Consider the following 72,089-nt stretch of genomic DNA (forward strand, 5'->3'; position numbering starts at 1 on the left):
ATTAGCATTACCTGTCTTGGTGACATCCCATAATACAGCTCTGATGACCTGATCACATATAAAACACTTCCCACGCAGCACATTATGCTTTATTATCTATTTATTATTCAAACATCAAACTTTGATGAAGTCAATGTATATCCCTGACATAAATCACTGACGTGAAGCTATGGACATCATACTGAACTAGCTGACGTTTTAGTATTTTATATAGCATGATGGGTGCAGATCTAACTTAGTGTATAACTTAGTTTCGGCAGTGGTTTTGCTATATAGAGTCCATGGTCATGATCCCATAGTTAGCGGAAGCGAAAATGGTGTAATTAGTACAAGTACTAAAGAAATGTAATGTAATGTAATACCGAACAGCTTTCAAAAATGCGGTACCGCAATACCTTTTTGGCACCGGTATCCCGCGCAGCATCAGTCTGCCTGAGATATTTGATAAAGTGTAGATCTTCCTATACGTGCAGCAGGAATAAATAAAAACCTCTGCTTTGTATACTTGACAAATCTGTGTGTGTCATCATACTCAAAACCGCCCCAAATAAGCCACGAAATTAACCATGAATTCTACCCTACTGTGGTACACAGCTTTGCTTCTTATGTTTCTTTCACACAAAAAGTTGCAGGTTGATGACAAAACGTGCTCGCGTCCGGACCAGTAAGTGCAACAGGGGGGCAGAACTGCGGAGGGGGGCAGGATGCGATCGTGCTCGGTTGCGGTATAAGGCAGCCGGGCCCAGTGTGGTACGCGCTTAGTCTAATTACAGGTTCTTGTGGGAAGCTTGTGTGATGTATAACCTTGTTCATGTCAGGTTTTGGGCTGGTTGCGAGCGCGAGCGCGATCGCGATCGCATGGGCAGGAAACAGGCAGGCAGAACACGGGGAAACTGGGATTTATTAGCACTAAAACGGGACGAAGCACGAACATCGACTAACTAACATTAATGACGGACCAGGAACGAAAGCAAGACATGGACTGAAATAGACAGGACTGGGCGAAAATAATCGGACACAGCTGGGTATAATGGGGAAGCACACGTGGATAATCAGGGGGGCGTGGCACACATGAGGATCGTACGAGCTGGGCGTGACAGTTCGACATACTGATCGCTATGTATCGCGATACAACAGTTTGAAATGTTACCAAAGCGTCATTTTATAATTCCCATATTAAACAAGTCACCGTGCATAGTGCTTTGGGGAGAGACAGACTCAAAGAGTGCAGTTCATTTCACGTGTCTTTAAGTCATTGTCTGATATTATCCAGAGCTGAATGTGTGATTCATGCTTACTACTATATTATTGCTTTGCAGTTCTTACACAATTTTTTTTCTTATTTACTTCTATTAGTAAATAAAAAACTTATAAAACTGTCATTATTATATAACAACTATACGTATTATGATGTTATTATTTAGTTATGTTGTTGCTTGGTTACATTTGATGCCTCCGCACGTGGGAAGCTACCGGTTTGAAAGACGCGGCTTCACTTGCTTTTCTGCACCAAGATGGCAAGGTACGTTGCATTTCTGCTCCCATTTTATCGTATAACTTATCTTATTATTTAGTATCTGTCTTTGTATGTACAGTGGTACCTCGACCCACGAACAGTCCTGATCACGAATAAATCGGGTTACGAACCAGATGTTCCAAAATGTTTTGTACTGGTTGTCCAACCGTGTTTCGGGCCGCGAACCCACAAACGTCCCGAAAAGGGTCCAATGAAAGCTCCCCAAAGAACCACCCGAAACGCGAAGAAATGTCCAGTATAATAATAATAATAAAAAAATCATATTTTCGAAATTACTGCATTTGACTGTTACTCAGTCTTTTAATGTTGATTGTTTAGTTTTTTGGGGGGATGTTTTGTGGTTCTTTTCCGTGTTTTGGCGTCTTTCGAGTGACCAGCGTATGCTCAGTTTTAATGTTTTATTTAATTTAGCATTTGTTAGCATGTAAATGTAAATGTATGCTCTCAGTTATATGTGCACAGTCTGTCATAATTTGATTGTACGGTAGGGGGTGTTGAGTTGTACTGCGCGTGCTCGAAGTGTATATATGTATGTATAGAGTGACCTAAAGAGAAAGACGGCGATATGTCCTAGTTCATGGTGAATAACGTGTTGTGTGAACTTATTTTTCCATGTATAAATCCTCTATTATTGTTAGTCTTCTCCCGATTTTCTTACCGCTGCACCGACAGTTTGACGTGCCAACAGCATTATTTGTTACAAGTAAGGTTATTTTAATTTAAGTCTATATTCTTGGTCGCGTTCTCCCCATGTCGTCGTGGGGTTTCCTCCGGGTACTTGCTAAATTGCCCGTAGGAGTGCATGTGTGAGTGAATGGTGTGTGAGTGCCCTGCAATGGGCTGCCCTCCCATCCTCGATTTTTTCCCTGCCTCGTGCCCATTGCTTACGGGATAGGCAACCCAGTAGGATAAGCGGTTTGGAAAATGGATGGATGGATTCTTGGTCACAGAAAAATATAAAAAATTGAAGAAAATGCAGTGTTTCTGAAGTTTAAACATATTGAACATAATACATATTTACATTATTTGAAATGGGAGAAATTGATTGAGGTCAGGTCAGGAACTAAGTTCGTGAGCCGAGGTATGACTGTATATTGAAATATGTTTGTGTAAAATTCAGTATATTGTTTGGATTATATTTAAATTTTATGTGCAGGTTAGTTAGTGTCATATGCAGGGTTGCCAACCCTCACTCAAGATGTCTTGTAGTCAGTCTGTTTTATTCCATTATAAACCTAAAATTAGCTCCGTCAAAAGTGTTGGGGTAGTTTGCAAACCCTTCAGACTATTTATTTACAAGGTAGTAAGACTGTTACACATATGGAGATGAATGTGCAGACTTGTCTGGAATTGAGAATCTCACGCCAGCCAGCTGACCAAAGATAGCAGCTCTGCCTGTGCAGTAATGCGGTTGTTGATTGGGAAGGTGTGGGTCAGTGCAGAAGTGTAGTCCACATGTCAGGAGTGACTGACAGCTCCATTGCATTGCCTGTATGTTGTTTTTCCTCATTCAGAATCAGACGAATGGAGAAAGCTGTTTGCTGGAGCGACGACAGATACTGGGCAACTTGGGACAAGTGGGGAGAGGTGATTGACTGGGGAGATGAGAAAGAGCTGTGCTCCCCAGCAGAATCACCTTCTGACCAGGCTGACAGTTCCACTGAGTCACATTCCCGAAGGCGAATTGCCAAGGCAGTTAGCTGGACGGATGATGCTTATTGGGCAGCCTGGGACAAGTGGGAAGAGATCATCTGCTGGGGTGATGAAGAGGAGTGCTCCCAAGTAACTCCACCCACTAGCCAGCTTGGGAGGGATAAGGGGATAGATGTACATGGGTTGGAGGCTTTTGTGATAAATAACAGGACAATCTCCATAAAGCCTGTAGACAACCATCAAGACAGTCTGAAGATAGGAGCTGTGCTGGTAGACCTCTGCCAGTTTGATCTCGAATATTTAGATCAAAGTAAATTTAATTGTGAAATTGTGCAAGTACAAATTGGAGAAGTTGAAGTGGAGGAGACTAGAGAAAAGTCTTTTGAAAAAGCATTTGAACTGGAAATTGTGGATGTGGCAGTAGAAGTTGTAAACAGTGAATTCCAGCTGAATGCTATAAATTTGGATATTGTTGAAACTAAGGTGGACAAATTATTATTGGAAGAACTGATCATTGGCGATTTAGAAGCAGGCAATGTGAAGGTGTCAGTGTCAAATGGCAATGTGGTGAAGGTACCCTTAAGGTACCCTTCACCACAGAGGAACAGAAGGACCAGGCAACCTTAGACCATACTCTCTGGTGGTTGACTCGTGGCAACTGGACTTGTCTCTGAAAGTTAGAAACGTTTCGGTGCTCATCCAAGCAGCTTCTTCAGACTGAGGGAGGTAGTAAGTGTCCACATATTTATCCTCCTGGGTAAGTAGTCTAAGGGGGCTCGTTGAGTGAAACAAAGTGGGGGGGGGGGGGAGTTGCGGGTAGATGTAACCAGTCCCTCCTACTCCAATAGAGTGGGTCGTTAAGGGTGGTCCACCTGGTGGAGGTGTGAATTGGGTCTGTTTTTTTCCTGGGAATTATTTTTGTTTTGGCAAATGATGAGAGGGCCGCAGGTTAAATTGGAGACAGGTTGTGCTTAATGCCTCTACCTCTGTTGAGTGAGGGGTTGTGCATTTGCACATGCAAAGCTGCTTGGACGAGCGGTGAAACGTTTCTACCTTTCAGAGAGGTACAATGTCTTTGGATGTCTTTTGTCTTGTGCAGTCTGGGAGTTGACTGAATGCTGGGGCGGGGGTAGCTTTTCCTTTGTAGTGGGGTCCGGTGGGGCGCCTTGGGCTCTGTGGGGCCCGGTGGTGCTGCTGCCTTGGGCCCCGGTCTGGATGGGCCTGGGCCCCCCTCCCTGGATGGATTTCGGGGAACGGGGAGTGCCTATGGGGGTCAGCGGGGGGAGCTGGCTCCGGGGGGGGAGGTATTTTGCCCCCCCCCCATTCCTTTCCTCCCCATCCCTAAATGCTTCCCTCCTCCCGCTCCATCACACCACCACACATGTAGGGCTTTGAGGTGTAGGTGCGTTGCTGGGATGCAGGGTAGGTATTCCTCCTCTGTCCCTTCGCGACCACCTGTACCTCATTCATACACTACAACGTAGACACTCTCATTACTTACTCTCTCATGACACATACATTTAGGGCGTTGGGGATGGGCACACAGAATGGCATCCAGAGGGCGGTCTGTTCATTCAGCCTTACCTCTGGTGCCAGGGCCCACATCTCAATTTTAATCACACATAGACATTGAGGGCTCTGGGGAGAGGCCGAGCTAACACCAGCTGTTGGTCGGCAGGGGGTGGTTAGTGCCATGCCCTTCACCTGTTTTAAAAGCACTTTAGAACAACACACACCAACACCACATCTGAGCGGGCGAAGGGGGGCATGGGGTCTTTTCACACCCCCGTTCCCTGTTCGCCATTTGGGGCTGGGGGCTGAGAGGAAGAGCTGGCCGTTTGGTCGGGGTCTGGGCTGGTGGGCTTCTCGGCTACTGCGGGTCCGGGGTGATTTTCTGGTCTCCTCGCCAGAGGAAAAATAGTGGTCCACATAGAGTATATATGGGGAGTGAGAGTATGTGTACAGCGTTCATTTCTGTGTGTCTAAATGTTGGGTGAATGTGTAAATATTTGTTTGTCTGCATGAGGGTGGGAACGTATGCTTGTATATGTGTGTGCCTGTTTGTCTATACACACGTGTCAGGTTGGGTCCTAGACTCCACCTGAAATAACATCTCGGGCACAATAAAGTGGTCCTCCGCAGAGGGGGGGTGGTGGAGGGAAAAAAAAAAAAAAAAGCTTGTGACCCACCGACCGATTTCTTATTTGATTACTGTTGTTCCTTGTCTTGTTTTTGACCCCTCGTGGTCTGCTTTTGTTTTTATTAGTGTCTCAGGTGTTTTTCCCCTTTCCTCCTTTGAATCCCTGAGTGAGTCGTCCACTCTCTGTTTCTGCTTGCTCCATGACACGCTGTCGCTCTCAATCCGCCCTGGACCTGTGACAGTATTTCTGTTTTTGCTTTTGTTTGGACGTACTGAGTTTAGGATACCTAGCTTAGAAGGAATAGTTTAGCCTGTCATGTGTAACGTTGTTAAATGCGCTGATATCAGTGTTATGTCACAGTACCAGAAACTGAAAATGGTACATTTTGTTTTCTTTTTGTTTTCTTGCAATTACTACATACAAATGTTTAATGTTTTGCTGACATCTAATTAGAAAATAAATGCATTTATGCTTTAAATGATCTTTTTGTTGTCTTCAATCATTTCAACAGGTGTAAATGACCTGAAATCAATGAGTTTGAACACTGGACACTACATTCCGTGTTTGTGTATAAAGTCATGTTTAGCGTACATGCGAGTTCATTCATATCCTTTTCCCCAGAGACAAAAAGTAGGCTAGGCTAATGGGAAAAAAACACACAAATATATAGACCTAATGTCAGTGTATTATTCATGAGGTTTTGTAATATCTGAGACCAAATTAAACTTAATCTGTGTATTTAATGGATTTATGTGCTATTGCTACTGGTTTAATTGGTAAATAGGCCTTTTTCCAAGCAATTGAATATTTAAATGGGAATGTTTTACGTTATTGATTTAGCTTTAATCATGAAGTACCAAGCCTGATATCAATCCATGTCTAATGTGACATATTCAGGACATGCAAAGTCTATACACATAGGCACAGACTATGGCTGGGATTCGTGTGGCCTACCCTGCAGATGGGAGGCCAGCACTGCATGGTATATATTCTTTAAATTTATTTAATATTAGTTACATAATTACTCATATAGACCATGTTAATACTTAATAGTGCATGTAAAGAAAATTATACTCTCATATACTATACTGTGTGAAGTGTATGTAAGTATGGAATATCCTTCCATTGGCTGTAGCACTTATCCTATTCAAGGTCAAAGCCAGAAGCTATGGATGCAAGACTGGGACAACAGGAGCTGACCCTGACAGGAAGCTCATCTCATAATGATATTCCCCACACCGTGCTACTTCTTGCAGAGCTTTGCTGGGGTAGGTGGTGTGGCTATCATACCAGCCGGCGACGCATCCAGTTAGGATGCTCTTGATGACACAGTTATAAAGTGTCCTGAGGATAAGGGGACTTGTGCCACACCTTTTAGCTCGTCGGAGGTAGAAGGGCCGCTGCTATGCATTTAAATTTTTCCCAATATGATAAATGTAGCGTGGAAAAAGTAACCATATCAGTTTACATGGGCTTCTACAGGGGGTTAAGTATCCATCCATCCATTTTCTGAAGCCACTTAATTCCAACTGGGGTTGCCTGGGGACTGGAATCTATCCCAAGAACACTGGGCACAAGTGGGAACCAACCCTGGGGAATCACCAACACACCACAGGGTGCACACACAACTACAGGACCAATTTAGACTCACCATTCAACCCCTCTTGAATGCTTTTGGACCGTGGGAGGAAACTACAGCGCCTGGTGAAAACTCAGACAAACAGAGGGAGAGCGTGCAAACTCCACGCAGAAAGGACTTGGGATTGAACACAGGACCTTCTTGCTGTAAGGCAGCAGGGCAAACCACTGCGCCACCATGCTGCCCCCGTGTTAAGTATGATAAGTAATATGACAAATGTCATAGCTTAGCGATAGATATGCATAAAATGTACGGAAAGACGATATAAACATCTTGTTACTGGTTCATAATCATAGTGAGAATATCTTATTGTTATGCAAACGTTAGTGCTTCCTTTGTTTCTGATTTGTGTCTTCAGGATCTCCAGGGCAGCTTGTGGACAAACAGGAGGTGACGCCTATGAAAGGAGACACTGTCAGTATTCAGTGTCACTATACTGACATTTACATTGACATGATGTGGTGTAGGATGGGCAGGGGCTCCTGTGTAGAGAATTCTGGGAGTTTGGATGGGAGGCCTGTGGAGCTCAGTGATGAAAGAGTTAATAAAGTGCTCAGTGTCACAATGAGGCGACTGGAGAGGAAGGACACGGGCTGGTACCTGTGTGTGGCAGAAAACCTGCAGACACTCCTTCCTATTAAAGTCAATGCACAACCACACACAGCACTGAATGTAAGTAATTAATTAAAATATGTGAGTCGTTTATACTCTATTAGAAATAAATAAAGGCTAAATGGATCCCAAATCTTTCCCTCGTGAAGGAAGTTGGCGCATTTTTGTGGAAAGAATCCATTTGGGCGAGGGGGGGTGCACTGTACTCACTGGGTTATTACCAACAAGCACCAGGGTGAACAAAATACTCAGCTAAAGTCAGAGCAAAGCTAAAAAGAATGAAATTAAGCAGTTTTAGCTGACTTTAGCGGACATTCTTATAATAAACTCATTTCTTACGAGTATTATGCTTGATATATGAAGTATGTTAACACCCCTTGGCCTAGATTTGTGATCTTTCATTCCTCTGAATCCTCTGGTCATCCCGATTCAAATTCATCCATTGCCGTTAATTTCCTTATTGGATTTTCTGTCATTCTGAATTTTTCAGTCAACCTACTTTTGTGAACTTGTCCTAGGCAGTTGATCCAATCACCACCAAACTTGGTGTGCATGATCTACAATATAGGGGACCGAAAGGTATTCAAAGAATCATGCTATATCAAATGCTATGGCCACTGTCGTCTAAAGAATTTCATGACAAAGCCACTAAATAGGATGTGAGGCAATAACTCAGCAATGATTTGTTATTGGATTTTAGTGAACATTTTGCACAGGCCAAAAATTTGGTACAATCTTCAATTTTTTAATTTGGCACCCTGACAGAGGCCCATCCAAAATACTGGCTCACCAAATCTTTGGTGTGTTTAAAGCCATGGCTTGTCTAACTTCGATTGCACTCATTAATTAAGTCTGTCATATTGTCATTTTGAATTTTTCTGAAAAAAAAGTTTTTTGGAAACCTAGGCTGTTGATCAAATTATCATCAAATTTGGGGTGCATCATCTAGAAGGGATTGTGACCAAAAATTACTAAAAGTCAGATGCTATGGCCACTATCATCCAATGAATTTGATGACAAAGCCACTGAACAGGATGTGTGACCATATCTCAACAAAACTTTGATTGGATAAAATTGATTTGGTGACTGGACTTGGGGCCCAATTCTGAGGAATAAGAACAAAAATAGTGTCATTCCACCACTAGGTGGTGTTGCAATAAGTAAACATGCCTTGTGGCTAATAACTGTTGAATGGATTGACCTAAGGGGGCGGCATGGTGGTGCAGTGGTCAGTACTGTTGCCTCACACCTCTGGGACCCGGGTTCGAGTCTCCACCTGGGTTACGTGTGTGTGGAGTTTGCATGTTCTCCCCATATCGTCGTGGGGTTTCCTCCAGGTACTCCGGTTTCCTCCCACAGTCCAAATACATGCTGAGCCTAATTGGACTTGCTAAATTGCCCGTAGGTGTGCGTGTGAGCGTGAATGGTGTGTGAGTGTGCCCTGCTATGGGCTGGCCCCCCATCCTGGGTTGTTCCCTGCCTCGTGCCCATTGCTTCCAGGATAGGCCCCGGACACCCCGCGACCCAGTGGGATAAGCGGTATAGAAAATGAATGGATGGATAGTCTTAGTACCCAGCCTCATAAGTGAAACCTGAGGGACTTTTGACTTGCAAAGCGATTTGTCCATCACATTCAAATGATTTTGATGGTGATGCCGCCAATCACTGTGTGTTAACATATCTCAGCAATTCTTTGGTCGTTTGACGCCAAACTTGGTATTTTTACTTGGGGCCACACCTTTGGGGAGTGCATCAAATTCTGTGTCATTTAACCACTGGGGTGGGACACGTTTCACTGACCTACAATATTTTTTCTAATACATTTTGATGTATTGGCCTTTCAAAAGTGGTTGTTATGACTGGGGATTGTCAGGATTTGTCAATGTTTTTTGTAGCCTTTTGATCACCTTCATATCTATTCATAGACATCGTTTTTAAATGTGCAACAACATGGATTATTTGTGACTGTGAAAGTCATGACAGCCAGCTGATCGGCAGATTTATTTGCGAAGCCTTCACTACATAATGTTCATACCTCAATTCTTTTCATCTTTCCCAGCTAATGGCCTCCAGATTCTACCAGTAGTACAGAAGTACAGAGCAGCACTTTGTCACACTTTAAAGTACAGTTCAGTCTTTAAAAAATCAACTATCTAAAGTGTGATTTTGATGATGTTACCACATGTTATATAGTAGTTAAGAAATTGAAGTCATTTTGGATAAAAGCGTCTGTTAAATGCTGCACATGTAAACCGAATGAATGTGAACCTAAATTAAATAATAAGACAGTGCCCTAAATTAAAAACTAACAGATGGAGGAGTGTAACTGCTGTTAGGATCAGTTATGCTGCTTTACATTTATTTAATTAATTTAAATATAAGAATGATTTAAACATAACTGAATCCGCAGCATTATTTGATTTAAATGAAGAATTTAGTAATTAACATAATTATAATTAAAGGCATACGTTTGTAAGGAGCTTTCTAGTATTTCTATAGAGGAACTAATCTGGCGTTTGAGTTGCGGTCTGGTCAGTGTTGCTGGTGACATTTTCGTTCCGATCAGGTAAGCGCGGGACTTGTTATGAGGCTGAGAAAGTGTTTTAATTTAAAAGTGTCAATATTCATGGGGATTGGAGTTATTGTATAAGCTGCAGTCATAAGTTTTATTTCTTTAACTCCTCTTGAATTATCACGGCCAATGAGGTATGAGATTTTATGTCCAATTTGCAAGTTAATGGCGTGAGCGAGCTGTATTCTTGTTTGTCTTTGGTTATTTTTAGGAGAATGCCTGTGTTTTTGCTGATTAATTTTATGATTTATGTGCTTTTTTATCTAGTTCTCACGGCATGCCTGACCGGATGGATATGTGAATAAATGCCCGTGATCAGAGATCAACTTGTGTTCGTTATTGAGGGGAGTTACAAGTGGAGGGGGCGCCGCGGTGGCCTCATAGGAAAGTTACGTATCATCATCGTCATCATCATCGTCATCATCATCATCCATCCATCCATCCATTTTCCAAACCGCTTATCCTACTGGGTCACGGGCGTCTGGAGCCTATCCCAGAAGCAATGGGCACGAGGCAGGGAACAACCCAGGATGGGGGGCCAGCCCATCGCAGGGCACACTCACACACCATTCACACACACATGCATTCCTCCGGGCAATTTAGCAAGTCCAATTAGCCTCAGCATGTTTTTGGACTGTGGGGGGGAAAACCGGAGTACCCGGAGGAAACCCCACGATGACATGGGGAGAACATGCAAACTCCACACACATGTGACCCAGGCGGAGACTCGAACCCGGGTCCCAGAGGTGTGAGGCAACAGTGCTGACCACTGCACCACCATGCCACCCACCAGAAAACCATACATGTTCTTAATCTCAAAATCAGTTCATCGTTTTCCCAGAAGGTGGCAGCACATCAACACTGCAACCTTCGACAAGGATCGCCGCACCTTTTCCTGCATTTGGAGCTGTTTCATTCCCTAATTTTGCGACTTAACAGACTTTAGGCCGCCCTTTCTTTCTGTATGGGACTGCTGCAGAGTGACAGCCTGTATTCTGTTACTCATTGTTTGAACTCTTCATAGATTTCAACACTCAGATTCTTGGTTAGATTGGGGTATTTTCTTTTTGTTTTCCGTTTATTTGTATACCAGTGGCTGCCTCTATTGATCTGGCTGACTAAGATTTGATTGGTCTGGGGTGGTGGTGTTCACACTTTCACCGTGTGCAGTATAGTTGTGTGGGGATCAGTGTGGTGGAGCACAGGTGTGTGTGTGTGTGTGTGTTTAGGGGACTCCATTCCCCTTTTTGATCAACTTCACCGGACACCTGTTTCTTGCTTGGGTTTTGTCAGCCAGTGGCCAAAGGCTGATTGCTGGTTAATTTTTTAAGGTCGTTGATGCTAAAGCGCTTGTCTTGTTTCTTGGTTTTATATTTTCAACAAACTGTCAATAGTACAAACACGTCCAGCTCCATTCGGTAAATGAAGTTGTGTGCTCTTAATTTAGAGTAATTTTTCCTGTGGTGAAATTCCCCAGGTGGCATAGTCGTGTCCTTGTACTACTGACCGCTCTCTGCCACAAACACTTTACTCTAAACCTAAGCCTAATCCTAACCCTAACCATAGCCCCAAACGTCATGTCCTGCCACCTCCCTGACGTGGCTCTAATAAGCCATGCCTGCTGCTCGTTGGTCTCGCGTCTCGTTCCATCCCTCATGTTAAACACTCCCAGCTACCTCCAGTCTGTTCCCTTGTTATTCCTGTATAAGTGCTTCCTGGCCCTGTGTTCCCCATTGATGTGGTGCCCTCCGTGTTGCTCGTTCCCTAGCCTCCCATCTTCATCCCAGTAAATCCCAGTTTATTGTCTGACAACACCTGCTCCCAGAGTCGTTCATCCTGGCACCCAACAGACTGACGGAACTCGACAAGCCCCAGTAGGTTCCCCAGGTCCCTACAGCCGATCACTGCTGCTTGTGTCAAGCATACCTAATGTCGCTGGTTCAGGCCGCAGTACATCTTTCCCCAGAGAGAATGGCCCATCTCTGACGGATGGCATAGCCGCCCTCTCCCCGGACCCCCAAGTGGAGGGTGTGACAGCTATAGCGGAGATCCTCAGGGCCCTCTGGAATGGAGTGAGTGTGCTGAACCCCGCAGAGGTGGGGTGCTCTGGAGAAAAGGAGCCCGCCGTCTCCATGTCGTTTGCCGTAGGGCGACCTGCGTCCTCATTGTCACTTGAAGTCTGACAACATGATGCTTCTCTGGGATTTACTGTGGTCCTCCTGTTCGCCAAAACATGATCCCCAAAGCTCTCCAGCACAGAAGAACAGGCTTTACTCCTAGTTGTATAGTTGACAGAGTGCTGGACCACAGTAGAGGTCGGACTTTGCTTCAACGTGGTTTTATTGGAAGTCTGCACACAATACAGATGTTTCCTACTGTCCTTCGTTCCAATTAAATGTGGAAACGTTTTGTCAGCTGGCTGGACAAGACCCTACTGCCTCTTTTAATAGTACACATAGTAGTGAGCAGTGGTGACGTAATGGTTAGGGAAGCGCACTCGTGATTGAAAGACACTGCATCTACAGCATCTGGCCCAGGAGAGCCAGCCGTTGCAGTCGTTACATCCGCACTTAAGGCTCCCGGCCCAGAGGGCCGCTCAGGCCGCACCCACAGTGTCCAACACAGGTGAGGCCTTGGTTGCCTCTAGGCTTCTCATAGAATCTGACACGGTTCCCTGTTCCCGGTACCAGCCGACACCTGCCACACTGCTCCATAATGTCAGGCCAGCGTCCACCTCTCTGTCCCCTGATGCCTGGCCAGCACCCACCTCAATGTCCCCAGACGTCCAGCCGGCGCCCACCTCATCTCCTGACGGCCTGCTGGTGCCCACTTTCTATCCTGACGTCCCACCGGCACATGCCTGCAGGCTGCCACCAGCCCAGAGAAGATGGATCCAGAGGATGTCCTGCTGGAGTGCCCTGGGTCCTGCTACGTGGGTCCCTCCTTCATCCCAGACTCCGGTTACTCTGGTCCCAGTTTCTGGTCACCAGAATCAACAGGAGCCCAAGAAAGCGGCAGGCAGAATGTCTGTCTCCCAGAGAGGGTTTGCCAGTCTCTGCTCTTGCCCTGTATGTCCCTTGTCATCTTCCTGTTCCTCTCCTGTTGTCTCCTTGCTGCTCTACTGCTCTGCGGTTCTCTCATCACCTCCCAACCCCTCACATCCTCCGGCCCTGCTGGCCCTCCCAGACCCTCTGGTCCTGTGATTCGGCGGAGTTCAGCCTCACCTGGAAAGGACCCTAGGAGGGTCCCCAGCCCCGAATCTTCACCTGGCTTCCCTGGATGCCCCATGTTATTCCATTTTGTGCCTCAGTGTTTGTCTTGTTGCTCTGTCCCGCCTGTATCTCTCCTTGTCTTCTGCATCCTGTGCCCCTGTTCTTGTTGACCCTCCACCTGTCCGTCCTGTTTTGGGGTCTGACAGGACTGCTGTACCTGTGGTTCCTAGCTTTTCCTTTATCCGCTCCATGTCCTTAGTGATGTCCTGCAACTGCTCTTATGTCTGGTGTTGCTGTCTGTCTAGTGTTCTGTCTAGTCTTGTCTGGTCTTGTCCTGTCTACCATCTGTTCTGTCGTCCCCTGTCTAGTCCAGAGTCCAGTCTGGTTCCATCCCTGTTGTCTAACCCCTTTGGACTTCATGGCCGGAGCGCATGCTTTTGGTGGGGTGGGGGGGTACTGTCACATTAAGCAATGCCATTTTTATCCACTATGCTTGTCCATTTATGTGTCAACGCATGTTCTGACCATCCATGCTCTCTGCCTCCCCACATTTCCAGGTGCTGCCCGGGGGGGGGCACCATCTCAGCTGGAGTCCTGGTTCTGTCCCATGGAGGGGTGACACTGCGAATTGGACCTGCTAACTGTGTCATCCTGGGTGCAGCCTTGAGTGTCACCCTACACAGGCCAGCGTGGAGAACAGGCTTATTGACAGACTTTAATCACACCTCACACCTGGCCTTTAGCAAGCAGCTCCACTCTTTTCTGTTCTCAGTAATATTAGTCTGCCGGGGGGGTTGGGCAGCCAGTTGTCCATGGACCTCGAGAGGTCCTTTTTTCTCCTTACTTGGGGTTTTTTGGTTCCTCTCCTCCGTTGTCATCTGGCTTTCTTTATTTAATATCTTTCTTTCCTTTTTCCCGTTGTGTATTACTGTCTTTAATGATGTTGTAATGTATGACTACACATCTATGTAAAGTGCCTTGGGACGACTCTGTGAGGCACTATATAAAAATGAAATTAAATGTCCCGCCTCCTCCCTGACGTGGCTCTAACAGGCCATGTTTGCTGCTTGTTGGTCTCACGTCTCGTTCCAGCCCTCGTGTTAAACACTCCCAGCTGTCTCCAGTCTCTTCCATCATTAGTCCTCCATTTAAGTGCTTCCTGGTCCTGTGTTCCCCAGTTCGATCACTGATGTTGTGCCTTACGTGTTGCCGGTTCCATAGCCTCCCATCCTGATCCCAGTAAGTCCCTGTTTGTTGTCTGAGAAACACCTGCTGCACGAGTCTTTCATCCCGGTGACCACGACACCAACCACCAGTGATGTCTGTGGAGCCCAGAAATACCAGCCTAGCTGCACTAGTGCCCAGGCAGCACCTTGACAGCGGCATGTTTGCATTGTTACATTTGTTGCCTCACTTGTTCACCACTTTCAGCAACAGTATCTGCTATGTACTAGAACTGTAATCATATGTGAGTGAGTCTGTCTGCTTTGAAGGAGCAGAGATCCCAGCTCCTTATTGTAGGTACAGGGCACAGAAACGGGTAAATCCTGTAAGGTAACATTATTAAAGTCAGCATAGATTCCAACATGGATCCAGAGGATGTCCTGCTAGACTGCCCTGGGTCCTGCTACGTGGGTCCCTCCTTCATCCCAGACTCCGGTTACTCTGGTCCCAGTTTCTGGTCACCAGTATCAACAGGAGTCCAAGAAAGCGGCAGGCTTTCTGTTCTGGAATATGAAGTTCATAGTCATAGTCATAGTCAGTCATAATTTTGTTGAAGTTCATAGTCAGTCATAATTTTGTAGCATTAAAATGTAACTTTTAAACAAATCCTAACAGTATGTGTGATTGTGGGGGGGTGTGGGGTCTCGGGGTGTAACCTCTGTCTCTTGGCTTGTTTCCTGTCCCTCCTGCTGTATGTGTGAAGTCTGCATGTTCTTCCAATGTGGGCTTTCTCCTCCTACTTTGGAGAACATGAAACTGCGATCAGCCGATTGGAATCTCTAAGCTGCCCTTAGTGTGAGTCTGTATGTGTGAGTTTGTGCTCTGCTATAAACTAGTATCCTGTCCATTGTGTCCCCTGCCCTGTGCCGCCTGGGACAGGCTCCAGGCTCCCCACCCCCCTGTACAGGATAAGCAGTAATGCAGGACGGCTCCACACTGTTCCAAAGAAATGGCGCTCCAGCTCCCTTCAGGACTTCAGACCAGCTGCTCTCACTTCACACCTCCAGGCTTGTGGGTGTGGTTCCCACTCCTGGTTCTGCATGTACAGCTTGCATGTTCTCCCCGTGTTCCTGTGGGTTTCCTCAGGTTTCCTCATGCTGTCGAAGATCATGCAGTTTGGTGAATTAGTGTCTCTTGATTGTCCTCAGCATGTGAGTGAGTGTTTGCCCTGTGATGGACTGGCATCCCATCCAGGGTGTCTCTGCCTTGTGCCCTGTGCTTCCTGTGATGTGTGTGTCCCATAACCCTGTACTGTGGTTATTGGAATTTGTTGGATACTTTTTTGATATATGATCTTTCTGTTCCTGGGGATGGCTGAAGCTGGTCCATTAACTTTTGGCTTAAATATAAGAGTAGTGTTCAATGAATATCTAGAATAAATTTTCATTATTAGAGTATGGAATTATTTTGGATGATTAAAATGATCACTCTGAACTTGACTGTCCTTCCTAACATAAATACACTCCCTGCACAAACACACAGAAAGAAAAGGAAGAGATGACATATATTTTCTTGAATATTGTATATAGAATAATGTAAAAAAACAAATCTGTGCATTGACAGTACTTGTCAAAGCTTGTTCTGTCTAATCCTGACACAGTCTGTCTATAACTGCACATCCCTGCATGTTTCACCTGAAACCACATGATCCCAAACGTGATTCTAAACCGACACAGAAATTCATTCTCAGTAGATCTGCTCTCTTATACCTTTATACATAATTTCTATCTACTGTACAAAATCAAAGAGTAGGATTATAGTTTGTTTACAGAAAAACAATGTCAGTAACTGTTATTCTCATAAAAGATAAATAAATGTTCGCTTTGGGTACAGTTTGTATAATGTACTATTTTGTTCATAAACTGCAGCTCCACTGTTTGCCCAGTCTGCTCTTCTCAGTCTGGTCTCAGTCCAAAACCACACCTGCTGCAGTCTGAGAAGCAGGAAGTTCCTCCCACTGTCACACACAGACGACTGTGAGAGAAAATGAGACTGAATCCTATCAGTGTTCGTGGTAAAATGGCAGAAGCCAGAGTTGCAGTGGATGTGAACAAGTTCAGCTGTGCAATATGTCTGGATCTACTAAAGGATCCAGTGGCTATTCCCTGTGGACACAGTTACTGTATGAGCTGCATTAAGAGCTGCTGGGATCAGGAAGATTATGTTGGAGTTTACAGCTGCCCCCAGTGCAGACAGACCTTCATACCCAGACCTGTTCTGGGCAGAAACACCATGCTGGCTGAAGTGGTGGAGAAACTGAAGAAGACTGGACTACAAGCAGCTGCTCCTGCTGACCAGTATGCTGGACCTGGAGATGTGGAGTGTGACGTCTGTACTGGGAGAAAACACAAAGCTGTCAAGTCCTGCCTGGTGTGTCTGGCCTCCTACTGTGAAACTGACCTGCAGCTTCACAACAAACTCCACCATGCAAAACAGCACAAGCTCACTGCAGCCACCGGATAAAACTCACACTGTTCCATTGGGACTGGTGTGGTGCTGAGGTGTCACCCACTGTACGGCTGCACTCAGGTTCTCATCCCTGAGGTGGTTCGTCGTGTGGTGGGTGCAGTAAGGCACTGTACTCAATGTGTGCTCCTTACCTCCGTACCTTACCTTACCTTACCTTACCTACATCAACACAGTACAAATGTACATGTTATAAAAGGTCTTTCGGTACTAAGATGTACGTAGATTAATACTTTTCTATTCAAGGTTAAAGGGTTCAGCCTTTAAAGCATTGTGTTGGTTGCCATAGGATAATATTTTGGCTTTCAATGATAACCAGTGAAGCTCAAAATTTATGAAAATATTAACAAAGAGGTTCATTGTTTTGTCTGATATGCTGAATTATGTCTGACTTGGAACAAATGAAGTAAAAGTAGTCAGGGCTGGAGTGGGACTGAATATCTAACCAGGAATTCAAGCCCCCGGACAGCCCAATATAAAACTATATAAACAATTACACTGTTATTATATGTTTCTATTCACACATCCATTTTCTTGGCTCCTGAACACACATTCTTACCTACATGCTTTAATTTCACCTTCATGTCATTTTTACCGGCACATTTCACTAATATTAATAACGCGTGGAGCAGCTTTGACATAAATAATGAAGCTTCGTCTCAGTGCCTGTCCTTGTGTCTCTTCCCCGTGTGGCCAGCAGCCATCGCTGTCCATCCCCTTTGTCCTCTCATTGTCTTTGGCCCTAGTGTGTTCTTCCTTTTCCCCACATGGCTGCATTTGACTCAATGGGATGAGTGTGTGACACAGAGGCTGGGACCAGCTGGTTATGGGTTTGAGGCAGGTCAGGAACCAACCTCACCTCTTTCATTTAATTATTGCTTTTCTATTCTTCCCAGTGTTTGTTAGTTCTCTGTTCTGCTTGTGAAGCTTGTGCCTCGTTTTATTATGTTCCACATGTTTCTGTACTTTCTAAGTATTGAATTCCTTGTGTGTGTTTCTTACTTTCAGTGTTTGTGGGAGTTTTCCTAGTCTTGTGTTCATTAATATAAGTTACTGCACTTGTTGCCTGTTTTCCCTGCACTGTTGTTATTGGTTAATTGTCTCGCATCTGTCTTTGTTAGTTCGCTACAGCAGCTTGAGCATTAGATTGGCTACAGAAACCTGCAATGCAGGTTGTGTGTCTGACACAGACAATCACATTTTGTGCAGCGTCAGTGTGAGCCATCGGACTTTATTCTGTATTCCCCACTCCTCCATCAGGCTGCCTCGACTGCAGCCATGTTTTCTGCAGAATGAGACTCTGGGAATTTTCCTGCTCCCAATAATACGGTCGACAGCTCAGTCTTATCATTTATAAAATGGCATTTGACTGCTAAATAAGCTTCCATATGTATGAATGTCCACATGTCAGATGTTAGTCTTACTGCTTTGGCCTTTCTCACCTCTTCCTTTGCTTTCTCTTTTTCTATCTTAAATGTTTCTGTCACCAAACCCTTTCATGTTTGCCTGGATGGGAGAATGTAGGTTGGATCCAGGATCCCCACAACCTCCCTAAATCCTGCGTTATCCACTATGGTGAAGGGTTGTGCATATTGACCAAAGCTTCATCAATCATTTGTTTCTTGGTCTCTATACTGGGAAAATTATACAGATTATTGGGTAATACCCTGACCCAAATCTGATATTATGTATTCATACAATTATTATTATTATTCATACAATTATTATTATTAAATTAATTATTGAAAATGAATTATTATTAAATTATTATGATGATTAAAACTTACGCTGCAGTGTGTGTGTACGCCGAAATATGTGCTGTACAACAGGTTTGAAACCGGTAATGAGGATTGTGCCACATTTTCAGTTTCCAAAGCAGTCACATGGTTGAGTGTAGAATGAAGCTTCAGATAACCATGGTCACGTGTTCAGGGTGGAACGAAGGAAACTGAAGCTGTGCTTCAGAATGTAGTGAATCGCTTTTTTATTGTCAAGCTTAACATCACTAGCTGCCCCATTCCCTCTGTTAGTCTACGTGTCATTTTCTTAGCTACTTTTTCCCTGGTGAGTTTTGACCCCTTATTGTTCCTTTATTGTGTGTCTTTCCAGTTTGGTTCAGTCTCCTTACATCCCTTTGTCTTGGAGCTTTTAAGTGGATCCTCACCTTGTTTCCCTGCCTGCACCAGGCTGCGCCCCAACATGCACATTAAATATATGATATGTTCAAATTCTGAAACATCTTTAATAAATCCCATTTTACACATTTTCCTTTCTGAATTTGCGTGGAACATCAGTGATGCAGACTTTGTCACAGTTTCCATATGAATGGGTCAAACAGTCCAATATTAAACCAACTTCCCAGCGGATTCAGAGTTTTTAGGGTCGCAGGAGAAAAGATGCATTATTGTTGTTCACAGTGCAGTTTATACACAGTGGCCCATTATCAACACACATGCGATCTGACATCAATCTAATAGGACGTCAGTTGAGTAGCCGGTCCTGCAGTGCAGCCCAGGACACATTCGCCTTCACATTGCTATAAGAATGTGGCCATATGCAGCCCAGACCACCTCCCAATGTGGTTTGAGTGATCGGATCTCAATGCATCTTCAATGCGTCCTGGGTAATTAGCGCTGTCCACTTGTGATTGGATCACCCAGGACGCATGTTAATACCAGGTGGAAACAGGACCAAAGGGTCTATGTCCATTGAATCCTACCTACAGTCAATAAATCATTAATGAATATCCATCCATCCATCCATCCATCCATCTCCTATCCGGTAATCCAGGTCAGGGTCAGGGGGAGTGCCTGGAGCTTTTCCCAGGCAGCATAGGGCCCAAGGCTGGGGTCCACCCTGGACAGGATGATAAATGAATGTAATCTCAGCTAATGAAACAAACTTGTTTTGTCGTCTTGTTTCCTATCTGTAGAAACAAATGGGTGAAACACAGAGGGAATTTCAGCAGAGAATTCAGATGAGAGAGAAGGAGCTGCAGGAGCTGAGAGAGGCTGTGGCCTCATTCACAGTGAGTATGAACCTGAGGAGAAGATAACAGCTGGCTTGTGATCATAATGAATCTTCTTTCAGATTCAACAGATTGCAGATTTACAGACTTGTGCGGATTAATCAAATTAATGCTGCTGTGGGTTATTCTGGGTCAGTGGGATAAAGTTGCTGGATTACAGAGTTTAACCAAGTGTTGCAGCAGTAGTAGCTTATTTATTTAAAAAATACCATAAAAGGCCCATTTGAGAAAAATGCAACTTTTCACAACCCAGCGTATTGCAAATAAACACTAAAAAAGTCACCTATTAAACTGAGACCTAATGGTGACAACCAACCTGCCCCATACAGCCACCAGTCTCTGCCAAATCCCTGCAGCTGACAGTGTATGAGCTTAATGAGCGATCATTTCCAATCAGTGCTGGATGGGTTTCAGTACCTGAGGCGTCCAGCATGGTGTCGCTCCAAACCCCAGTCCTGTGCTGTTTTTATACCTCCTGTCGGCTCACATCTCTTTTGTACAATGAGGCTCTCTGGAGTCTCAAAAGGGGCCAATTGTAATTTACTGTCCTCTGCTCCCTGTGTCACCAACAGAGCTCAGCACAGTCAGCAGTGGAGGACAGCGAGAGGATCTTCACTGAGATGATCCGCTCCATTGAGAGAAGACGCTCTGAGGTGACAAAGCTGATCAGAGATCAGGAGAAGGCTGCAGTGAGTCAGGCTGAAGGAGACATGGACAGACTGAAGCAGGAGATCGATGAACTGAAGAGGAGACACTCTGAGCTGGAGCAGCTTTCACACACAGAAGATCACATCCATTTCCTCCAGGTAACAGAACAGCTACTTTGGCAATAAGAAAACCAGAGTATTCAAATGAATGCATATTGTCATTTGTATTTCAACTAGTCTGTCATTGGTCAGATGTTAAAGGTTCTGTTAATTAGATTGCAATACACATTTGTGTTGATGAAGCTGTTTAATCAGACTGTGTGTCTGTAGAGGCGCCAGGCTCTTCCTGTCACTCCTGAAGCTGGATTTGGACCCAGAATCTCTGTCAGTCCCAGATCTGATTTTGGGAATTTGAGGAAGGCAGTTTCTGAGCTGAAAGATCAACTGGAGAATGTTTGCAGAATGAAAATGGCAGAGATCCATCACCAGGTTAATACATTTTCTAGTCTGTTCATGTTAATATAGACCAGGGCTGGCCAATCTTACCCAGAAAGGGCTGCTTTTGCTGGATTACTAATTAGAGGACTGATTGGCTGAAGGGTCTCACACCTGGGGTTGAACAGCTGCAGAGAGAGTATGCAGTACAGTCAGCCTCACATTTGTGTGACCAAGTCAGTTTGTTTACAATAAGTTTAAATCTTTGTGATAACTGGTGAAAGAGCTTCACATTCTACTGGCTGCAAAACCCAGATCACATGAAACATGTTTCTTCTACATTACAGAAACCAAAAATCTGTATTATGTGTCACTTAGCATGATTTGCCGTTTGTTAAAATGCCTGTTATTGTCCCTCATAATGATAATACCCCACTGCTGTTATCTCCACAGTGAATGAAGTCCATCTCCCACAAGTAAATTCCTTTTACTCACATCCCTGTTTCTCTCTGTCTCCTTCTAGTTACCAAAGACACCGTCCTACTGGTATTAGTGCCCAGGACCAGAGCAGAATTCTTACACTGTGAGTCTGTTCACACACTCGCTTCTCTCTCCCTGTATGAGGTGGAGTGTGTTTTATTGTGTTTCATTTTCTACTGCTAGTGGAGCTTCTCTTTCTCTCTCCCGCTGCCTCCTGGTCTTTCACATTTACATGAGCTTTTTATTTCGGTGGACTTTGAATCCCATTGCTAAGTAAGGCAAGTTTATTCAGGGTGCTTTTCCACTGCACCAGGTTCGGTACTTTTGGTTCTTTCCCTTTTCCATTAACTTCCAGTCGAGTACCAGTACCAGAAGTTCCAGTACCAAAAAGCACCACTGCAACTGCGATACTTTTTCGGTACTTCAGAACTTTGGTGTGGGACTTACAAACACGTTCATTGTTGTCTTGCCCGGCTCGTCCACTTCTCGTGTGTGCCACGCCCCCTGATTACCCACTTGTGCTTCCCTGATCGTCTCCAGCTTTGTCCACTTACTTTGATTAGTCCCGTCCTATTTAAGTCCTGGTCTTACCTGTTTCCCTTGTCAGTCATAGATGTTAGTCGGCGTCAGATGTTTTCAGTCCTGAGTCTCCCCATTAAACCCCCGTATACCCTGAATCCTGCCTGCTTTCCGCTTGCTCGCCCACCTGTGCGATTACCCGCGTCCAGCGAGATCGTGACAATTGTCAATTTAAAAGACAATTTTAAAAAGTCTAAAAGCCCAAAAAACAAACAGTTAACTTAAAAGAAGTGACATTGTAGAGGCAGCGTATGACTCAACTCCTGCTGATTTAATTTATTGAGAACCTGCAGCAAACAGTAACGTTTTAAGCCCTGATTATAATGAGCCGACAGTGTTAGCAGACCTCAGGTCTTCAGGAAGCTTGTTCCAAAGACAGGGAGCATAGAGACTAAAAGCTGCTTCAGCCTGTTTGGTCTTCATTCTGGGACACTGAGTAAAGTTTCAGGGGTCTGGATGCTTCACAAGGTTCAAGGAAGTTAGTGCCATTTAGTGCCTTGTACACAAGTAATATTTAATTATTAATCTTATGATGCTCAGGAAGCCAGTGCAGTGATTAAGGAGCTGTGTGATATGCTCCACTTCCTTGGTGTTAGTGAGGACTCTGGTGGCAGCATCCTGGATGAGCTGCAGCTGTCTGACTGATTTATTACCAAGACCTGCAAAGACACCATTTCAATAGTCTAGCCTGCTGGAAATAAACACATGAACAAGCTTTTCCGTATCTGGTTTAGAGAGAAATCCTTCTCTCTCTCTTATTGTGCTAGTTTCAGCTTCTGTTGGGTGGATCTTAAGCAGACCTTGGGCTGGACCTGGGAACACTGTACTGATGCCTCATTTCCACCAACATGGAGCCGGTGCTGGGCTGGTTGTCACTTGATGCCTTTTCAGAACCTGCCTGCATTTCCACCAGTTTAAAAAATGAACATAGGTGACAGTGAGAGTAAAGGTTCATATGTATTCCGTTTTGTTGGATTTGTTCTTATCTGTTCCAGAGTAAGTTTTTATAAGCTGCCAACTGTCCTCTTACCAATCGCGCTATTAAAGATGCCAATAACTGAACTTTGCAATCTGCCTCATGATCTCTTCGCCACTCAAGTGCCACTATTTTATTTATTAGACCTGGTTTTCATTTATAATGCAAAGTTACTCCGATAATAAGCTGGCTACTTGTTTTACTGCTGGCACCGGAAATATTAGACAAAACTATATTGGTGATTGACTGAATTATCCAGGTATGCGGACGGTTTGGACACGATGGCCCCTCCCACTTGCACTGATGTTATGAGAACTTTTTTTTTTTTTTGTGGTGGCCTATAGCCTTCTACCTTTGACCGAATCACAGCCATGATATACCGGAGTATCTTCTTATATGTTATTGCTTAATTATACTGCACTCATAAAGCATTATAAACACAGTTATAAATATTTATAAAAAAGCATAACACATTATATCCATCATTATAACGCTTTATGAATGCTTTATGACACACTCAACTATAAGGCACTATAGATACCTTCATAATGCAATACAAAGCATCCTTAATGCTTATACCGATCATTATAATGCATTATGAAGGTATTTATAGGGCACTAAAGATGAAAGCTTCATACATCATTCATTATGCATAATAAGCATGCCTATAATGTGTTATGCCTTTTGATAAATATTTAAAGCCATGATTATAATGCATAAGAATGGATTATTATTTGTTGTGATTTTTTTTTAATTACTAACAACATGGCCTTAAGTGTTACAGAGATTTTATAGTGTTCCGTAATCTGAGCAAATGGAAGCATGTAGATGTTGAACAAAGAGGCTCAGTGAGGATTATAATTCTAATTGGTGATCAGTGTTGACACACCACAGCACACAGTGCACAACACCGAAATGTGTCCTCTGCTTTTAACCCATATGTGACATTGTGACATAGCAAGGGGCAGCTAATTCAGCGCCCTGAGAGCAGTGCTTTGCTTAGGGTCCCTCAGCGGTGCCTTGCTGGTCGGGGATTCAATCCAACAACCATTAAGCCACCACTGCCCACTGCCAATAACGGACCCTTGAGGAACTCCATATGTAATTTCTGTTCATTCAGATTCATAATTACCCTTCTGACAGAACGTAGTGCCTGACTTGTAAAAATAATTAAAACCCATTAAATAAGGCGGCGGCTCCACCTCCTTCCCTAAGTGCTCTAGTCTCACTGATAAAGGGCAAGTAGGAGTAGCTGGTTTGATCAGGGCTGCTGCATAGTTTTCATTTGACCCCATTTCAGTTTAACGCATAAAAATCAAGGTTTATCTTGATATTAAAATCAGTCATTAATAATGATTTTCCAGCCACAGACCTGATATTCAGTAAAGATCAGTTTAATGTATTAAACACATTGTCTGACCCAGTGTGTAGGTGACACACAACTGGAGTCAGATGAGAGAGAGAGTAGCTGTGGGCTTTGATGCACTTTGTCCCCCCTGAAGTCAGTCAGAGCAGGAATGGCTGACACTGGGGCTGCTCCTCACTGCCTAGTGTGGGCTGTAGCTACAGCAGGGGATCCAAACCAAGTCAGCGGCGGGCGGTGGGGTAAGGGCCCAGTCTGTCCTAGGTGTCATCATGCACTGTAATGCTGAAAGCTGGGAAACTGCCCTCGCTTTGTTTGGGTAGCAGGAACGTTTGGTATCACTCAGTAACAGCTCATCAAAACCTTTTATCTGCATCCTTATCTTGTGTGAGCTGTCTATGAGCAGTGAGGTTCGGGGGGGGGGGGGGGGGGGGCTTCCTTCCCTCACATTTGCCCTTTTTGTGCATTCGCTGACTGTACTTTTTTTCAGATTCATTAATATTGTCCTAAGACGGCACCTGCAGTCTTACCCAAACTGGCTGTGACACTGAACATCTCCTAAGTCTGTGCTTTAGGGCCATGACTTCACACGACACGACTACACTTGCGTGCGTAGTTTACATCTATCTGGAGGACTGAAGGTCATGTCCACCGGGGGGCAGTGCGAGAAAACCATCTTGGTCGGTTCCTTCGTTTCCAGTCTCACTTGTTAGTATGAGGTTGTGGCATTAAATGTTGTACAAGGACGAAGGAGTCAAGACGGCGCTCTGAAGAAAACACTTTGATTAGAGCTGCAAGCCGACTTGGTTTGTTTACCATGTACTGTGAACTATATGCAGTTTTACTACTGTCTGGATTTATTTAATCATCCAGTGACTGCAATAACTATACATAGTCATGATTAGCTTGATGATAGGCTTGCTGACTTTCTAGCCTAAAGAAATAGGCTGAGTTCTGCTCACCTTGTTCAAGCCATTTTTGCCACAATCTAACAAAGGCTCCTTCTGCCTTATGTTTATATATAATCATACAATTTATTCTGTAAGTCACCTCCTACAATATTTTCTGTATCAGTAAGACGAATGACTGGTTTGCAGGTTAAAGCAGTAAATCTCATTTATAATTTTCTTTTCTTCATCTCTTCCGATTCGAGCCAAGTCACTACTAAACCTTCTGACAAATTTTGCTACATGATGTTATTATTGCAATACTTTTTTCTGTATTGGGTCTGTTCCAGTGTAAGTCAGTTAATTATTCTATATTTAAAATAGCTACTTTATTTCTCAAGATTGATCTGTTTATTATCCAGTTTGAAGATATTTTATATCCAGTAGACGATGACAAAGATTGCATGTTCTCCCCATGTCGTCGTGGGGTTTCCTCCGGGTACTCCGGTTTCCCCCCACAGTCCAAAGACACGCTGAGGCTAGTTGGAGTTACTAAATTGCCCATAGGTGTGCATGTGTGAGTGACTGGTGTGTGAGTGTGCCCTGCGATGGGCTGGCCCCTCATCCTGGGTTGTTCCCTGCCTCGTGCCCATTGCTTCCGGGATAGGCTCCGGACCCCCCGCGACCCAGTAGGATAAGCGGTTTGGAAAATGGATGGATATATATATAATATATATAACCGCACACACACACACACACAAATAGATTATATGTTATATATTAGATAAGTGTCAGAAAAATCGATGGATGGATGGAACTGTATGAAAAATAATGCTGCTCATGAAAGTAGGCAAGTAAGAATTTCAGGTTAGAATTTCATTGTACCTTGTACGCATGACACTGCTTTCTTAGAAACTTATACTGCCATTAAATTTTGAAGATGCTGTACAAAGAACACAGTGTTCGGAATTTTTCTTTTCTTGTCTGTGAAAATATACAGCTCTTCTGGACACTCATTCTTAAAAAAATCAGATGCTACTTTAATACTATCTGTACCGTTAGTAAAGACAATGTTCCGTGACAAAACGTGACCATACTGCCACCCCAATTTCTGGTGGCACTGCACGTCGCGCATGCGTCTTGTTATCCTCATGTAAGTGCGCAGACGAAGCCGGAATCAACACAGAAAACACGTGGCGGCCAGACTGGTACCTCTCCGCGCACGTATAAGCGGACGTGTTTGTGTGCACGTTTATGATGCATTTTACTCCTCCGCGGACGACCGCCTGCCGCACTCCAAATTTGTCTTTAAACGCCAACATAGATGATTTTGATGAGGATTGGGGTAGTTTGCAAACCCTACAGCCAATTTGCACGGTAATAGAACTGTTGCATACATATAAATGCGTATGCATATGTGTGCAGACTTGTTGACCAAATTGAAAATCTCACACCAGCCAGTTGATCAAAGCTGGCAGCCCCGTGAACTGCCGCTCTGAATTTGTAAAACGTAGGGAAACATACACAGACCTCGCGGCTGTGGTACGTGTGCAGGGAATATCAGAATTACTACTAATACTTAAATAGGGCACGTGCGCATGTGTAAAGTACACAGCTTGACCAGAGAAATATGAACGTTTCCATGTACGCATACGCGGTGTAATACGCGAGTGCTGCGCTTTGCGGAGAACCAGCCTAGATGCGTCCGCGTTGGGAGCGTCGAGTCAGCGCGCTGCTGGAGAGAGGTGTGTCCAAAGTGGATTAAAAGTTCATATTGTGACCTAAAGACAAACTCACTTTTAGTGGTAATCTTTGTTGTGTAATTTTATGGTTAATATGTTTGATGAATGCTGTTTGTAATTTTGCTTACCTGTAATTAAGCCTATTAGTTTAACATGCGCGTCATTTCGGCGCGTCTTCCCACCGGCGTCGCGCGGGCGACCAACATTTCCTGAGGTAATTCACATATTTGACTTTTTATATTTTATGTATCGTACAGAATAATAGAGCGCAGGCTAAAGTGCAGTTCGGCCCCAGCGAGTCTCTCAGCGCGGCGTGTCTCACAGCGCAGGGGGCAGCCGGAGCGCCGCAGACTCGGGCGGCTACATGAGTATATTGGGAATAAAATGTGTGTATTGGAGCGAGTTCTGTGTTAGTGAGTGTGTGAGGTGTGACAGTGATAATGATGGAGATGCTGGGCTTCGTCATGGGATTAATGGCTCTTCCTCCTGCCTACAGACTCCTGCCAGCTGACGCTGGACCCCAACACAGCAAACAGACGCCTGTCTCTGTCAGGGGGGGACAGGAAGGTGACAGGGGGGGCAGAGCAGCCATATCCTGATCATCCAGAGAGATTTGACAGATGGAGCCAAGTTCTGTGGAGAGAGAGTCTGACTGGTCGCTGTTACTGGGAGGCTGAGTGGAGTGGAAATGGAGCCTGGATAGGAGTGACTTATAAAGAGATCAGGAGGAAAGGAGGGAGTTATGACTGTGGGCTTGGATTCAATGACAAGTCATGGAGTCTGTACTGTAATACTAACAGTTACTCTGTCCTGCACAATAATAAACAGACTCTCATACCCATACGGCCCTCAGGCTCCCACAGAGTAGGAGTGTATCTGGACTGGGGGGCTGGTGCTCTGTCCTTCTACAGAGTCTCCTCTGATGGACTGACCCCCCTGCACAGATTCACCTCCTCATTCACTGAACCCCTCAATCCAGAGTTTTGGGTTTATCCAAACTCCCCCGTGTCGCTGTGCATGCTGGGATAGCTCACTGTGTGCTGGAGGAATCATTTTTACCTTATCAGAGTCTCACATGTCACTGCTTCTCCACGGCAAAAAGGTAAAATCTCTGCTTTATAACCAGTATAACCCTTTTTACTCTGTCTGAAGTGTGACGTATGTTAATAATTGGGTTCTGTAAGCTGAACAAACATACAAAATGACTGTTTTTCTCTGACTTATGTTCTATGTTGTCTGTAAATGCACCAAAACTGCCAAAACAAATTCATAGTACATGCAGTTGTACCAATAGAGTGAATTCTGATTCTGAAAAAAATAAAATGTAATGAAATCTAAGCCTGATGAGTGGGGGGAGCTTTTCCCCTCCCCTCTATATGTATATTTTATATTTCGGTCTATATATTGTATTTGCTACCTGTACACTGACAATAAAGGCTTCCTATTCTATCCCATTAATGTCCCGGTTCCGCGCTGCCCAGAACGTAACTGAGTAACAGACTTAATCCGCGCTCTCTGCTCACTGAGCGCAGCAGCCTGATATCGCAGCGGCGACGCTTTGGCCAGCAGGGGGCGGCAGACGGCAGACAGTTTATTAACTCAAAACCTACAGCGGTCCTGAGGTAACTTAGTAAAGATAATAACATAATCAAATTAATCATATATTAACTAAGTAAACATAAATAACATAAAATCTTAATAAGGCACGTTAGTACAACAACAGAAAAGCACCTGATCATCATCAAGTAGTGTAGGTGATTACCAATTACCAGAAAAAAATCACATAAATCCTGTTTCATTAGGAATCCTGAGATATATACAGTACTGTGCAAAAGTCTTAGGGAGTCATAGGAGTCATCAGCTGGGTCCAATAAATCTGACCGCCGTAGTCACAGTTAGCATTAGCACAACTTCTCTATCCATGGCCTTCTCACTTCATAAGTCAAAGTCAACTTTACTGTCATTGTGTATGAGCACAACGAAATGGGGTAGTAGGGCCAATAAAGGTAGTAGAATAGAATAAATAACAATAAAGGCAGTGCGACAATTAGCGTCCTGAATATATATATATATATATATATATATATATATATATATATATGACATTGCTAATGGCCACATTCGGATTCAGATATAAAGTCAAAGTAATTAAAAATCTGGGGCCGAGTGCCTGAAAGACTTCAAGTCCTGCTACAGGTTGTCCTGTAACTAATAGTTGTCCTATGGACAGATTCCCCCACCTGAGCTGTAGATCTCTGCAGCTCGTCCAGAGTCACCATGGGCCTCTTGGCTGCATTTCTGATCAGCGCTCTCCTTGTTCAGCCTGTGAGTTCAGGTGGACGGCCTTGTCTTGGTAGGTTTACAGTTGTGCCATACTCTTTCCATTTCTGAATGATTGCTTGAACAGTGCTCCGTGGGATGTTCAAGGCTTTGGAAATCTTTTTGTAGCCTAAGCCTGCTTTAAATTTCTCAATAACTTTATCCCTGACCTGTCTGGTGTGTTCTTTGGAATTCATGGTGTTTTTGCTCCCAATATTCTCTTAGACAACCTCTGAGGCCGTCACAGAGCAGCTGTATTTGTACTGACATTAGATTACACACAGTTGCACTCTATTTAGTCATTAGCACTCATCAGGCAATGTCTATGGGCAACTGACTGCACTCAGACCAAAGGGGTCTGAATAATTACACACACCACACTTTGCAGTTATTTATTTGTAAAAAATGTTTGGAATCATATATGATTTTCGTTCCACTTCTCACGTGTACACCACTTTGTATTGGTCTTTCACGTGGAATTCCAATGAAATTGATTCATGTTTGTGGCTGTAATGTGACAAAATGTGGAAAAGTTCAAGGGGGCCGAATACTTTTGCAAGCCACTGTAAACCACAGGCATCACCCTAACGGTAAGAAGTGTGATCCGCTTACGACTGACACGCAGTACAGACAGGATCCCATCCAACACGGGACCCACTATAGGCTCACACAGAAATAAAGGAGAAAAACACCAGCTGCCTTTTCCAAGCTGTTTACATTCCTGCGCTTCCTCATGGTGACAGTAACAGCCCGTGTCACATGACCACTGTCATGTCCTACCCATCACACCTGCCTGACCCTCCTGTCTCCTCATTAGCGTGACCCTGATGATTCATGCCTGTTGCTTGTTGCCCCTCGTTAGTCTTTGCATTTAAGTATCTATTTGTCTCGTCAGCCCCAGTCCGGTCATTGATGTTAAACCTTCCTGCTGCCTGTGACCTTCCCGGTTGCCAGTCCTCCCATTTGTGATCCCTCTTGATCCTCTTTGTTTCCAGTCTCAGCCCATCTAGTTCAGCAAACCCCCTTTTTCTTTCGCTACCAAGGATACAGAGATGAGAGTCTTTTACCAAGCGTACGGTGTCCAGAGTGGATGAGCATGACCACAGTGAGAAGAGGATCTGATGGATGGAGGACCTAAGTACCATAATCTTAGTAACGCATGAGCAGAATTGGACCATAAGAGGAACTGGCCGGCTCCATCTCACACATGGTACGTGGGTGTAGAAGTTACTCAAAACCATATGGCTGAAATCCTCCACATGTGCATTTTGAATGTATTGGGCATGTTGTCCTGTTTTAACCATGAGAATCCAGTGAGGGGCGACTCAGTGGGTAACAGGGCTGCCTTGCAGCTGCAGTGTTGAATGTTTCCATCCTTCTCCTACACTGTCTGTGTGGCGTTTGTTTGCTCTCTTTATCCCACATGGGTTTCTTCCTGCAGCGACTCAGACAGGCATCTGTAAATTGTCCGGACTCCATAACTGTGAGTGTGCCTTGTGATTAAATGGCATTCTATCCATGGTGGACCCCAGCTTTGTGCCCTGCGTTTCCTGTAATTGGCTCTGGGATACCCTTGTGATAAGTGTTTGGAAGATGGATGCATCACATCTTAGTACTTGTGACGATCTATCCCGTCTCCTCCCAATTGAGCCAGCAGAGGTCACTAAATGCCCTCCGTAACTCTCCTAACCCTCCCCAGCTGTATCCCATCATTGACGTTCTCCACCCTGATCTGTTAGCCTCCTACACCTCTCTCCCGTCGGTGATTACTGTGTATAAATGTTCCTGCTCTCATGGTTCCTCAGCTCCGTCATCGTTGTTCCAAGTGTTGTTTGCTGTATTCCCTTAATAAAGCCTGTGTCTTTCCCAGAGCTACTGCATCTGAGTCGTCCTTAACCCACTTTGTATTACTCATCACATAGAATATCCATTTACATTTAACCCCATGGACACTAAGCTTTTCTCCCAGGGGTCTAAGGTAAGAGAGATCAATTGGACCAATTCGTCCAGATAAATACATTTGTAAAAGAAGTAGTGAATACGTTTCCAATCAATTCCTATTACACATTGATGTTATAATCAGAAGCCACATTATGAAATGGAATATATCCAAACAGCATTTTAATCTGAGCAGTAGGGCATGCTGTTGTATCACTTGTAGAAACACTTTTGCATTTACCAGACTTGTTTACCCAAAGTGACTTACAGCAGTGGGAAGGGTAATGTTTTATGTATATTCTTGGGGGATTTGAACCCATGACCAATGCATCATAAATGCAACACTCTACTTGTTCAGCTAGAGAATCTCTATGAAAAAAGTCCTAATGACTTGAAGTAATCAGCTCCTAATGCCAGGTAGCTGAAAACACAATGAGGTTCTTCCTCAATGTGATGCTGCCCAACCCAGCAGACGGGAATCTGATGAATCAGACACGCCTGCCAGTGTCCAGTTTAACCTTTGGGGTCCGTAGACTCGACGGCCAATCAGAGATGGCAGACAGCTGTCCGCATGGCCCCGATTGAGCGGTACGTTTGCGTAACCTGCTGGCTGTAAAAGGAGACCATGTGTTTGAATGCTGCATCGCAGGCCTGACACATGAGAAAGACCAGATGCCAGCCACCTCAGACATGTGGATTTTATCTGTGTTCCACAGGCACTTCCATATAAGTGATTTACAGGAACAGCCAGTCTAGTGCAGGGCAGCGCAAACACCCTCATGCATATACTGGTTTTAGCACAGCTTCATTGTAAAGCATATCAGATGGCCTCAGAATCCTGCTCCCTGCTTAATACAAGGTGAATAGGGAGTAGGAACTGGGGGACCAAGGAGTAGTGGACTATGGTATTAGGGGCCACAGGACTAGGAGACTATGGGACTAAGGGAATAGGGGACCAGGGGAAAAGGGGCTACAGTGTTAGGGACTATGGGACTAAGAAACAAGGAGACTAGGGACTTGTGGATCATGGAAGTGGGGCAAAGGGGAATTGGGCACTATGGACTATGAGACTAAGGTATAGAGGGACCACAAAATTTGAGCACTTAAGACTAGAGGACTGTGGGACTGCAATGCAGCATCTCCGGAAACCTGTTTACTCCTGCTGGGCAGCTTTCATGTGGCACCCCCTGCTGGACAGTGGAGACACTACAGAGGCTGTGTATTGTGTTCAGTCACCTTTTACTGTAAATCACACATGGGTTCACGCTCACTTGTGTCTGCTCTGAATCCCCATGCGCCGAGGTGAAAACTCCATCCACTTTAGGTAATTCAGGGGCCTCTTGCCAAGTTATGTGAGCTTCGTGTCTGATTCTTTGGGCTTCCGTACTGGAAGCAGTCCAGGGTAATTCTGGGAAAGTATGGAGCTTAGACAAACCAAACTACAGCGTAACATGCTGCCAAGGGGGATTTTAAGATGTTGGTATATTGTGTGGGCATCTTTCTGTTCTTGATATTGATTGATGTATGTAATTATGTAGTATTTTTTATATACGGATAGCGCACTATTGTATACAAAGGGACAAGCCAAGCTTGCAGTTTTGCAGTGATCATGTGCTGCCACCTTCTGGGAAAACGAAGAACGGATTTTCAGATTAAGATCTAAAAAACTACACATTTACCCATGTTACACTGGGCTTTTCTCCCAGGGCAGTAAGGTCAGAGAGACCTACCAGAAAGAAATCTACCATAGTTACTGTTGTATATACATTTATACTGACTTACATTTTACTTATTTATCAGAAGCTTTTATCAAAACGACATACAAATGAGGAAGCAGATTAACACTGTACGGTGCTGGGCGTCGCCCCGGTATGCAAAGTGCTTGGAAAGATTAAAAGCGACAAAACATTGTATCAAAGATCGAGTGCAAGTGCATCAATTATTAAAAATAATACTTAAGAATATCAGTAACAGAGCTCAGCACCAGCATGTATGGGTCCGCAGGACCTGGGATGATGAGCCCAAAAACACCAACGCAAATCCCCAAACTGCACAATATTGTGTTTGGAGTGAAACCTCAATGAGTCTTTAGGTCCATGATACTGTAACAATTTCGAGGAACTTTGGCGCTACATGCAATTCCCAAAGCGCACCACTAGATGGCGGCTTCCTACCGTGAGCTGAAACAGCCGCCGTAGGGGCGATACGCGGCAAGTTTCCCCAGCCGCCAACCGGCGTGCACCGGGGCTGCGTCTGGGTCAGGCTTTTGCCTGCTGTTTTCCTCCAGCTTATTTTCTTGTGTAACTTGGTGCTGGGCTCCTCGCCATATAAACAAACTCAGGCTAGCAAACATTAAGAAATCTGGATGCTATGAAAGGATCGTCTACCATACTCCCATATTCCACTCTGCTTTCATCCAATTGTCTTTGGTTTGTGCTGCTGGGAACCATTATCGCTGTCCTTTTATTTTGCTGCAAACGTAATCGTATGATCACATTATATCGCGACGTCCCTTGTCCTCACCAACGTTTTGTTGAAACTGCATGAAGGTCAGACCCACTTTTGTACCGTTTAAAACACATGTTGATCATTTTTTCTCCTGCAAAAAAGAGCATTTACTTTTATTTTAGAGATATTTTTTTGCAAAGCGACTTACAATTGAGAAAGCGGCGAGTTGAGCAGCAAACTTAAGGCGGTGTGACTAAGCAGGTTTGGACCCACGAAGCTCAAATTCCACAGTCAGACAATTTTAAATTTTTTCTTTGAGAAGGCAGACGCAGGCAGTCACCGGTGCGTTTGGGGTTAAGGGCCTTAGTCACAGGAGCATAGTGATATAAGCCACTGAGCCAAACGCCAACCCACAGCACTGACCTCTGGCAGAATTCACCTTTACAAGCATGCTTGGCAAATGCCACTAAGTACAAAACTGATGCACTTTTAAATAAATAATTGTACTTATCATCAGGGTTCAAATGTCAGAAGTGCTTCTGCTACTCTTTAGTAAGGTTGCAAATTCCATCTGTCCATCCATCCATCTTCTGTAGCCAGGTATACACAGGCGCACACACAGACGCACACACACAGAGGCGCACACATGCACGCTAACACGTGCACACACACACAGACGCACACATGCACGCTAACGCGCGCACACACACACAGACGCACACATACACACAGACGCACGCACGCTAACGCGCGCACACACACACAGACGCACACACACACAGACGCACACATGCACGCTAACGCGCACACACACAAACACACATGCGCACACAGACACGCACGCACACGCGCACACACACAGAGGTTTGTAATTATATCTTTGTGGGGACTCTCCATTTGTTTCGATCGTGAAAACTCTAATCCCAACAATGACAGTCTACCCAGCCCCAACCTTAACCAAAAGTAAGCAAACAAAATACAAGATTTTAGGTATTTTCAGTTTTGTGATTTTATTCACAGATTTTTTTATGAAATTGAGGTTATGTTTGTGGGGTGTGGGGAGTGAAAATGTCCTTATATGGCAAAAAAAAACCTTATATGGTTTTTATCACATCGTGGGGGACGTTTGGTTCCCCCAATGTAATACACTGTGTTCACAATTATTAGGCGAGTTGTGTTTTTGGGATTAATTTTTATAATAAACAAATATAGTGTCATCAGTCAGTCCAAAATGTTAATGAACCTGAAGCCTGAATGTTATGCAAAGGAAATGTGAGTGTGAACATTATCAGGGGAAAACACGTGTGTGCACAATTATTAGACAACTATTGGTGTGCACAATTATTACACAACTATTAGTGTGCAGAATTATTACACAACTATTAGTGTGCACAATTATTACACAACTATTTGTGTGCACAATTATTATGCAACTAAATGAAAAACCTACATTTTCCCATCTACCTTATTTATTATTATCTTTCAAAGTGCGAATAATAAACAAACATCACATAATTTCCAAATAAACATTTCTGACATGAAATATCAATTAGTGAGCAATATAGCCACCTCCTTACGGACGCAGCAGGAAGTGTGAGTGTCCTGCAGGCTGGAGAGAGAGCTGCTGATGACGCGCTCAGCGGTCCGGACCCTTCAGAAGACTGTGCAGACCGCTGAGTGCATCATCGGCAGCTCCCTCCCCAGCCTGCAGGACACTTACACTTCCCACTGCATCCGTAAGGCCACCAGCATTGTGACTGACCGGTACCATCCAACCCACCAACTGTCTACTACCCCTCTTCCATCCGGAAGAAGATTCTGCAGCATCAGGAGCAGATCTGCACGACTGTGCAATAGCTTCTTACCCCAAGCAGTCCGGCTCCTGAACAGCAATAAGTCCTCCATTCATGGAATCTGGTATTTTCTTGATCTGTTGACAATAAACTTTTTGTGCAGCAGCAACCACAGCCTCCCAGACACTGTTCAGAGAGCTGTACTGCTTTCCTTCACTGTAAATCTCCCGTTTAAGCAGGGCCCACAAGTTCTCAATAGGGATTATGTCAGGTGATTATGTCATTATTCTGTCATCCTTAAGGCCTTTACTGGCTAGCCATGCAGTGGAGTACTTCGATGCATGCGATGGAGCATTGTCCTGCATAAAAATCATGGTCCTGCTGAAAGATGCTGACTGTTTCCTGTACCACTGCTTGAAGAAAGTGTCTTCTAAAAACTGACAGTAGGTTTCGGAGTTGAATTTGAATCCATCTTGGTATTTTCTGGGAAAGTAGAGTGTACCCTTGGGGAGGTGGGCTCCGGCTGGGCTTAAGATACGGTTTCATTAATGAGACTCACATGGTCAGAAGGATTGAGGTAGACGAGTCTCACTGGCTGTTTCTGAAAGTGGGACCCCCCCCCCCCCCCCAATAAAAATCTCACATCTTCCCATTAAAATAATAATTGTAACTCTCCACTATGATTATTCATGTTACAAGGTCCAACTGACAGCACTACTTTGAGGAGAGTTCTTCATCTTCTACCTGTGTGTTGGTAGAATAGTGATTCAGAACTTGGGCCTGTGATCTGAAGCAGGCGGGTGTTTGCCGTTGTACCTTTGAGGGAGGTTCCTCACTGAATTAATCTTGTTTGTATAACCCTTCAGCAGCGAGAGTAGTAACTATTGTAGTAAGATGGAGCTGGAGGGTGCGATCTCTTCAGGTATCGTGATTTTGTTAAATTGATTGATTAATTGTTGTGGCCAGCGTACGTATATAAGATCCAGTTGTAGTTGTCTGTTGGACCACCCTGTAACCAGTGACGCGACTCTCCATGTGCCAGTATCTCCTTTTTCAAAGTTGTGGGTATCTCCATCGCTGCAGTTTGCGAGGGCTTGGTAATCTAGCCACTTGCAGTTGTTTCCCGTTTTAAGGTTCCCTTTTAATACCGCTTGTGATCAGTCAGTGGATGGCGATTTGGTGGAGTGTCCCGGACCGGCGTGAGCCAGGCAGCCGGCGGGATACTGAGCCACTGCAATTGCTGCTGTTTTGTCCTGCTGTGTTTTCTGCTTTTGTTTCGTTTATTTTGTTTTCGGGTTTCCTGTTTAATTAGTATTAAGTATTTATGTGTTTTGTTTAGTTTGTTGTACGTAAACCGTGGGGCGCCGTTGGGGAGGCTTGGTGTTGGGTGGTGAGGATCTGGTTTGGGGGGGGGGGGGGTAGGTCCTGGCGATATAGCGCTGCGTGGTCGCTCTGCCTTCTTAGCCCTCCCCCCTGGTGTGTGTATCTACGCCATGTGATGTGGTGACCCTGTGGAGTACCTTCTGACAGTGTGTCCCCCCACCCCAAGGTAATAGCTGCCGGGTTTGGGTTTCTTTGTGTGATTGGAGTGTTATTCTAACATGATTTGATTTGTACCATTTGTGGGTAGTAATTTGTTTGCTGTTTGGTTTTTCCTTTGGAGTGTTAACTGGAAGCAGAATAATAAAGGCAGTGTTCATGGTCTTCACGTCCCCCAGGCGGTGATTACTGTTAGGTTGAAGAAACAGTTGTTAATCATTTCTGTATGATCAGCAATGAGTGTAAATATATATGTATACGTTATTTCTTATCTTCTAGCCACATACTCTTAGCTATTGTACTCTAAGTAGGTGGTTAACAGCTGCCTACTTAGATAAGAATCTCACTTCCCTCTCTTGCGCCCCCCATTGACTATAAATAAAGAAGCCAAGGGGAACCACCCTTTGTAACACATTCTGCTGTAGTTTGCATTGCAGAGAGTGTGGGTACCCTTGCAAGTAAAACTGTAACCTGTGTGTGTCTCATAAATGTGGAGTTGGGGTGGAAACGCCGGGCGCTTTCCCCAACATAGAATTTGGTCCTTCGAGCCGGATCCGAGGAATCCCGAAGACGTCTCCAGTACGCCGAGAGAAGCGACACCGAAGTCTGTCGACAGCTACTCGAAGTCGGGTGCAAGAAAGACCTGTGATGTGAATTCGTCATCAGGCCGGTGGTTAGAACTGCGCTCGACGTCTGGTGATGTCTGAAGGACCTCGGTGACGGATCAGAGAGCACACTATACAGGTGAGAGATACGGCACCTAAGTGAGTAGGTGGCCAAGACATGCATGTGGTTGAGGTTAGCCGAAATTAACCGGGAGAGAAAGTAGGCGTTATTGGAAATATATATATTGATGTATGTGGATGTGTTTTTATAGGTTTTAGATTAACCTACACGATCCACCCTAAAAGCAACAACATACTGGTGACTGAAGGATAAAGGACGGGTTTCATCCCTGAAAACTAACACCGCTGCTCTAATAGGGAGCAGTAGAAGGCCGTGTTAGTGTCCTCCTGAGGTCTCATGCCAGAGACTTGCTTTTAGGATTTTTTATTTTTTGTAGTGTATCCATTAAAAGGTAACAATGGGGAAGAATCAAAGTAAACAAATGGAACTAGAGGGAGATGAGAAGTTTATGGAAGGATATAAGCCAGGATCAGGACAAATAAGTAGTCAGAGATGGAGGAAAAAACATGGGTTTGAAGGAAAACTCCACACTCCAGATATATTAAAATTACAGGGAAACTTAAAACTGGAGATGTTACAGACTACCAATAAGAAAGAAGGTAAAGACAGAAAAAAAGAATATGTTTTTTCTGATGCATGGTTGGAACAAAGTAAGTTAAGAGATGTACGTAGAAAACAGAGTATGCAACAATTACATGGAAGGATAGAGATAGTGTTTATGAGACGAGCAGACTATGGACGAATAGCGCAATGTAAACAAAAAGATGGAGAGGAACCTGAGGATTTTATGGATAGAATGAGAGTTGTATTTAGAGGAAACTCAGGGATCCCATTTGATGAAGAGGCAGTAGGAGTGTACCAACAACAGCTAAAACGAGCTTTTGTCGCAGGCCTAAAGCCCGAATTGCGAAAATATCTTGACAAACATTGGGTACATCAGAATACTGGTTCAGTCCAACAAGCACTAGAATATGCCCAACACGCGCAGAGAGCGCAGAAACAGGAAAAGACAGACACAATATTCAGCGCCTCAGAAGTAGTAGCGCTAGTGCAAATGAATCCTCCGGGGAGGGGAGGATTCAGAGGAAGGTCAAGAGGCCGAGGAAGGGGGAGAGGTGTTTTCAGAAACAATTACAGGAATTCGTCTCAGCAAGATAACATTTGCTGGACATGCAGGAAACCTGGACACTTAGCTAGGAATTGTAGAGTAGGGAAACAACCATATAACCCAAACTCCATTGAAAACAATGATCAATGACCCCCCTCGGAGGCCCCTGTTACCGACTCACTTTGCACTGTGCAAATGCAAAGCACACCAGACTGATGACTCTGCAGAAACCGCAGGAAATAGTTTTGCAGATAAAACCGCCAAAGAAGCGGCACTGAAACAACCTACCTTATCAGTGGCAGACATTCTTTTTATAGATAGCGATGTGCTATGTGATGCACAGATTCATGCTCCTAAAATAGAAGTACAAAGTGGGATCAAAAGAGGAGCAATACAACGAGAGAAAGTTTACTATATGAATGACAAGCCCATCCTACCAAAAAATTTATACAAAACAGCTGCTTTGGTGAGCCATGGAAATACTCATGTCTCAACAGGAGGGATGGTACATATCATACAACAATATTTCTATGCTATAAATTTTTCTGATTATGCAAAACAATTTTGTAGGACATGCTTAATTTGTTGTAAACACAATGCACAAGGAAACATCAGACCAAAACGTGGTCAGTTCCCCACAGCTGAGTATCCGTTTCAAGTTGTACATATGGATTTTATTGAATTATCTTGGTCACAAGGGAAGAAATATTGTCTAGTTATTATAGACACCTTTTCTAAGTGGGTAGAAATATACCCTGTAAAGCATTGTGATGCAATGACCGTTGCAAAATGTTTGGTAAGCCATTATTTCCCTACCTATGGCATACCTCATATTATAAGATCAGACAATGGGACTCATTTTGTAAATCAGACTATGTCCCTTTGCTCACAAGCATTAGGTTTTACACTTAAGAATCATTGTGCGTATCACCCCCAGAGCGCAGGCTTAGTGGAAAGGACCAACGGCACTATTAAAACAAGGCTAAAAAAGACAATGGAAGAGACAAAAAGGCCGTGGCCAGAATGTTTGTCTCTAGTAAAATTATGGATGAGAATAACTCCCACTCCTGCAGGATTAACACCTTTTGAAATAGTGTATGGTAGACCATTTCCCCTAGCAACTGAAATGAATGACATAGAAAAAGCAGACCGAGAAAATACGCTGGCCGATTGGATGCGTAAACTACTAACATCACAACAAAAACATAGCCCCAGTAGTCTGCCAGTAAATTCTGTTTCTACTCAACAGGATAACTTGCAGCCGGGAGATTGGGTCCTGGTCAAGGTCCTGTTGCGGAAAGATTGGAGCACACCTCGGTGGGACGGTCCTTATCAAGTCCTCCTCACAACACCAACAGCAGTAAAGATCGCAGAACGACCTTCCTGGATACACAAAAGTCACTGTAAACCCATCAAGCCCTTATCAGAGGCCTCAGCAACAGAGTAGCAGTGGAAGTCCGCTACAAAGGCACAGTAACCAATAGGGTGCTGTTGTCTCAACCCGGTGAAGAAAACAACTGAGCTGCACTCTATTTAGGATGGCCCTGATAGGGTGGGGATGTGGTAAGGTGACTCTAGGGGTCATTCTTGTTGTAGGACTTGTATGGTTGTCCTGGCTCTCACCAGCTCCATTACAGCACCTACGGCGATGGACCCATGATGACTTCCATCTACGCCCGTTGCCCGCTGACCACTCACATCCATTTATGCAAAACTACTGGTACCGATATGTACATGATACTGTAACAGCGAAAAATGTGACAAATTGCTATGTTTGTTCAGTAATGCTCACTCATAGTGAAGGACCTACGGTGTATGGCAGAGCTATGAATATCTTCTGCAGGTATAGGATATCAAAGTAATGTTTCACTTATATTTTCTTTTGTTTTTCATTTTATTTTTCTGTTGTTTTATTACTGTTATACCATGTTTGAAAATGTTTATTAATCAAGCTCTTAATGCTGCTTTTCGGACACGCAGTACAATGTTTCTCTCCCTTACCCAAACTATAGAGACAGAGCCTGTTTCCAGCGATGGCGATGAAGAAGACATATAATTCATAATGACGGCCGAGCCGAAAGCACCCGTGCAGGGCTCGGACCTGAAGAAACGGAATTAAATGTTTTCCAGGATAATGACAATGTGGTCTAAATGAAGGTTGTACCTAAAGTGCTTTTGCAACTTGTACAATGTTGATGCTTCTGATCATACTGTCATGATAAACAGGAGGGACTGTTAGGTTGAAGAAACAGTTGTTAATCATTTCTGTATGATCAGCAATGAGTGTAAATATATATGTATACGTTATTTCTTATCTTCTAGCCACATACTCTTAGCTATTGTACTCTAAGTAGGTGGTTAACAGCTGCCTACTTAGATAAGAATCTCACTTCCCTCTCTTGCGCCCCCCATTGACTATAAATAAAGAAGCCAAGGGGAACCACCCTTTGTAACACATTCTGCTGTAGTTTGCATTGCAGAGAGTGTGGGTACCCTTGCAAGTAAAACTGTAACCTGTGTGTGTCTCATAAATGTGGAGTTGGGGTGGAAACGCCGGGCGCTTTCCCCAACAATTACGAATCTGTGTCCTTTTATATCGGAGTGGGTTGCAAACTCCTGTACTTAATTCTCTGGGTGAATTTCCCAGAGTGGCGTAGTCGGGTCTCCATTTCTGTGTCCCTCTCTGCTTCCTCCCTAACCGCTACAGATTTGACGCAGTCGGCAGGATTTCACCAGTATATGGTGAAGATGTGACTCCCTGATCGCTCCCTGGGAAGGTTAGGTGAGATTTTTTTGTTTTTTTATTTTTTGGTGTTTAATGTGTATTAGTGGAAAGGCAAAGTAAAACAGCAGCATTTGTTTCTCAGGAGTCGGTACTATTTTGAGTAAATTTTGTTTGCTGGGCTTTGTGTATCCTGTCTAGTTTTATCCTCTGTTGTCATTATGGACAATAATGTTGTCACAAAGCTAAACATTGGGTGATCATCTAAGACAGAATTCCATGGCACAACATAGGCCTTCATTGTGGATCGTAGCCTGAGGTAGAAGAAAAATGAGAAGCCAGGCAGACTGTATTCTTTTTGAATGTCCTGGAATGTGCGCACAACATTCGCATCAAACGTATTAGAAAATGTGAAAACCCCCTTGGATGACCAGGGGGGACAAACAAAAGCTTTATAGTCTGACAGAAAGTGGAAATTGTTCCATAAAGGAGATTGTTGACCTATTACTTTTTCGGCGTTGTACCATGCAGCTAAGGTGGATGAAAAGATACAACCAAGTTTGTGTCGTGATTTACGAAGACCTACCCCTGGGAAAGGTAAGTCCTGGAGTCTGTGGGGATGCACTATAGCCGATTCAATACCTCTCCACGACACTACACTGCCTGCGTCTGTCCAAGTGCGCATAGCCCTAATTTGAAATGCCCAATGCTAGAGCTTAAAATCAGGGAGGGCGAGGCCACCGTCTGATTTGGTGCGCTGTAAAACTGAGAAGCGTTTCCTGGGTTGTCTGCCGTTCCAAATTAATTTGGATACAATGAAATTCAAATCTTCAAAATAATTTGGAGGTGGTACACATAGAATCATAAAAGACCAAAAGATAAGTGAGTAAAATATTCATTTTGATTGAACGGCATCTTCAGCTAGAGAAAGACGTGGAGACAAAAGGCTGGAGGAGATAAAGACAGTGCAGAAAGAAGACGACGTATGCAGACAAGTGACAAACCACTGTTTCACAGAATGGCCAGAGAGATGTAAGTTAGATCCAGACATTAAACCATACTGGCAGCACAGAATGGATTTTCACCTTGCTCACGACCTTCTCATGAAGGGAGAAGGACTTGTGATACCTCCCCCCTTGAGAGCGGATGTTCTTCAGCGTCTGCATGAAGGCTATCAGGGAATTACAAAATGCCGAGCCAGAGCTACACTGTCAGTATGGTGGCCCGGTATCACAGCACAGATTAGCCAGATGGTGGACAGCTGGGTCCTAAATGGCCAGATCTGCAAGTTTTTCGCAAGCAGGATGAGGAGAGAAGGCGTCAGCAGGCAAAACACTACAACCGCAGACTCCGCTCCAGACCTCTCGCAGAACTGACATCTGGTCAGACAGTTTGGATTAGCACAGAAGGGACTGCTGGGAGTCGTCAGACCTGCAGATACTCCTAGACCATATGTTATAGAGACTGTAAAGGTCATCTTTGGCCTACAGGGACTGTTACTAAGTCAAGTTGACTGGAAAACCACCTGACAGAATGGACTTGTGAACAAAGAGGGAAGTTCAGTAGAAGAGAGAGAGAGAGAGAGAGAGAGAGAGAGAAGGAGGTTGTTGATAGCAGTAACAGAAATTAATGTCAAAAGGTACACAGCACATTTGACTTAAGCTAAAAGGAGGAGGTGTAATAATAGGACTACTGTTCCCATAATGCTCTATTCCCCACAGTGCTTTTGTGCCTTGTATGCGGTATTCCAGTTGTTGTATTAAACACAATCTAACCATGTAGAGACAGTCCTATCTGCTCATTATACAGTTTAGTCAGGGTGATGACTGACTGATGACTGATAACTGACGGGGACAGTAAAGTTACTTTGGTTAGTCTTTATTTATTTACTATTTTTTTATTTTTGGTTATTTCTGTATGTTTTTCCCTTTTTTTAAATATTCTTTAATTACATTTGGTTGTTTGGAGCCTATTGACACTTGATAGAGGGATTTAATGGACAATAAAGAATGTGCATCCTATCCTATCCTGTAAGGCATTCAAGTTTGTCCATCAGTCCACAGGCCAGCAAGCAAAGGCAGTTTAAAGTTTATAAAAGTTTAGATGAATGCAAGTATTTTCTGGCTGATCATGTACACGGGACTGATTGCTTCCTAATTGTATAGTTTTTATTGTTTATCATTTTATATGTTTTATCCTGGGGTGGCATGGTGGTGCAGTGGTTAGCACTGTTGCCTCACACCTCTGGGACCCAGGTTCGAATCTCCGCCGGGGTCACATGTGTGTGGAGTTTGCATGTTCTCCCCATGTCATTGTGGGGTTTTCTCCGGGTACTCCGGTTTCCCCCCACAGTCCAAAAACATGCTGAAGCTAATTGGAGTTACTAAATTGCCCATAGGTGTGCATGTGTGAGTGAATGGTGTGTGAGTGTGCCCTGTGATGGGCTGGCCCCCCATCCTGGGTTGTTCCCTGCCTCGTGCCCATTGCCTCCGGGAAAGGACCCCCCGCAACCCAGTAGGATAAGCGATTTGGAAAATGGATGGATGGATGGATATATATGATATTTGATGTATACACAGGCCTATAGAGGACTCGGACGTCAGCCCCTCACACAGGCCTGTAGAAGACTCGGACGTCAGGACTAGCCCCTATAGAGGACTCGGAGGTCAGCCCCTCGCACAGGCCTATAGAGGACTCGGAGGTCAGCCCATCGCACAGGCTTATAGAGGACTCAGACGCCCCTCGCACAGGCCAATAGAGGACTCGGACGTCAGCCCCTCGCACAGGCCTATAGTGGACTCGGACGTCAGCCCCTCGCACAGGCCTATAGAGGACTCAGACGCCCCTCACACAGGCCTATAGAGGACTCGGACGCCGGCCCCTCGCACAGGCCAATAGAGGACTCGGACGTCGGCCCCCCGCACAGGCCTATAGAGGACTCGGACGTCAGCCCCTCACACAGGCCTATAGTGGTCTCAGACGCCCCTCGCACAGGCCTATAGAGGACTCGGACGCCGGCCCCTCGCACAGGCCAATAGAGGACTCGGACGTCGGCCCCCCGCACAGGCCTATAGAGGACTCGGACGTCGGCCCCCCGCACAGGCCTATAGAGGACTCGGACGTCGGCCCCTCGCACAGGCCTATAGAGGACTCAGACGTCGGCCCCCCACACAGGCTTATAGAGGACTCAGACGTCAGCCTCTCACACAGACCTATAGAGGAATCACTGAAAGTATCCTTACCAGTGGCAGTGAGAGGAAATCTCTTCAAGGAGTTGTTGTAAAAACTGCATAAAGGATCATAGGCTCTGACCTCCCCTCTTTGGACACATTAAATACACAATGCTGTCGGAGGAAAACTCAGAACATACTCAGTGATCAACATCACCCAGCATTATGCCTGTTTAGGAGGAAGAACTTTATGATACAACCTAAGACACCGCAGGCCAGAGAGCATGACCGCCTACAAAACACGATTCTACAACAGCTTTATCCCAGCCACAGTTAGACTGATGGCTAAGCACATTAAAGTGGGTATGAAATACAGGCCCCCCCCCGTGGACATTACCTGGACAGTTACCACTGCAAAGAGGCAATCAGACACATCGGAGCACTACAGCCTCACTTTCATTCTTTCCCTTAGGTAGTCAAATAACTCTTTCAGTGCAATAGTCTAACAAACATGTGCAATATTCCACTTTTCTGTACATTATACTGTCTTGATATTATTTCTGTGAAATAATTCACTCACACACCCAGGCCATGCACTCTGTATCCTGTATCTGCATCTGTACACAGTGTGTAACCACTTACTGTATTACGTTCTGGAATTAGTGTGTTGGCTGCTTTTATTATTTACATTTTTTATATTATGTTATTTAATGTTTTAAAAAACTGTCTCTTCTCCTCTGTCTCTCTATTTTTTAAAAATGACTCTGGGAGATACGCACAAGAATTTCAATGTACTTCTACTGACCTGTTCCTGTGCAAATGGCAATAAAGATATCTACTACTACTCTACCAATGATATACCAGGCCCTTCAGGTCTGGGTGTGCAGCAGGACCACAAGACAGGAGAGTTCAGGACAACTGACTTCACTGACTCGACCTGGTCCACTGATGCTGAATAACCTCTCAGGTGACAATGAGCAAAAGCGGAGAGATGTAGGTGGGAGCTATGGAAGTGAGAAGAGTGAGCAAACTGTAGGATATACCCAAGATGACGTAAACCAGGATGGGTTACCAAAACATAATAGTGGAAATTGGTGGTATAAAGGGGCTGATACACCGCTGCTTCATTAGGGAGGAGGATTGTGTGGTGTGTGCGAGTGCAGAGCCTCCAGCTCAGGGAGTCCCTTTCCCGTACACTAATAACCAGTGTGGAGACTGGGGAATGGAGAGAGTTAGAAGAGTCTGGAAGGGTCTGTGTCAGGATGGTTTGATTCCCCTGATAAAGTATGCAAACTTAAATCTAGTCCGAAAGTGCGCATGCAGTACTGTCCATATTGGTGCCTGATATACCAGGGAAATATTAAATATGCTTATAGCGTGGACAGTTTAGGCCTTGGGAAGGTGGACAGCGATATATTATGGGGCAGAAATTGAGTTTTTTTCAAGGGACTTCCTTGTGAGTGTTTTAAGAATAATGGGACAGAGGAGGTGGGCATCTCCGGGGGAGACTGTGGAACTGTTTGGGATGTGAAAGGCGACCAAATGCAGAATGGAGAAGTATGGAGCATTCCAATGGATGCATTAGAGAACCAGAGCGTACCTCTGGCAGATACGTGGTGGCTGTGTGGTCAGGAGGGAGGATTGAGGCCTCCTCTCCCCAATAATTGTGGAGGCCTCTGCACTAGGGGGATGTTAGCTAGCCAGGTGGATATTTACTCTGACAAACAGCCCTCTAGGTTCCACAGGTTTCTTACGAGCTGCGAAGATGATCCCAGTGTGTATATAGATGCCATATGCCAGCCGAGGGGCATTCCAGACAAATATAAGGTGAGAAGTGAGATAGCTGCAGGGTTTGAATCATTATTAATTTGGCCTACTGTTAACAAAAATGTGGAATGGATAAATTATTTGTACTATAATCAGCAGAGGTTTACCAACTATACTCAGGAGGCACTCGCATCTCTGGGGGAGCAGCTTCAGGCCACCAGTCTGATGGCATGACAGAACAGGATGGCCCTGGATTGGCTCCTGGCAGAGAAAGGGGGAGTGTGTGTGCTGTTCGGGGATCAGTGCTGTACATTTATTCCCAATAATACAGCCCTGGATGTTTCATTTACTGAGGGTATGAGAAAGTTGCAGGGGTTACAGGATGAGATGGCGAGAAATTCGGGACAACATGACGGGTTGTTTGACTGGTGCTATAATATGTGGGGTAGTTGGCAGTAAGCCCTTATGAAAGCACTCTGTGTGCGTGCTGTGTTCATTCTTGCTTTGCTACTAATCTTTTGTTGTGTAGTTCCTCTTGTTCGCTCCCTAGTGGGAAAAGCGCTGTCTTAGCAGGCGACTATAGCTGCAATGTTTAGAGTGGTGGGAGGACCGTTTGGAGCGGCAACCTCCTGGACCAACACGGAAACGGATGGCGACATAGACACCTTGGATACGCTCCTGCCCATAGCTGAAGTTCGGCCGTACCGCCTGTGAATACTCCATGTTGGAAACGCTGCAGCCTGCCTGCCGCCCACGACACCTGGGACTTTCCTGCTCATGACAGAGTGCCTGTTATAGTAATCTACAGTGTTATCAGTTAACCTTTCAGTTATCTTTGCATTAGCCGTATATGTTTATGTAATGAGCTTGTGGTAGGTGATGTACTCCTGGTAGATTATGTATTCCTGATAATATATGCAATGTATCCTGGGGAGTTCATTGCTGTTGGTTGATTCTGAGTGTTGATAGTTTGTGAGCCATGTCAGCCATGGACCCCGAAGGGGGGCTGCGCCTGTGGCGGGCTGGGAGTGGAATTTCCCTAGATCTTAGGGTTTTAGCCCTCCCTCCTAGGCTGGATGGACAGAATTGTGTGTGGGACTCTTTAGAATCCCAAAGGGGGGAAATATATGGGATATTATTTAGCACTATACAATGTAGAATATAATCATTACGGTATTATTAAAAAGCATGCCAAATACCCGTGATGTAATCATTACAATGTAATCATTACAATGTAATCATTATAATGTAATCAACACAATGTAATCAATTGAGTATGTATTTGCACCTTGTATTAGCCTCAAATGTTCTGTTAGCTACTTTATGTTAGCCCTGAATGCATGAATATCCACCTTTATTAGTGTTATGCCTTATCATTATGTTGAAGGACAAATATATTATCAACCCTCTAATTAGACAATGTGCAACAGGCTCACCAAAAGTTCACGGCTGAGCATTTTTAAAAAACCAAGTGGAGATGGTCGCACCACCATTACGTTCGGCTGAGGGACCAAACAGTAAAAGAAATGATGGACAAACATATCACCTAGGGCTGTGGATTGATGTAAAAAACAATGATTGTGAATGGTTGAAGGAATGATGATGCTTAAGTGACGAGATATTGTTAAATGATAAGAACTTGTATAAAAATAGGTATAAAACAGTACTTGACACACTTTAAGTGTCCGGCCTTGGTTGTAACTTAATTGTTGCAATAAAGACTGAATTTGGATCTACACCAGCGGCTTCTGACTTCTGATTTAGCAGGGAATGAAAAACCACAAAACTAACATTTTGCCTTTTTCCCCATCTGTAACTGTTATTATGTTATTATCATTTAGAACTGAATATCCATACTCCCTTTTAATCTCATGCATCTTTTTTTATCATTCCCCAGACTTTACTAATGTCAGTTTCCCGTCCTACTGAATTACAGAAGGACCTCCAAAACTCCCTCTTTGCTCATTTAACTACCCTCCTTACGTTAGCCTGCAACTTTTTGTACTCAATCAAATTCTGAAAGTTGTGAGTACTTTTTAACATTGTAAAAGCTTTGTTCCGAGACTTAACTGCAGTATCACATTCCTTTGTTTACTATGAGATCTTTGGTTAGTCTGCTTTGCTGCCTCTAGAATTACTGCATCATGGTTAGATTTCTTTTGTCCGACATAAAGCCGGCCCTGCAAAACGTCACCTAACGTCACCAAGTCACATGGTACAAAAACCTACAAGACGATCGTGACAGATCGTGCAGCACGTGCAGAGAGCAAGTAAGATCGTGCAGCACCTTTCAGCCGGCGTAACTGTAAATGTCGCTACCATGTGCCCCTGGCTTATTTTGTAAATGTTCTTGTTTGTTTTGTTAATCTTAATGGTCACTGGTCAGCTATTACTTCTGTTGTAATTTAAAGCTTCAATAACAAAAATAATAAAAAAACCTCTCAGCCGGCTGCACAAACTGGACCTGCCTCCGTGACACAACTTTGCCCTTATTGGCTGAACAATTTTAGTCACACGCATGACGTTTGTATCTCTGGAAGTTCCGATACGTTATCTGCTATTTCTCCCGAAAAGCCTGTAAAGAAGTAAAGTTTCAATAAATGCTCTAATAGTACACATAAGTTAATCGTTTATTTATTGTTAGTTACTGTAATGTTGCGCTGCTTTATGTGTTTAATCGTCTAGTCTGTGAAGAAGGCATTCAAGTAAGAATTGCATTGTATTCTGTGCATGACAATAAAAACTTTGAATCCTTGAAATAAATGTATTTGGTCTTTTTCCTGGCAGCTATCTTTTCACTGCTAGCACTTTGGATCAGGAGTTGGTTATTGTAGAAGAGGTAATGTGCATGCAGGTGATATTTGTATAGATGTATCTACACCCTTTTGGAAGTGCGGCCATCTCAGTCAGGTCTCGCACTACGAGGAGTAGAAGTTGTCTAGTTTGGCTGCTGTCAGTTTATATTACAAGTTTATATTACAGTTTATATTATTATATTACACTCCTGCAGCCGCCGGCAGATGGCGCTCCCCCTCACGTCAGCTGCAGTCAGACCTAAGTGAAGTCGAACGCACCCAACGCATTCCCAATTATCAAAAAACCCACTAATTGAATGGGTCGCGTAATTATCGCTATGAATTCTGGGAGTCTGACCGCAGCTCTCGTGTTACTTATAACAAGAAAGGAATATTATTCTATATTTTTAATGGCGACCGAATGATTGATTGATATAATGTAGTGTTTCATTCTATATCCTGTTTTGATAAGATATCGACATTTCGTAAACATTCGATATACAGTTAAACCATAATTGGTCCGTCTTGTTTCTTTGTCACCCAGAAACTTCACAACTGTGTTGTGAGCGAATTTTCAGCGCTTATATGTTTTTAAACTTGTCTTAAAATTTTGTGGTACTTCTACGTTTCTGCGCTTTTGTAAATGTAGATCATATGTTTTGTCATTTGATTAAAGCGTTTGAAGACTTTGCAGCGCGCTGACACCAATCGGCCACCGTAGCTTAGCAACCGAATCATAACAATTCTTTTCCGTTTAGAGTTTTCATTTGAACATTTAAAGCATCTCAGACTTGCAGTTTATCAGCAAGAGAGAAGACGCGAAAGATGTCCATCGTGAAAACCACCGTGAATCTCCAGAGGATTGACTGGCTGCTGCCGAAAGGTGCAGTCAGTGTGCGGATCGCCCCGGAATACATCCCCGGTCCAGTTGGCCGAGGTAAGGATGGCAAAATGATGCCCAGACTAACTCAGCACTTAAAGAGTTAAAGTCAGAATATGCTTGACTAGTCTTCTTGAATCTTCTGTTCTATTATCTTGTTTTAGAAGTACATGTCTAAATAATAAAGTAGTTCACCTTTAGCTTTAATATACGGGAGTCTTTTTGCATGTCTACTGCATTATATAATGAAATCAGTAAAATCTGTGGCTGTGCTGTGTTTAAACATCAGAGAAAATCATCATGAAGTGGTAAAGTAACAGCTGAATATGTCCTAATATACGGTGTTTCCCCGAAAATAAGACAGGGTCTTATATTAATTTTTGCTCCAAATGACGCGTTACGGCTTATATTAAGGTAGTATTTTCCGAAGTACAACATGCTACGGTATATTTACCGGTATTCATGAAAAAAATCCACATTTATTCAAACACAGACATCATGTCATCTTCTAACAGTATCTTTCCATGTAAACAATTTGACGGTGAATTTATTCATGAACAAAATTCTGCTGTATACTGCATATGTTTATTCAAATATAGTCGTCATGTCATGTTCTTCTGGAACATCATCGTAAATCTCCAAGTTCCAAATTCCGTCCTGAATATCTCGCAACTCAATTTCCTGTAGAACCAGTGTCCCCAATCTCTCATGTTTAGCAATAACTCTGTCCTTAAATGAGCGCCTCTTGTCCATGTAGCCTTCTCGTAGTATAACCGCATCTCATTCTAGTTACCGTACAATCCATGGGACAATAACTAGGGCTTATATTACGGGCTTCTTGAAAAATCATGTTAGGGCTTATTTGCGGGGAAACGCGGTAGTAATCAGAAAAAGCATAAATCTTAGTTTGGTACCTTGAGAGTGAATAAATAATGCAACTTATGGAAAGTGTAAGATATGTAAAGGATTTGACTTAATAGTCAGTTGTTGATGCCAGCATTTGGATTGAGTGGGCTGCTATATTTGATGCACATGAACCTTTCCAGTGTTGTTTTTCGCTGTTGTTCTGCGTATCAGGGAATCTGTGCACAAACTGACTTGTTTTTATAGGTCAGGTTCCCCTGCTGAAACGCAGACGGCCCAAGTCAAGACCAGCGCATAAGTTTCCCAAGCGTGTGTTTCCTGTATCCAATAAAGACGGCAGAATTTTTCTTAGTGTGCAATACCGACTGCCAAGTGTGATATCTGTGATGGTTGTGATGTAGTGTTGTTGTACAGTGACATAATGTTTCATTTAAATTAAATATGCTGTCCCCTGTCTTTATAATCCCAAAGGACAAACCAGTTCCAGTGATGCTGGCCGTCGGAAGAAGTGCCGCACCGGGCCGCCGGCAGCCAGCTCCCTGACCACGTCTGCCTCTCCTGGATCTGCTGCCATCCCGGTGGCAACCAGCAGGGGTCAGCAGGGCACAGGTCGCCGTAGAAATACGGCGGGAGGCCGGTCAGGGCGAAGAAGGAGGTATGACCAACAGAAGGGGTTAGAGCCTAAGCCCAGCTCACCAACCTTCTCCTCCTCTTCATTTTTATTTCCGTCTTCAGCCCCCTCCCCTTTTGTTTCATCCCCATTTCTTTTTATGGGCTCCTCTGTTTTATTGCCACACTTAGTCACACCTGTAAGCCCAGCTCCACATCCATTTTCAGCTCCAGGCCTGGTTCATCTGACCCCTCTGCTTCAGGCTCCAGCACAGGCTGTAGCCGCCTCATCTCACCTGGAAAAATTCTATTGGTTGTATAACTTTTATGTAACCAAGTATTCTAAAATGACCTATGACGCCAAGTGCTTTACTGAGTACTGGTGTCAGGAGTTTTGGAACAGACATTTAAATGAAATTAACTTAGCGAAACAGGGGAAGAATGAGGATAATGAGGGTACTCATTCAACCAAGAGGCGTAGGATTGATGAAGATGAGTTCATCTTTCCTATTGATGCACTGGAGCAGCTAAGTACCATGCCCAGGGCTCAGGAGATGGGTGTGGAGATGGGCTATCAGTCAGATGCACATAGCTACATTTCCCTGTAGATTCAGCACATAATTACACGAGAGTTGTCATACATACTTAGGATAAGATAAAATTAGGATATGTTACCATGTAGTTCTATAGCATAAGGTACTATAGGATAAGATTAAGATAGGATAAGGTTAAGATTGTATAGAATAAGATTAAGATAGTCTTAACTTGTATGCCATTTTATGTTTTACAAAGACATGATAAATTACCATAAGTTTAGGATAAGATTATATAAGATAGGATTGCATAGCATAAGATAAGAAAGATAGGATAAGATAACATAGAATAAAATTAAGATAGGATAGGTTACGGTAAGCTTAAGATTGTACAACATAGGATTAGATTAATTGTAAATAAAGCAGTCCTCTTTAGAGGGGGGGTGGTGGAGGGAATATTTAAGAAATAAAAATAGGATTAGTTAACATAAGGTTAAGATAAGATTGTATAACATAGGATTAGATTAATTGTAAATAAAGCAGTCCTCCTTAGAGGGGGGGTGGTGGAGGGAATATTTAAGAAATAAAAATAGGATTAGTTAACATAAGGTTAAGATTAGATTGTATAACATAGGGCTACAGTGAAGAAATCAAAAATTTCAAGGCAGCATGAAGGTAACGCACAATCAGGGATGTGCAATTTCTGAGGCATGTATTCAAAAAAAGTATTTTAATTGTGTTTTATGATTCATATTTGACTTAGTTCATGAAATAAAATGTTTTTTTCTACAGACTTTGATCAGTGTTTTTGTAATTTGTAAAATACGAGAAATACTGTATGCATGGTAATGTTAGGTGTGCAAAATGTTTGTGCTAACAAAGGACACAGAGCCCCTAGAAGGGCACAGAGCCAGGCTGAGCACCACAGCGCTATCCAGCCCATGGCTGCCGATGGTCACATTCCACCAGAACCCCCCAACACTAACTCCCCAGGGAACTTCCAAGCAGCAGAGCAGATTCCAACAACCGAGGATCAAAGGAAAAGAAAAGATACTGGCAGGAAGAAGATGATCTTGTAGCCAAAGGTTAAAAATGTAGAAGTTTGGAGAACAAATGTGTTACAAATGAAATATTATTTGAAATGTGCTACAGCTTAATCATTCTATCATACATCCATCCATCCATTTTCCAAACCGCTAATCCTACTGGGTCGCGGGGGGTCCAGAGCCTATCCCGGAAGCAATGGGCACAAGGCAGGGAACAACCCAGGATGGGGGGCCAGCCCATCGCAGGACACACTCACACACCATTCACACCTACAGGTAATTTTTAGCAACTCAAATTAGCCTCAGCATGTTTTTGGACTGTGGGGGGAAACCGGCGTACCCGGAGGAAACACCACGACGACATGGGGAGAACATGCAAACTCCACACACATGTAACCCAGGCGGAGACTCGAACCTGGGTCCCAGAGGTGTGAGGCAACAGTGCTAACCACTGCACCACCATGCCGGCCCAAAAATTTAAACAAATTCATTTTAAAAAACTTTAATCTCAGAGCCAATTGCCATTTGCCCACAAATATTTCAATTATTATTGTTTATGATTATAAATGCCGAATACATTCCTGGAGCCTTCGATTTAGCATACACAGTGCCCTCTACAGGATTCTGTCGAAACAGCATCTCTCAACCTCGTTCACAAGATTTGTGTCTTTTTCACAAAACGTTTTTCTTTGTAAATCCCAAAATCTTCCTATAAATGTATGTATGAATGCTTCTCGTCTTTTTCAGTCACACGAAGCCTTTATAAATGAGCTCCCCGATTAATCTGTTTTAAGATGTGAAAACATCTTAATTGCGTTAAGGCATGTAAACGTAGCCACCTAAAGAAAGGTAACCACGTGACTTAGCAGACTGCATGTTCCTCATCTCCTCTGTATGGACCATAGAGCTGTGTGTCGGAGAGTCTGACAACACGCTACGTTTCAAGATACAGGCATTACAATTCAGTGCGCTGCTCTATTTTGCCAACACATGGCATATAGAGAGCACACCACCAAATGGATGAAATCTGAGTAAAAACATTTGATTTTTAACCAAATCAGAATAAAGGGGTCTGCATTTATCACTGTCCCTGTAACAATCCAGCATCGTAGCACGAGAGCTATTTCGGATTCAGCCAACGAATAACGTTGCTAGTCAGCAGCCTTGTGCAAGCTACTGAAAATTACTAATTACCAATTACTGCATATAAAAGTAATTATAATAAGGGTGGGATTCGACCGTGTGTCTGCCTGGGGGGTCGCCGGCCAGGATCGCCAGCAGTTTGGACGTGTGGTTGGTGTGGCAACGCGCTGCATCAGCGTCTGCTCCCTCTGCCTGACCTGCCCTGTATAATTACATAATCAAGGAAAATAACAGTGGGCTAAAGGTTGCATAGTGATCACATTAACATCGCGTCGATGTTGAAATACATGGTGCAAACAAAAGTAGTGGAATTACACTGACGAGTTACTACCAACACTGCTAGGCAGCTAGGTTTGCTAATGCTAACGTTAGCAGCGCACCCATATGCTACTTCCTCTCGCAAGATAAGGCAGCATTACTGTCACTGTGTAAATACAATGAGATCTCTTTGGAGCAAGCCTGTCGATACCATGTTAAGTGTAAAACCACAAGTAAAATACCTTAAAAATAATAGAAATATAGATGGTGCTGAACCATGGTGAACAGTGGAGTCATAACGGAGGCTGTGCGTTGTGTTCAGTCACCTTTCACTGTAAATCACACATGGGTTCACAATCTTTTGTGTCTGCTCTGAATCCCTCAGGGCTGGAGTGAAAACTCCATTCACACTAACATGGTGCCAAGGGGTATTGGGTAGTCATGATTCTATCCTTTTTGGATGCAATTTGTTTTACTGATTTAAATAAGTTTTAAAAAATTTCAAAATATAAGGATAGCTCATTGTATCCAAAGGGATGTGCCAAGCTTGCAGTGTTGATGTGCTGCCACCTTCTGGGAAAACGATGAACTGATTTTCAGATTAAGAACATGTATGGTTTTCTGGTATCAGGTGAGAACCGTTCATACTGCGAACCTATGCTTATGGGTTAGGGTTAAGCTTGGGTCTAGAGCTCAGGGTACTTCCAGGCTTGGAGGCCAAGGGTAAGGTCTCTCTTTCCCCATGTAAGCATTGAATGATGATCCAGCACCAGGGCTTGGGTAAGTCACCACGAGTTGGGAGCCTCATTCCCCAGGTAAAGGATGAACGATGTCCATCCAGCCCGGGGATTCTGGTGAACCTCTCCTTACGCTGGAAGCCTCCTCCCTCAGGTAAGGGTTTAAGAATCTCGCGGTACTTCCATTGAGCCTTGGGGTTCTGGATAAAAATCCCAGGGCCATCCAACTGTAGCAGTGTGGAATTTTGCGGGTAGGACTTGTTGATTATTTCCGGTAAGTGTGTGTGGGGACCCCTAGTGTGTGGAGGCGTCATTGGCGTTTCCCGGTCCGGTAACTCCCCTTCCACACCGCAGTGGTCTGCTGTGGTACGCTGGCATGCTGGCTGAGGTTCACACTTATTCTGTGTCTTGGTGGGAGGTTTTGCTGTTTTAATTAGCGTTAATCCTCTGCTTGATTTAAATGGCTAATGGTAATATTTTATATTGCAGTGTTTCTCTGGTGTCTGTGTTGCAGCTCCAGTGGTTGCAAGTTATTCTGGTGACTAGGCCTATAGCTACTTGTCAGTTGCTTTACTTGATGTGTTTTAATTGTAGTTACGGTTGTTGCCAGGATGCTCGTTAGCTTCAGTTTATGCCTCTTCCAGCAGATTTGTCAGACAATAATAGTTTGAACCTGCACTGTGGCTGCTGTGTTTCCTACGTCAGTTTTTCTTTTCCATCAGTCTTGTCTTGTCCTCAGGCGGTCCGATGTCGCCCAACAACTGCTGCTTGAAGCTCCTGATCCTCGGTGGGACATCGGCGATGTGCTGGGAGCCTTGGAACGCGCTAAGGATCGTCGCACCTTTTCCTGCATTTGGAGCTGTTTCATTCCCTAGTTCTGCGACTTAACAGACTTTAGGCCGCCCTTTCTTTCTGTATGGGACTGATACAGAGGGACAGCCTGTATTCTGCTACTCATTGTTTGCACTCTTCATAGTTTTCAACACTCAGATTCTTGGTTAGATTGGGGTATTTTCTGGGAGACTGTGAGCAGTGGCTGCCTCGATTGATCTGGCTGACTAAGATTTGATTGGTCTGGGGTGGTGGTGTTCACACTTTCACCTTGTGCAGTATATTTGTGTGGGGATCAGTGTGGTGGAGCACAGGTGTGTGTGTGCGTGTGTGTGTGTGTGTGTGTATGTGTGTGTATGTGTGTGTTAGTTTAAGGGACTCTATTCCCCATTTTGATCAACTTCCCCGGACACCTGTCTCCTGCTTGAGTTTAGTCAGCCAGTGGCCAAAGGCTGGTTGCTGGTTTATTTTTTAAGGTTGTTGATGCTAAAGCGCTTGTCTTGTTTCTTTGTTTTATATTTTCAACAAACTGTTAATAGTACAAACACATCTCTAGCTCCATTCGGTAAATGAACTTGTGTGCTCTTAATTTAGAGTAATTTTTCCTGTGGTGAAATTCCCCAGGTGGTGTAGTCGTGTCCTTGTACTACTGACCGCTCTCTGCCACAAACACTTTACCCTAATCCTAACCCTAACCATAGCCCCAAACGTCATGTCCTGCCACCTCCCTGACGTGGCTCTAATAAGCCATGCCTGCTGCTCTTTGGTCTCGCGTCTCGTTCCATCCCTCATGTTAAACACTCCCAGCTACTTCCAGTCTGTTCCCTTGTTATTCCTGTATAAGTGTTTCCTGGCCCTGTGTTCCCCATTGATGTGGTGCCCTCCGTGTTGCTCGTTCCCTAGCCTCCCATCTTGATCCCAGTAAATCCCAGTTTATTGTCTAACACCTGCTCCCAGAGTCGTTCATCCTGGCACCCAACAGACTGACGGAACTCGACAAGCCCCAGTAGATTCCCCAGGTCCCTACAGCCGATCACTGCTGCTTGTGTCAAGCATACCTAATGTCGCTGGTTCAGGCCGCAGTACATCTTTCCCCAGAGAGAATGGCCCATCTCTGACGGAGGGCATAGCCGCCCTCTCCCCGGACTCCCAAGTGGAGGGTGTGACAGCTATAGCGGAGATCCTCAGGGCCCTCTGGAATGGAGTGAGTGTGCTGAACCCCGCAGAGGTGGGGTGCTCTGGAGAAAAGGAGCCCGCCGTCTCCATGTCGTTTGCCGTAGGGCGACCTGCGTCCTCATTGTCACTTGAAGTCTGACAACATGATGCTTCTCTGGGATTTACTGTGATCCCCCTGTTCGCCAAAACATGCTCCCCAAAGCTCTCCAGCACAGAAGAACAGGCTTCACTCCTAGTTCTATGGTTGTCAGAGTGCTGGACCACAGTAGAGGTCGGACTTTGCTTCAACATGGTTTTATTGGAAGTCTGCACACAATACAGATGTTTCCTACCATCCTTCGTTCCAATTAAATGTGGAAACGTTTTGTCAGCTGGCTGGACAAGACCCTACTGCCTCTTTTAATAGTACACATAGTAGTGAGCAGTGGTGACGTAATGGTTAGGGAAGCGCACTCGTGATTGAAAGACACTGCATCTACAGTATCTGGCCCAGGAGAGCCGGCCGTTGCAGTCGTTACATCCGCACTTAAGGCTCCCGGCCCAGGGGGCCGCTCAGGCCGCACCCACAGTGTCCAACACAGGTGAGGCCTTGGTTGCCTCTAGGCTTCTCATAGAATCTGACACGGTTCCCTGGTAACCAGCCGACACCTGCCACACTGCTCCATCATGTCCGGCCAGCGTCCACCTCTCTGTCCCCTGATGCCTGGCCAGCACCCACCTCAATGTCCCCAGACGTCCAGCCGGTGCCCACCTCATCTCCTGACGGCCTGCTGGTGCCCACTTTCTATCCTGATGTCCCACCGGCACATGCCTGCAGGCTGCCACCAGAGAAGATGGATCCAGAGGATGTCCTGCTAGAGTGCCCTGGGTCCTGCTACGTGGGTCCCTCCTTCATCCCAGACTCCGATTACTCTGGTCCCAGTTTCTGGTCACCAGTATCAACAGGAGTCCAAGAAAGCGGCAGGCAGAATGTCTGTCTCCCAGAGAGGGTTTGCCAGTCTCTGCTCTTGCCCTGTATGTCCCTTGTCATCTTCCTGTTCCTGTCCTGTTGTCTCCTTGCTGCCCTACTGCTCTGCGGTTCTCTCATCACCTCCCAACCCCTCACGTCCTCCGGCCCTGCTGGCCCTCCCAGACCCTCTGGTCCTGTGATTCGGCAGAGTTCAGCCTCACCTGGAAAGGGGCCTAGGAGGGTCCCCAGCCCCGAGTCTTCGCCTGGCTTCCCTGGATGCCCCATGTTATTCCTTTTTGTGCCTCAGTGTTTGTCTTGTTGCTCTGTCCCGCCTGTATCTCTCCTTGTCTTCTGCATCCTGTGCCCCTGTTCTTGTTGACCCTCCACCTGTCCGTCCTGTTTTGGGGTCTGACAGGACTGCTGTACCTGTGGTTCCTAGCTTTTCCTTTATCCGCTCCATGTCCTTAGTGGTGTTCTGCAACTGGTCTTATGTCTGGTGTTGCTGTCTGTCTAGTGTTCTGGCTAGTCTTGTCTGGCCTTGTCCTGTCTACCATCTGTTCTGTCGTCCCCTGTCTAGTCCAGAGTCCAGTCTGGTTCCATCCCTGTTGTCTAACCCCCTTGGACTTCATGGCCGGAGCGCATGCTTTTGGTGGGTTGGGGGGGGGGGGGGTACTGTCACATTAAGCAATGCCATTTTTATCCACTATGCTTGTCCATTTATGTGTCAACGCATGTTCTGACCATCCATGCTCTCTGCCTCCCCACATTTCCAGGTGCTGCCCGGGGGGGGGGGGCACCATCTCAGCTGGAGTCCTGGTTCTGTCCCATGGAGGGGTGACACTGCGAATTGGACCTGCTAACTGTGTCATCCTGGGTGCAGCCTTGAGTGTCACCCTACACAGGCCAGCGTGGAGAACAGGCTTATTGACAGACTTTAATCACACCTCACACCTGGCCTTTAGCAAGCAGCTCCACTCTTTTCTGTTCTCAGTAATATTAGTCTGCCCGGGGGGGTTGGGCAGCCAGTTGTCCATGGACCCCCAGAGGTCTATTTTATCTCCTTACTTGGGGGTTTTTGTTCCTCTCCTCCGTTGTCATCTGGCTTTCTTTATTTAATATCTTTCTTTCCTTTTTCCCGTTGTGTATTACTGTCTTTAATGATGTTGTAATGTATGACTACACATCTATGTAAAGTGCCTTGGGACGACTCTGTGAGGCACTATATAAAAATGAAATTAAATATCCCGCCTCCTCCCTGACGTGGCTCTAACAGGCCATGTTTGCTGCTTGTTGGTCTCACGTCTCGTTCCAGCCCTCGTGTTAAACACTCCCAGCTGTCTCCAGTCTCTTCCATCATTAGTCCTCCATATAAGTGCTTCCTGGTCCTGTGTTCCCCAGTTCGATCACTGATGTTGTGCCTTATGTGTTGCCGGTTCCATAGCCTCCCATCCTGATCCCAGAAAGTCCCTGTTTGTTGTCTGAGAAACACCTGCTGCACGAGTCTTTCATCCCGGTGACCACGACACCAACCACCAGTGATGTCTGTGGAGCCCAGAAATACCAGCCTAGCTGCACTAGTGCCCAGGCAGCACCTTGACAGCAGCATGTTTGCATTGTTATATTTGCCTCACTTGTTCACCACTTTCAGCAACAGTATCTGCTATGTACTAGAACTGTAATCATATGTGAGTGAGTCTGTCTGCTTTGAAGGAACAGAGATCCCAGCTCCTTACTGTAGGTACAGGGCACAGAAACGGGTAAATCCTGTAAGGTAACATTCTTACAGTCAGCATAGATTCCAACACAGTTCTGGAATATGAAGTTCATAGTCAGTCATCATTTTGTAGCATTAAAATGTAACTTTTAAATAAATCCTAACAGTATGTGTGATTGTGGGGGGGTGTGGGGTCTCGGGGTGTAACCTCTGTCTCTTGGCTTGTTTCCTGTCCCTCCTGCTGTATGTGTGAAGTCTGCATGTTCTTCCAATGTGGGCTTTCTCCTCCTACTTTGGAGAACATGAAACTGCGATCAGCCGATTGGAATCTCTAAGCTGCCCTTAGTGTGAGTCTGTATGTGTGAGTTTGTGCTCTGCTATAAACTAGTATCCTGTCCATTGTGTCCCCCGCCCTGTGCCACCTGGGACAGGCTCCAGGCTCCCCACCCCCCCATACAGGATAAGCAGTAATGCAGGACGGCTCCACACTGTTCCAAAGAAATGGCGCTCCAGCTCCCTTCAGGACTTCAGACCAGCTGCTCTCACTTCACACCTCCAGGCTTGTGGGTGTGGTTCCCACTCCTGGTTCTGCATGTACAGCTTGCATGTTCTCCTCGTGTTCCTGTGGGTTTCCTCAGGTTTCTTCATGCTGTCCAAGATCATGCAGTTTGGTGAATTAGTGTCTCTTGATTGTCCTCAGCATGTGAGTGAGTGTTTGCCCTGTGATGGACTGGCATCCCATCCAGGGTGTCTCTGCCTTGTGCCCTGTGCTTCCTGTGATGTGTGTGTCCCATAACCCTGTACTGGATAAGCGGTTATTGGAATTAGTTGGTATGGGGCGCTGTTTGTAAAGGTAGCAAACATTTTTGTACTTGCCACTTTTTCAACATTTAGTGCAATTTTCTGACATTTAGCTAGAAGTCAATGGTGTTGTGGATTATCAGGTTTTTTTGCTGTGTAAATTATGTTCAAAATTGTTTATCATATGTAAATATAAATGGTTTGTCTATATATAAATATTAAATGTAAATGTTAAATGTAAATGTAAATATAAATGTTAAATATATATGTTAAATATAAAACTTAAATATAAATGTTAAATCTAAATGTTAAATCTAAATGTAGATTAAATGTTGAGAACGTATGCAAATTAGCCACGCCCATTTGTGTAAAATGGGCGGGTACCGACGAGAGCGCAGGTTAGGGCTGATGCGGGACAACATGGCGAATTCTGCTCACTTAGAGGCCATAGAACGTGCAGTTTTGGCAGGTGTTCGCGCTGCGTTACATGGTATTGCTACACAGCCGGGAGCAACATCATGTACAACTTCCACTGTGACATCGGGAAGCTCTGAATGTACATTGTTGTGTTTCTCACTTTCACAACATACATCCAACAGACACCAAAGTAAAGTTAGCAATGTCTTTACTAGGAATTGTACTGCATCGCATGTCACTTCTCAGTGTAGGACTATATAGTTCTCTAACTCTGCGTATTCCTACGCTAGCCAGTCTGTATGTTAATTATTGTGGTACATACCAGAAAAGTAGTTCCTATATCTAATGTGAACATAACATTTCCTCCCTTACAGCATTGATGTCTATCTCATATAAAAGGAAAACGAAACAATAATATACCCCACTACTACAGTACTGGCAATTACAACTTTACAATTACAACCAAATAGTCCTGAACACTTCGACATTCGTGCTGAACACTTAACACACCTAACACTCATTAAACATGGCAAAAACAACGCAATGCATTTCTATAGGTCCAGTCTTTGGGGAGGATGATGAGCTCTTTCAGGATAGCGTCTCTCGTGAGGGTCAGAGCCCTGAACAGGAACCTCAGGAATACCCGCATTAACCAGTGCAGCATTTCCATGATCAGGAGGCGGCGGCTCTGAGGCTGTGCACACGAGCTCATCAGAGTCCTCAGGGTTATGAAGGTCATCCTCTGTGCTCTTATTGGCTGAACGTTGAGCGGTTGCTTCCAGCAATTGATCGACGTGTCGACGCCAGATAACACTTCCCCCAACTCTCACAGTGTATGTTAGAGGGCCTGTCTTGGACAGTATTTCACCATGCTGCCATTTCTGCTTAGACTGACGGTAGTCTCTTGCCAGAACTTGTTGAGCCAAATCAATCTTTGAAAAGTGTTGCCCTTCAGCTAATGAAGCAAAAATGTCTTCTATACGTGGTAACGGGTATTGATCTGCATGGAGAACTGGGTTGATTGTTACCTTAAAGTCAGACATCAGACCTTTTTCAGTGGAGAGGGGGTGGCATGGTTGCCTGGGAAACTGCCCGTCTTGTCTGACGGGGCTTTAACCAGACCTTTTACAGGGGGGGTGGGGGTGGCAATGCTGCCTGGACACCTGCCCGTTCTGTCTGACGGGGGCATAACCAGACCTTTTACAGTGGGGTGGGGATGGCAAGGGATCCTGGGTACATGCCCGTTGTCTGACTGAGGCATAACCAGACCTTTTTCAGTGGGGTGGGGGTGGCAAGGCTGCCTGTGCACCTGCCTCTTCAGTCCTATGGAGGAGTAACCAGACTATTCACAGTGGGGTGGGGGTGGCAAGGGTGTCTGGGTAGCTGCCCTTTTTGTCCGACGGGGGAGTAACCAGGCCTTTTACAGTGTGGGGGGGGGGGGTGTGGGACCCGGCCATTCTGTCTCATGGGGCATAAACAGATCTTTTACAGTGGCGTGGGTGTGGCAAGGGTGTCTGGGCACCTGCCCGTTCTGTCTGAGGGGGGCATAACCAGACCTATTACAGTGGGGTGGTGGTGGCAAGGGTGTCTGGGCACATGCCTTTTCTGTCTGAGGGGGGCATAACCAGACCTATTACAGTGGGGTGGGGGTGGCAAGAGGGTCTGTGCTTCTGTGCTTTATCTGATGGGGGCATAACCAGACCTTTTACAGTGGGGTGGGGGCGGCAAGGGTGCCTGGGCACCTGCCCCTTCTGTCCTACGGGGGAGCAACCAGACCTTTTACAGTGGGGGGGGGGGTGGCTAAGGTGCCTGGGCACATGCCTTTTCCGTCTGAGGGGGGCATAACCAGACCTTTTACAGTAGTGTGGGGGTGGCAAGGGTGCCTGGGCTCCTGCCCGTTCTGTCCGACGGGGGAGTAACCAGACCTTTTACAGTTCGGTGGGGGGGGGAGTTAAGGGACCCTGTGGAGATGCCCGTCCTGTCTGGGGGGGGCAGAACCAGATCTTTTACAGTGGGTTGGGGTGGAAAGGGTGCCGGGGCACCTGCCTTTTCTGTCTGACGGGGGAGTAACCAGACCTTTTTCAGTGGGGTGGGGTGGCAAGGGTGCCTGGGCACCTGCCCGTTCTGTCCGACGGGGGAGTAACCAGACCTTTTTCAGTGGGGTGGGGTGGCAAGGGTGCCTGGGCACCTGCCCGTTCTGTCCGACGGGGGAGTAACCAGACCTTTTTCAGTGGGGTGGGGTGGCAAGGGTGCCTGGGCACCTGCCCGTTCTGTCCGACGGGGGAGTAACCAGACCTTTTTCAGTGGGGTGGGGGTGGCAAGGGTGCCGGGGCACCTGCCTTTTCTGTCTGACGGGGCATTAACCAGACCTTTTACAGTGCGGTGGGGGTGGCAAGGGTGTCTGGGCACCTGCCCGTTCTGTCCGACGGGGGAGTAACCAGACCTTTTACAGTGGGTGGGGGGTGGCAAGGTTGTCTGGGCACCTGCCTATTCTGTATGATGGGGGAGCAACCAGACCTTTTAGAGAGGGGTGGGGGTGGCAAGGGTGCCGGGGCACCTGCCCGTTCTGTCCGACGGGGGAGTAACCAGACCTTTTACAGTGGGTGGGGGGTGGCAAGGTTGTCTGGGCACCTGCCTATTCTGTATGATGGGGGAGCAACCAGACCTTTTAGAGAGGGGTGGGGGTGGGAAGGCTGCCTGGGCACCTGCCCCTTCTATCCAACGGGGGAGTAGCCAGATCTTTTACAGTGGGGGGGGGGGGGGGGGGGGTGGCAAGGATGTTAATTATTTAACAAATCAAATTTCTTTATTTATTTAAATATATTAATAATAATTTTATTTACTTTAATCCACTGAACCAGGACATAATTATATTTTCCAGTTTTTTTCAGTCTGTTATGTCTCTAGTTAAATGATTATTTTATACACTGATTGACAGTCATTGTGTCAGTTTTGTTCAGCTGCAGTAATACAGTGAATTTAACTTAATCCAGCAGACTGTGGTTTCATTATGTTACTCAGTTATGCTTTGGGTGACGCTGAAGCAGGACATTAATAGGACAGAACAGAAAGCCTTTATTGTCACTGTACAGGGAAGAAATACAGTAAATGGACATAAATATACAATATATAAAATGTACATATACAGGAGAAGGGGATAGCCCCCCCCAATCAGGATTACATTTAATTACATTTTAGTCAGAGAGAAAACGTATAAAAAACAACATTTTTCATGTTTATTCAGCTCACTGAACACAGTCATTTATTTTTTGTCAAACATACAGTACTGTGCAAAAGTCTTAGGCAGTCCAAAGAAATGTTTAAAGCTGTTTATCTGGGTAGCAAGTGTACTTTGGCATAGAACAAAAATCACAATTTAACATTATAACGTGTGCAAATTCAGAGTAACACAATAAAAACTAGTAATAATTTCTTCTGTTTTCTAAAAGGTTACTGATATCTAGTTGGATGGGTAGATGAACACCGCTTCAGTTCCCAAACTTCTCCTCAGGGGCACCTCAGCCGTTCCATGATTTTGTTAAATTTCACCAACAGCTCAATTAAGTAATTAAATATATTGGTTTAAAAAGTCAGTGAGAGATTGACTAGCTGTATGAGGTGTGTTAGTGGCCAAGTCAAAAAATACATGGCTGCACTGGACGGTCGCTGCAAATACTGGGATGATTTTAGCAGAGGTTCTGAAATGGCGAAGCTGACACACTTTGACAGGCATCATATCATAGTTTTACACCAACAGGAGGATAATCTAAACATCATTTTCTTTGCCTGCCTCAGACTTTTGCACAGTTCTGTCAAAAAATTTCAGAGTAAAAATGATTATAAAGGTTAAAAAGCAGAGATTTGACCTTTTTGCAGGAGAACCAGCAACAAGTCACAGTGACACTGAGGAGTTTCTATAAACCGCAAACCCTGGATAGAGGGACTCAGTGAATGAGGAGGTGAGTCTGTGCAGGGGGGTCAGTCCATCAGAGGAGACTCTGTAGAAGGACAGAGCACCAGCCCCCCAGTCCAGATACACTCCTACTCTGCGGGGGCCTGAGGGCTTTATGGATATGAGAGTCTGTTTCTTATTGTGCAGGACAGAGTAACTGTCAGTATCACAGTACAGACACCATGACTTGTTATTGTCTCCAAGCCCACAGTCACTCACTCCTTTCCTCCCGATCCCTTTATAAGTCACTCCTATCCAGGCTGCACGTCCATCCCACTCAGCCTCCCAGTAACAGCGGCCAGTCAGACTCTCTCTGCACAGAACTTGTTCCCACCAGTCAAATCTCTCTGGATGATCAGGATATGGCTGCGCTGCCCCCCCTGTCACCTTCCTGTTCCCCCCTGACAGAGACAGGAATCTGTTTGCTGTGTTGGGGTCCAGCGTCAGCTGGCAGGAGTCTGTAGGCAGGAGGAAGAATTATTAATCCCATCAGGCCGCCTGTACTTTATGTTTCTGTACGATATAAAAACAGCACAGCTTCCCCTAACGAAGCGGGAACTGAAGTTTATGAAACATAAAGTGGGCGCGCGACGGCGGCGGGAAGAGCCGCCAAAATGGGCACGAGCTAAACTAACAGCTTAATTAATTTAATTAAAAAATGACAAAGCAGCGACATTCATCAGACATATTCATCACAAGCATATTTACCACAAAACGGTGTCATGTACTGAATGTAATAAAATAACCAGGGGAACGGTGTTATTTGCAACAGTGGGGAATGTTGTGGAGGAGACACAGGATGTGAGGAAAGTAAAGAAGCGAGGAGTTAAAACGTGTCTACGTGTGATTGATTTAATTCAGACAGATTAAATTCGAACATAAAATATAACATTGGCGACGAGTAGTGGGCGAATGCACGTGAGGAAAGTCACTACTATTAAGATGGATAAAGTCAGTATCCCGATGTTTGAGTGCTTCAAAGACCCAGTCACGCTAGGACGGCGGTGGACGAGATGGCTAACGTCTTTCGAACTGTTTGCGGATGGAAAGGGACTCATAATCGGTGAGGATACACCTGCTACAACATTACGACGGAGGAGAGCATTACTTTTGCACCACGCAGGGCCAGATGTCCAAGATATATTCTCGACTTTGCCGGACACAGGCGAACCGGCCGACTATGCAGGTGCAGTGCGGGCTCTGAATGACTATTTTGTGCCGAGGATAAATGTGACGTTCGCGCGGCAAGAATTTCATGCACTTTCGCAAAAAGAAGGGGAGACTGTACAACAGTTCGCGACGAGACTACGACAAGCGGCGAGGGATTGTTCATTTGCTGGGGACATGGCAAATCAAATCCGCGATGCAGTGATGGCAAGATGTTCATCAAGTTACGTGAGACGAAAACTCCTGGAGGAAGGACACGATCTCACTCTCACTCGTGCACTGGATATCGCAGCACTCTGTGAGAGGATCGAGGAACAGATGTCTCTCTCTCGGGAGGAGTCTGCATGTGCAAAGACAGAAAGTGTGAATCACATAAGCCAAAAGCACAGCAGAACAAAATATAAGAAAAAGCAAAATCTGCAAACAAGTAAGTCTGAGCAGCAACGTTGCTATAGATGTGGAAATACAGATCACTTTGGCAAAGACCCAAGGTGTCCCGCTAAGGGACAGAAATGCCATAAATGTAATGGCAAAGACCATTTTTCAAAAATGTGCAAAACTAAAAGCGCTAAAAAACAGACTGTCAACAATATTGAAGAACAAGCTGAATATGCATTTGTGATAAAGGACAGTTCAGTACAGAACAGACTGAATGTGTGCCTAGGAGGAGTAAATTTGAACATGCTCATAGACTCTGGTGCTACATGTAACATAGTTGACGAGAACACCTGGGAAAAACTAAAAAAGCAAAATATAAAATGCCAGTCATATGTTGTGGGTGTAGAAAGAAAGTTGTATGCATACTCGTCTAACCAGCCACTACCTGTAAAAGGAGCATTCAAATGTGAGACAATAATTGGGAGTGCTAGTGAATACTCAGAGTTTATTGTCATCAAAGGACATGGGGAGCCACTACTAGGGAAAGATACAGCCATAAAACTGGGGGTTCTAAAAATTGGCACAGACATTGCAGCAATACAGGACCTGAGGCAGGCGATGATATCACAGTACCCAAATGTCTTTCAGGGTGTAGGGAAGTTAAAAACTAAACAAATAAGCCTTTATATAAATCCTGCCATTCAGCCAGTAGCTCAGCCTTTAAGGTGGATACCATTCAATTTAAGGGGACCTGTAGAGAGAAAGATAAAAGAGCTGTTAGACATGGACATAATTGAAGCAGTCAGGGGACCTACTCCATGGGTTAACCCAGTAGTCATTGTGCCTAAAGCAAACTCTGAAATAAGGCTGTGCCTTGACATGCGTCAAGCAAACCGAGCCATAGTAAGAGAGCGATACCCCATTCCAACTGTGGACGAAATTCTGCAGAGCATGAACGGATCTAAAGTCTTCAGCAAACTGGATCTGAAGTGGGGCTATCATCAATTGGAATTGACCCCAGCATCACGTGAAATCACGACATTTGCCATACACAATGGAGTCTACAGATACAAGCGCCTGATCTTTGGAGTGTCTTCAGCAAGTGAGCAGTACCAGCATGAAATTGCCTCTGCACTAGCTGGAATAGAGGGCGTCGAAAACATCTCAGATGACATTGTTGTTCATGCGGCGGACCCAGAGACACATCACCAGCGTCTGCAAGCCGTTATGGAGCGTTTACAACAGAGTGGACTCACTTTGAATCCTGACAAATGTGAGTTCAATATGGATCGCTTAGTGTTCATGGGAATACTGCTAACAGACAAAGGCATTGGACCTACATCAGAGAGGGTCAGAGCAATAGCAGAAGCCAGAGAGCCTGAAAATGCATCTGAAGTGAGAAGCTTTCTAGGTCTCGTGAGCTACAGCAGTCGATTCATTCCAGGATTTGCAATGGTGGCAGAACCGTTGAGACGTCTGATCAGAAAGGGAACAAGGTTTGTGTTTAGCTCAGAGCAAAGAAAAGCTTTCAATAAGCTGAAAGAAGCCTTAGCGAAAGTTGGAACTCTAGCATACTTTGATAAAGAGGCACCAACAAGAGTGATTGTAGATGCAAGCCCAGTAGGCCTCGGCGCTGTGCTTGTTCAGCGTCAGCAGAGCGAGATGGTTCCTATATGCTACGTGAGTAGAAGCTTGAGTGACTGTGAGAGAAGATATTCTCAAACTGAGAAAGAGGCCTTAGCTCTTGTGTGGGCTTGTGAGCGACTACATCCTTATGTGTACGGCCGACAATTTGAACTGGTCACTGATCACAAACCCTTGGAGTCAATATATGGGCCGCGGTCAAAACCCTGTGCCCGGGTGGAGAGATGGGTGTTGCGACTACAGCCATACAACTTCAAAGTTATATATGTGCCTGGAAGTCAAAACATTGCTGACTCACTGTCAAGGCTGATGGGGGAGACAGCCATGAAAGAAAAACACACACAAGAATCGGAGGAATATGTGCGGTTTGTCACGGTGAATGCCATCCCCAGTGCTCTGACAGCTAGAGAGGTGGAAGAAGCCTCAAGAACTGACTCGGAACTGATAGAGGTGAGAGAGGCCATAAAGACGGGACATTTTGAAAAATGTATGTCATATGCACCTGTTGCAGGTGAACTTTGTGTAATGGGCTACATTGTGCTGAGAGGGACACGCATTGTGCTGCCAAATGCTTTACGTGCAAGAGCACTTATGCTGGCACATGAAGGACATTTAGGGATTGTAGGCACGAAGCAACACCTCAGAAGCAAGGTTTGGTGGCCCGGAATTGACAAAGCTGCAGAGAAATACTGTAAAGCATGTCACGGGTGTCAGATTACATCACGTCCCGATGCACCCGAGCCACTAAGGCCAACGCCACTTCCAGAAGGTCCGTGGCAAGCGTTAGCCATTGATCTGTTGGGACCCCTGCCGTCGAAACACTCAATACTGGTTGTGGTGGATTATTACAGTAGATATTATGAGTATGATGTGCTCACTTCTACAAAACCTGAAACAGTGATTGACAGTCTTGAAAACATGTTTAGCAGACATGGACTTCCAGTGACACTGAAGTCTGACAATGGGCCACAGTTTAAGTCAAATGAGTTCAGAGACTATTGTGCAGAAAAAGGAATTGTGCACCTCAGAACGACACCAAAATGGGCTCAGGCAAATGGTGAAGTGGAACGCCAAAATAGCTCGCTCATGAAACGAATCAGAATCGCGCAATCTGCCGGATTGGATTGGCAGAAAGAACTCAGGCGATATGTCACAGTGTACCGAGGGATTGCACACAACACAACAGGAAAAAGTCCTGCTGAACTTTTGTTCAACAGAAAGATGAGAGGCAAGCTGCCTGAGATCACACCAGATTTCATGGATTTAGAAGTGAGAGATAGGGATGGAGAACAAAAAGGGCTTTATAAGCTCTATGCAGATGAACGGAGGAATGCAGAATACTCCAACGTGAATGTAGGAGACAAAGTGGTGCTGCGACAACAAAAGGTGGACAAGTTCACTACAACTTTCAACAAAAGACCACACACAGTAGTCAAAAAGAAAGGAAACCAAGTGACTGTGGAATCGCCTGATGGAGCTCAGTACAGTCGGAATACAACCTTTGTGAAGAGATACATCACAGACCAGCACGGGGCAGGAGAATTGGAAGATACCAAGGCTGCAATCTACCCAGAACAGCAACAGGCCATGAACTCTTCCGAATGTCTGGCAGGGCCAGCCGAGACAGACGAGCCTTCCACACCTACCTGTAGGCCTCAGAGGCAGAGAAAGCCTCCTGAGAGACTGAAAGACTTTGTCCTTAGCTAAGTTTTGGGTATTGTTTGATAAGGTTGATTGTTCTTGTCAACAGACGTGTTTACAGTATGTTGCTGAATGAGTTCAGACGAAAGTAATACAGTTAAGGATAAGATTGAGAAGTTACGTTTTTAAACCATTAGTTCAATGCAGTATTGGTTTACATAGGAACAATGATAAAAGGTTTAGGTGAAAATAAGGAGTTGCCATTTGAAGAAGGAAGGTCATTTGAGTTCATGTTAAATGGAGTGTTTAGACTACTTATGACAGGAAATATTGATTTGAATAGAAGTAAAGTTCTGGGTGACATCAAGTTCATGTCCAAGTGAAGGGGGGATGTCATGTACTGAACGTAATAAAATAACCAGGGGAACGGTGTTATTGGCAACAGTGGGGAATGTTGTGGGTGAAACACAGGATGTGAGGAAAGTAAAGAAGCGAGGAGTTAAAACGTGTCTACGTGTGATTGATTTAATTCAGACAGATTAAATTCGAACATAAAATATAACAAACGGCACCAGAGATCAATACTAAAGTCAGTGTCTTTTCTTCTAACCGCTAATTCCGGCGCGTGCGGCTTGAAAATGGCCATAAATAACAGAATATTTAAGTAATATTATTACATGTTTAAAGTGATATTTAATAAACATTTGGACCTGGATTCTGATATAAACGATTATTCCGGCACAGATCGTGCATCATAAAAAACAGGAAAGTTCTCATTAATTCTGAAAAAAATTGCACTGAAAAACTGGATTATTATCTCATTAATTCGGAAAAACAGAATTAATTTTTCCCAGATGAATGCAATACGCTTCCATAGAGAACCGCTTACCGCGCGCGTGACTGTAGATGCTGCGCCGCTGCCGCGAGGCGTGAGCCCCGCATCTCGCGCACGCACGCGGCCGCTCTAATCTGTTAACATGAGCGCCGAAATGAAATTTGATATTTTCCGCCGCACATCCAATACGTCCCGGGTGCAAAATTCTTTTAGCGCCGTGAATCAGGAGAACTTTTTAATATTCATGAGCGAAGCCCTACATGATTGCCTGGCTGATTATTATTTATGAAATGATTCAGCTCAAGAGCTGTGTGGTTATTAGCACAAGGAGATGAATTAGGTGTGTTAAATGAGGGGAAACCCAAAAATGTGCAGGACAGGATTTGGGCTCCTCTGGTTTAAGGGATTCAGTGACCAATCAGTAATATTTTCTCATGAATATTAATGATTGTTACAGAACCACCCTGTAAAAATGCAAATTCACTCACTGCCTACAGGTTAGGGGTGAGAGAAAAAATCGATGCATCGATGCATCTTTTTTCTTTCTCTAACGATTCAAAATCGATTCTCAAAGATTCAGAATCGATTCTGTGTTCTATCAAATTGCGACTGCGCGCCGGAAAAATAAACATTACAACGCTCGCCTCTTACATATGCTGCTCTTCATTTGAACAATGGACAAACTACATCCTGCACCATCAAATTTAAAATCGACTGTGTGGCAACATTTTGGATTTTGTGAAGACAAAGAGAAAGGGGTCGTTGATAAAAGCCATACTGTGTGCAAAGTCTGTCACGCCAAATTTAAGTATTTCGGGAACACTACTAATATGAAGAAGCATATAACACGGTTCCACTCAGAGCTGCAGGAACGGACTTCGGTCCCGATTGCGCCCAGCGCCGGTTTCACTCAAAGGACCCTTGAGCAAGTAGCAAAGCTTCCATCCAATTCTGAAAAAGCCAAACGAATTACCCGGTCAGTGGCGGGTTTCATTGCCAAAGATTTGGCCTTATTCTGTAATGGAGAACGAAGGA

The 72,089-nt window shown here is 44.7% G+C and overlaps 3 protein-coding genes across 3 annotated transcripts; all 3 read left to right on the forward strand.

The window, feature by feature from the left end:
• Positions 1-1,295: 1,295 nt before the first annotated feature.
• On the forward strand, positions 1,296-4,441 carry LOC125726790 (uncharacterized). The gene is made up of 2 exons (XM_049003286.1): positions 1,296-1,522; positions 3,052-4,441. The coding sequence occupies exons 1-2, from the start codon at positions 1,515-1,517 to the stop codon at positions 3,815-3,817; spliced, it is 774 nt and encodes a 257-aa protein (XP_048859243.1). The 5' UTR covers positions 1,296-1,514; the 3' UTR covers positions 3,818-4,441.
• Positions 4,442-27,392: 22,951 nt separating this feature from the next.
• Positions 27,393-28,578, forward strand: LOC125726793 (stonustoxin subunit beta-like). The gene is made up of 2 exons (XM_049003288.1): positions 27,393-27,579; positions 27,690-28,578. Exons 1-2 carry the CDS (start codon positions 27,558-27,560, stop codon positions 28,220-28,222), a joined length of 555 nt encoding a protein of 184 aa, XP_048859245.1. The 5' UTR covers positions 27,393-27,557; the 3' UTR covers positions 28,223-28,578.
• Positions 28,579-50,271: 21,693 nt separating this feature from the next.
• LOC125726789 (uncharacterized) lies at positions 50,272-52,767 on the forward strand. The gene is made up of 2 exons (XM_049003285.1): positions 50,272-50,416; positions 51,695-52,767. Exons 1-2 carry the CDS (start codon positions 50,305-50,307, stop codon positions 52,438-52,440), a joined length of 858 nt encoding a protein of 285 aa, XP_048859242.1. The 5' UTR covers positions 50,272-50,304; the 3' UTR covers positions 52,441-52,767.
• The last annotated feature ends 19,322 nt before the right edge of the window (positions 52,768-72,089 follow it).

The sequence above is a fragment of the Brienomyrus brachyistius genome, unplaced genomic scaffold (assembly GCF_023856365.1).
Source record: "Brienomyrus brachyistius isolate T26 unplaced genomic scaffold, BBRACH_0.4 scaffold76, whole genome shotgun sequence".
Taxonomy (NCBI): Eukaryota; Metazoa; Chordata; class Actinopteri; order Osteoglossiformes; family Mormyridae; genus Brienomyrus; species Brienomyrus brachyistius.

Coding starts and splice junctions, on each gene's coding strand:
- LOC125726789 (XM_049003285.1), top strand. CDS start 50,305: ATGTCCATCGTGAAAACCACCGTGAATCTCCAGAGGATTGACTGGCTG. Junction 50,417..51,694: donor CCCCGGTCCAGTTGGCCGAG/GTAAGGATGGCA, acceptor ATAATCCCAAAG/GACAAACCAGTTCCAGTGAT.
- LOC125726793 (XM_049003288.1), top strand. CDS start 27,558: ATGAGTATATTGGGAATAAAAT. Junction 27,580..27,689: donor GAGTATATTGGGAATAAAAT/GTGTGTATTGGA, acceptor TCCTGCCTACAG/ACTCCTGCCAGCTGACGCTG.